We start from the raw sequence: 72,089 nt of genomic DNA, 5'->3' as shown, positions 1-72,089 counted from the left end.
TGTAAATCTATTCAAAGTTGTGTCTGATAAGCCCAAGTTCCCGATCCCTCCCACTCCCTCCCCCTCCCAGCAGGCAGCCACAAGTCTCTTCTCCAAGTCCATGATTTTCTTTTCTGAGGAGATGTTCATTTGTGCTGGATATTCGATTCCAGTTATAAGTGATATCATATGGTATTTGTCTTTGTCTTTCTGGCTCATTTCACTCAGTATGAGAGTCTCTAGTAACATCCAAGTTGCTGCAAATGGCATTGTGTTGTTCTTTTTTATGGCTGAGTAGTATTCCATTGTGTATATATACCACTTCTTCCGAATCCAATCCTCTGTCGATGGACATTTGGGTTGTTTCCATGTCCTGGCTATTGTGAAGAGTGCTGCAATGAACATGCGGGTGCACGTGTCTCTTTTAAGTCGAGTTTTGTCCGGATAGATGCCCAAGAGTGGGATTGCTGGGTCATATGGAAGTTCTATGGATAGATTTCTAAGGTATCTCCAAACTGTTCTCCATAGAGGCTGTACCAGTTTACATTCCCACCAACAGTGCAGGAGGGTTCCCTTTCCTCCACAGCCCCTCTAGCACTTGTTATTTGTGGACTTATGTATGATGGCCATTCTGACTGGTGTGAGGTGTTATCTCATGGTAGTTTTGATTTGCATTTCTCTTATAATCAGCGATGTTGAGCATTTTTTCATGTGTTTGTTGGCCATCTGTATATCTTCTTTGGAGACATGTCTATTCAGGTCTTTTGTCCATTTTTCCACTGATTGATTGGTTTTTTTGCTGTTGAGTTGTATAAGTTGCTTATATATTCTAGAGCTTAAGCCCTTGTCAGTTGCATCACTTGAAACTGTTTTCTCCCATTCCGTAGGTTGTCTTTTTGTTTTCTTTTGGGTTTCCTTTGCTGTGCAAAAGCTTTTCAGTTTGATGAGGTCCCATGGGTTTATTTTTGCTCTTATTTCTGTTGCTTTGTGAGACTCACCTGAGAAAATATTCATGAGGTTGATGTCAGAGAGTGCTTTGCCCATGTTTTCTTCTAGGAGTTTGATGGTGTCCTGTCGTATATTTAAGTCTTGCAGCCATTTTGAGTTTATTTTTGTGCATGGTGTGAGGGTGTGTTCTCGTTTCATTACTTTTCATGCAGCTGTCCAGGTTTCCCAGCAATGCTTGCTGAGCAGGCTTTCTTTTCCCCATTTTATGTTCTTGCCTCCTTTGTCAAAGATTAGTTGACCATAGGTGTCATGGTTTATTTTTGGGTTCTCTCTTCTGTTCCATTGGTCTGTCTGTCTGTTTTGATACCAGTACCACACTGTTTTGATGACTGTGGATTTGTAGTATTTCCGGAAGTCTGGGAGAGTTATGCCTCCAGCTTGGTGTTTGTTTCTCAGGATTGCTTTGGCAACTCTGGGTCTTTTGTGTTTCCATATAAATGTTTGGATTGTTTGTTCTAGTTCTGTGAAAAATGTCCTGGGTAATTTGATAGGGATTGCATTGAATCTGTAGATGGCTTTGGGTAGCATGGCCATTTTTACAATATTGATTTTTCCAATCCAGGAACATGTAATATCTTTCCATTTCTTTACATCTTCATTGATTTCTTTAATTTAAGTTTTATAGTTCTTGGCATACAAACCCTTTACCTTTTTGATCAGGTGTATTCCGAGGTATTTGATTTTGTGAGGTGCAATTTTAAAAGGTATCGTATTTTTGTATTCCTTTCCTAATATTTCATTGCTGGTATACAGAAATGCAACTGACTTCTGAATGTGAATCTTATATCCTGCCACTTTGCTGAATTTATTAATCAGTTCAAGGAGTTTTGGGGTTGAGTCCTTAGGGTTTTCTATGTATAGTATCATGTCGTCTGCATACAGTGACAGTTTGATCTCTTCTCTTCCTATATGGATGCCTTTGATTTCTTTTGTTTGTCTAATTGCTATGGCTAGGACTTCCAAAACTCTGTTGAAGAGCAGTGGTGAGAGTGGGCATCCCTGTCTTGTTCCAGATTTGAATGAGAAGGCTTTCAGTTTTTCCCCATTGAGGATTATATTTGCTGTGGGTTTATCATAAATGGCTTTGATTATGTTCAGGAATGTTCCCTCTATACCTACTTTGGCGAGGGTCTTGATCATGAATGGATGTTGGACTTTGTCAAATGCTTTTTCTGCATCTATTGAGATGATCGTGTGGTTCTGACTTTTCTTTTGGTAATGTGGTGTATGATGCTGATTGATTTGCATATGTTGGACCATCCTTGTGAACCTACGATGAACCCAACCTGGTCATGGTTTACGATTTTTTTGATATACTTATGGATTTGGTTGGCTAAGATTTTGTTGAGAATTTTTGCATCTATATTCATCAATGATATTGGGCGATAGTTTTCTTTTTTGGTGGCATCTCTGTCTGGTTTTGGAATGAGGGTGATGGTGGCATCATAGAATGTCTTTGGGAGTATTCCTTCTTCTTCAACCTTTTGAAAGAGTTTAAGGAGGATGGGCACCAGTTCCTCCTTATATGTTTGATAGAATTTGCCTGTGAAGGCATCTGGTTCTGGACTTTTATTTGTAGGGAGTGATTATGACCTCTTCAATTTCATTTCTAGTGATCGGTCTGTTCAGTTGGTGTGTTTCTTCTTGATTCAGTTTTGGCAGGCTGTCAGATTCTAGAAAATTGTCCATTTCTTCCAGATTGTCAAACTTGTTGCCGTATAGTTGTTCATAGTATTCTTGTATGGTTTTTGTATTTGTGCAGTATCCGTTGTGATTTCTCCTTTTTCATTTCTAATTTTGGTTATTTGGGTTCTTTCTCTCCTCTTTTTAGTGAGTCTGGCCAGGGGTTTGTCAATTTTGTTCACCTTTTCAAAGAACCAGCTCTTGGTTTCATTAATTTTCTCTGTTGTTTTTTGAGTCTATTATTGATTTCCTCTTTCACCTTTATAATTTCCTTCCTTCTGCTGACTTAAGTCTTTTTTGTTCTTCTCTTTCTAATTTGCTTATGTGGAGGGTTAAGTTGTCAATTTGGGATCTTTCTTCTTTTTTGAGAAAGGCCGGTGTCGCTATGAATTTCCCTCTGAGCACTGCTTTTGCAGCATCCCATAGATTTTGAGAGGTTGTGTCTTCATTATCATTTGTTTCAAGGTAGTTTTTAATTTCCTTCTTGATTTCCTCATTGACCCATTGGTTTTTTAGTATCATGTTGTTTAGTCTCCATGTAGTAGGTTTTTTCTCATTTCTTTTCCCATGGTTGGTTTCTAATTTCATGGTGTTGTGGTCAGAGAAGATACTTGAGATAATTTCTATGGTCCTAAATTTGTTGAGGTTAGTTTTGTATCCCAATATGTGGTCGATTCTTGAGAATGTTCCATGTGCACTTGAGAAGAATGTGTATTCTGATTTTTTTGGATGTAGTGTCCTGCAGATATCAATGAAGTCTAACATTTCTATTGTTTCCTTTAGGATCTCTGTTGCTTTATTGGTTTTCTGTCTAGAGGATCAGTCCATTGATGTGAGTGGGGTATTAAAGTCTCCTACTATGATTGTATTCTCATCAATATCTCCCTTTATGTCTGTTAATATTTGTTTTTTGTGTCTGGATGCTCCTGTATTTGGGGCATATATGTTGACAATAGTAACATCCTCTATTTGGATGGATCCCTTAATCATTAAGTAGTGTCCTTCTTTGTCTTTCTTTATGTCTTTTGTTTTAAAGTCTACTTTGTCTGATATGAGTGTTGCGACTCCTGCTTTTCTCTCATGTCTATTGGCATGAAATATTTTTCCCTACCCTTTCACTTTTGATCTATATGTGTCCTTTGTCCTAAGGTGAGTTTCTTGTAGGCAGCATATTGGCGGTTTTTGCCTTTTTATCCACTCAGCCACTCTGTGTCTTGTGATTGGGGCATTCAGTCCATTGACATTCATGGTGATAATTGATAGATGATTATTTATTGCCATTTTGAACCTCGTTGTCCAGTTGATTCTATGGTTCTCCATTCTTCCTTTCTTTTTTTTTTTGGTTGGATAGTCTCCTCTTATTATCTCCTTGAGTGTATTTTTTCTTCATTTTGTGCGAATGCAATGATTGGTTTTGGCTTGTGGAAGCCCTCTTTTTCAAGTATGCTAACCCCTTTCGATAATTGTGTGTTTTAGCCTGATGGTCCTATAAATTCAAACACTTCATTACTATATTAAAATTAAGAAAAGAAACATACAAACAACAAAAAAGGGTCTATTTATTTCCTAACATCCCTTGCCCACATTTTATGATTTTGATGACTCTTTTTTATTTTTTTCTCTTTTTTATTTTCTTTGAAGCATGTTCATGATTAAATCTGTATGCTGGCTTATTTGAGTGCCTGCTCTCTGATTGCGGTTTCCTCAGTCCTAGTTCTTCCTCCTCTTCTTTTTTTTTTTTTCTTTTTTCTTCCCTTTCCTTCCTTTCTTTTTAGTTTAGAGAAGCCCTTTCAATATTTCCTTTAACCTGGGTTTTGTGTTGCTGTATTCTTTTAGCTATTGTTTGTTGGAAAAAAAAATATTTCTCCTTCTATTTTAAATGATATTCTTGCTGGATAGAGTATTCTAGGTCGCATATTTTTTTTCTTTTAGCACTTTAAATATCTCTTGCCATTCCCTCCTGGCCTGTAGTGTCTCTGTAGAGAAATCAGCTGATAAGCTTATGGGGGTTCCCTTGTAGGGAACATTCTGCTTTTCTCTTGCTCCATTTCGGATCCTCTCTTTATCACTAACTTTTGCCATTTTTATGATAATGTGTCTTGGTGTGGGTCTATTTGGGTTCAGTTTGTTTGGGGCCCTCTGTGCTTCTTGTATCTTGATACCAGTATCCTTTAGATTTGGGAAGTTTCCAGTGATAATTTCTTCAAACATATTTTCCATTCCCTTATCTTTTTCTACTCCTTCTGGAATTCCTATTATTCGTAGATTGGCCCACTTTATATTATCCCATAGGCCTCTTATATTGCTTTCCAGTTTTTTGATTCGGTATTCTGTCTGCTGACCTGATTGGGAGATTTCCATTATTCTATCTTCCACATCACTAGTTCGTTCTTCTGCATTATGCATTCTGATTTTTACTGCCCTTAGTTCAGTTTGCATCTCTGCCAATGAATGTTCTAGTTTTTCTTGGCTCCTCCTTATATTTTCTAGTTCCTTTCTGAGGGTATCTGCATTACTGTTCATATCTTCTCTTAATTCCTTCAGTATTTTCACTATTTCTCTTTTGAACTCCTGGTCTGTCAGACTGCGGAGATCTGTTTCATTGTTGACTGTTTTAGGTGAGTTCTCCTGTTGGTTTGCCTGGGTGTTCTCCTGTTGGTTTCTCAGCTTCTTCATCTTGCTTGTTGTTTTCTTTCTCCTGAGGGAGTTGTACTCTCCATTATCGGGCAGTGTTTGCCTTGTCACTGCCATGGAATATTTCCTGAGGGCTGGTGTTGTTGGTCAATCTTTTTTGAGGCAGTGTGGCTTTTCTGGAGTGTTGGCAGGGCTATCAGCGTCTCTCTGAGGCAAAGGAGGACTTCCTGAGGGCAGACAGGACTGGGAGGTCCACACCACGATGGTAGCAGATTTCACTTGGTCATGCAGAGCTTGCTCTGGTGTTTTTAGGCTGTGGGGATCTTGTAGGGGGTTGGCAGTGCTGGGCAGCTGTTCTTCAGGAGTGCAGCGCCCCCTGGGGGCTGGAGCAGCTATCTGGGTCACTGAGAACCTAAGAGGCTCTTCCCTAGGGTAGCCCAACTCAGAAGACGGCTTGAGAATGTAGGTGGATCTTTTCACAGTCTGGTCAAGCTTGTTGCTGCTTTTCTGGGCTGCAGGGGCTCCTTCCGGGTGCTGGTGGTGCTGTGTTGCTATTCCACGGGAGATGTGCATGCCCTGAGGGCTTGGGTGGCTAACAGGGCTGCTGAAAACCAAAGAGGCTGTGCTTCCCAGGGCAGCCCAACTCAGAAATACAGTCTGAGATCTTTTCACAGCTCAGCCAGGCTTATTGCAGCTTTTCTGGGCTGCAGGGGGTCCTGCCTGGAGCTGGCAGTCCTATGCAGCTGATCCACTAGGGCACGGAACCCCCTGGGGGCTTGGGCCGGTAGCAGGGCCGTTGGAGACACAAGAGGCTCCTCCCCGGGGCAGCCGGACTCAGAAAAACCGTCGGAGAATTAGGCCGATCTATTCACAGCCTGGCTAGGTTTGTTCTAGCTTTTCTGGGCTGCCGGCCTTTTCTCTGGGGCTGGTGGTGTTTGGTGCTGCTCTGTGGAAGTGTAGCCCCTCCAAAGGGCAAGCAGGCCTGTGCAGGGACAGCTCCTGCGGTGGAAGGCTTCCAGCAATTATTGAGGCCAGCCCTCCTGGATGGCAGGCAGCCCCAGGTCCGGCGAGAGTGTAGAGGGTGGTGGGGGTGGGGAGAGGGGATGCACTGGGAAGCACAGCTTTCTGCTAGCTAGCGGGCCTGTAAGCTTGCTGTGGCGTGGGAAGTATTCTATGGGGACACACCCCTTCTTCTCTCCCCTCCCCAGCATGGGCACAGACCAGGCTCTTCTCCCAGGTTCCCTCTGATGTGGCTTTCCACTTCCCCGCCCCTAGAGTATTGTTCCCTTCCTCTGTGACAGCTTTGTTTTCTAGTCTCCCAGGCAGTCTCTGCCCTGTCAAACTTGACAGACCAGTTTCTAGACCTCCCACGCAGTCTCCGCTCTGCCCCGCCCCCCCAGCCTGTTCTGGGCGACTAACCTCTGGAGCCGAGGTCTTGGTGCCCAGCCCCCACCCAGACGTCTTAATTTTTGGTGACTTTGCCCGTAGTTCAGATGGTCTGTTCAGTTCTTGATCGGCTTTTCAGTACTCCAACTTACTGCTGCACTCTTCTCTGCATCTGGAGATTCCTCCGGTTCATTTGATCTTCTCCCCGAGTAGGTGCCTTTCCAGGGTGCGGGATCCCTTTCTCCTCCTCAGTTCCCTTTTGGGAGTGCCTGTCCCGCTCATATTTACCTTCTCGCACTCTCCTCTTTTCTCCCATTCTGCCCAGTAATGTCACGAACTTCTTGCCGTTATTGGAGTTTAGGTTCCTCTGCCAGTGATTGGTTGCTGTTCTGTACGAGTCATTTATTCTGTACATGTGCTTTTTTTGTTGTGTTTGTGGAAGAGGGTGAGCGTGTCCCCCTACTCTCTGCCATCTTTCCTCCATCTAGAAGCCCTTTTGAATGAGCTGTCAGCAAATTTTGTCTAATAGTGTTCTCTGTGAATGGATTTACTATACAAGATATGTATGGTCTGGAGTGATTGTTAACAATCTAGCTTACAAGCTTGCTTTTGTACATGGCAGGTGATATTGAGCTAACCTCAGAGTGCTGAGCATTTGCAAGGTTACCACTGCAGAAAGCATAGTAAAAAATGTTAGTTATCTTAAAAAAAAAAATAAACTAGGTATATGTTTCTAGACAAAGTTAAGCACCACTAGTTTTTTTGTTCTTTTAATTGGCGGAATACAGGATTATAGCAGGAAACTTGTAGTCTGTTATTTAAGACATGTCACAGCACTCAAAGCAAAAGAATGGCTTTGCCTAGGTAAGCTCTGTGTTTCCACTGTGAATAAGAGAGAGTATGAGAAAGGCACTCTTGAACTCAGGCAACACTTCCTCTGGAAGATGCTTTCCATCCAAAGCTCAAGTGGCTTTCTTAGGTTTGAATCCCTAGTGCAGGCATAGTCTTGCTGTCTGTTGTCCTCAATAACAATAACTAGCTGATATTGGGAATTGAGACCTCTTTCACTCTTATACAATGAACAGTTTCCAATAGTAACCCAGAAGCCATTTTGAGTGACCTCCCATAACAGTTTTTTTAACAGTGTTCTTCAGTGAAGGCGGTGCTCTCCCTGGTGTGTGACATCCAGAGTGATTGGTAACATCTACCAGGCATGCTCACTTTTGTACTTTGCATGTGATATACAGCTAAACTCAGAGTGCTGGGCATTTATAAGGTTAGCTTTGCAGAAATCACAGTGGAACATGGTAGTTTTTCAAAGTGGGAATGCATTTCTAACCAAGGCTAATTACCACTAGTCTTTGTGTTCATTCAGTGAATGGAATACATGTTTGAATTAAAAAGCATTTAGTCTGTTGTTTAAGATATTTGTCACAGAACTCTAGGCAGAGATAGTCTATTTAAGCAAAGCTCTGTGTTTGCCATATGAGGAATGTTGGCTAGTGAAGGCTAGCTTTCACATGGACTATCCCTCTGTAGAAGTAGCTTCTAACACAAGGCTCATGTGAGAAGGATTTATTTCTCAGATTTGGAATACTAGTGCTGCCATAGTCTTGCTTTCCTCTGTCCATAATACCTATACCTGAGATTTAGAACATAGACCTCTTTCACCCATATACAAAGGTTTTCCACTAATAACCAGAAGCCCTTTCAAGTGAGCTCCCAGCAGAGTTTTTCTAACAGTGTTCTTCTGTGGAGTTATTATATATGATGCATAATGTCTGGAGTGATTTGCATCTGGCAGACAAGCTTGCTTTTGTACATGGCATGTGATATTGAGCTAAACTCAGCGTGCTGACTGTTTGCAAGGTACCTTTGCAGAAAGCATAGTTAAATACATTAGTTCTCTTGGGAAAGTGGCCAACTGTTTTTTAGCCAGAGAAAATCACCACTATGCCTGGTGTTCTTTGAATGACTTACATAGAGGTTTTAATTAGGAAGCACATTGTCTGTTGTTTAAGACATGTCACAGTACTCAAAGCAGAGGAAGAGCCTAGCCTAAATAATCTCTGTGTTTCCACTATGAATAAAAGAGGATACAAGAAAGGCACTCTTGTGCCCAGACAATACTTCCTCTAGAAGGAGCTTTCCACCCAAGGCTCATATATGCATGATTTATTTCTCAGGTTTGAATCCTAGTTCTGCCATTAGACTTGCTTTCTGTTCTGCACAATATCTATACCTACATGAGATTTGGAAAGTTGGCTGCTTTACCTCATATACAAAGAAGACTTTCTAAGAACAACCAGAATCCTCACTCCATGTGACACTGTAGAAATTTTGTTCCGTAGCTAATAAGGAATGCATTCAAAGACACTGGGTGGGTCAAATATTTCATGTCAAAATTTCAAAAAATACATCAGGGAAATCCAAAGTTTTCCCACATTCAAGTTTGCCTCAGAGCTTGGATGTCTGAGATTGATGAGTCTCCCTGAATGCATGATTCTCCCAGTAAAAACAGCCACTAATAAATCATGAGGAAGATTATGGCCACTACCTTTTCCTTAACCTCTTTCTAAGATTTCTGTGAACAATGTTTTGGCTCTCTTCTAAAATTGATATCACCATTTTTATCAAACAGGCTTCTCCTTGCTTCACTCCATCCTTGGAGAAAGAAGTCTACCCTGTGTGTGACCCAATTCATGGTAGGAATCATGTACTCTAGGTGGATGCTCCTAGGGAATAACAGTGGCAATGAATTATATCCAAGTTCCATTGTCAGAGACACCTAAGCTCATTTGGCTGGAAAGAGGATTTTTGTGGATAACTAGGGCAAGGTCACATAGCTACTTTTTTCCAAAGGGAAGACATTCTTAGCCAGAAATGGGCCTTGGAAATACTGGTCTGGTTGGTCTCCATGTTATTGGATGCCTGGCTCCCTGAGTCAATTTTACTTGGGCTGACACAAGCCTCCATCTCACATGCTCCTCACGTGGCCTGTCTCAAGTAAATAACACCAGAAGGATCCTGAAAAGAAAGGATGACAATTTCCCTATGAAATTCTAAAATTTTCAGTTTCCATGGAGCCTCAGAAAAATGACTGCTCCAACTCTGGTATCCAATTCAGCCCAGGCCTGGCCCAGTGAAATAAAAACTAGGCAACTCAACCTTTAGATAGAGTAAGGAAATCACAGATAATTTTCTATAGGATGAAGCTTGCAGGTCAAGGCCTGTGCCAGGCCAAGTGTTACTTTGTTACAAAGCAAAGTGGTTTCTCAGCTACAAAGCTGCTTTCAGCTCCATGGGGGAAGGGATCCCCTATTCAGAAAGTCTGAGACTCTCTGTATTCACCTGTTCTCAAAATGCTCAATGTGTATTATTCCTCTCCAGTTGACAGTATCTAATTTTTATGGGATAAGAAATGAAAGAAGCCTGGATCACTACTCTCAGGAAAAGTTCTAGAGGTTCCCAATGGTCAAGTTAGGCTCCTCCCAAGCTCCAAAGTATCTTCCAAACCTGGTGCTCCAAGTCAGTGATAGAAGGGCCCACAGGCAGGACTACAGGTGAGAGTCTCTCTTTCAATGGAAGAGGAATGTTAATCCAATGTTTTATTAATTTCTCAGTCAGAAACAACAATATAAATATCAGAAAAGATCTCAACTTTCATGTAGACCTGGCAAAAAAACAGACACCTCTTTAGAAAGCTAAGACTTGGGCACCTTCAAAGATACCCTGAGAAATCCTGGTGTTTGGGGTCTCCCTCTCATTTTTTGCATGACATTCTGAGAAAAAAGCACTGAAATAAGTTATCACAGTTGTGAACTGGAAATTGGCACTTGCCATCACTTGCCAACTGCCTCTACATGGATTGAATCATGGGCCAGTGCTACTGCCGACCAACACCCCCTGAACAGAGTTGGGAGATAAGAAGTAAGGCACTATGTGCTGCTGGCAGAATAGGTCTTGAGATATTTAGATAATTTTAGGAGAAGATTTTATGAGCCCAATTCTTGCATCTCCTCATGTCTAAAAAGGCACTAAAATCCTTCACGCTGACTGACATCTGCTCCTCATGACTATCAGTAACGTTTCATGAGATCAGCAGAAAACTTCTGTAAAATTCATGGCTGATGGTCAGCCCTGAGAGTACTTAGGAAGAAAACAAAAAATACTTACTCTCCAGCAGCCATCAGTCTGCAACCACTCCTAATGTTGAGCCCTGAGGAAACTCAGGCTGTGAAAACACAGGATATTGGCCTAAGAGGGCTGAGAAACAAATCAAAGGAATGATTTCAATAAGCCCAGACCTCTGTAGCTTCCCATAAAAAGCACTAAATTCTTTAATTTGAGATGTATGGTTTTCTATCATTAGCAGTAATATTTTGTTCCTACTACCTGCCCTTTATTGCAAAACTCCTATATATCATAGCTCCCCCTCTTGCCTTCTCAGAGTGTTTTTTTCAGGGTTACTTTAGATGCTGCCTCCCAGGCTTAAGTTTTCATTTTTCCCCATATAAAACCTTTAGGTTGTACATTTTTTAAAAAATTGACAGTTTTGGAAACCACATAGGGAATCAAATCCTCAATCTTCTGAACTGAAGCCTGATAAGTTAAAGGTATTAAGAACTACTAATATGTTTGGTGCCACCCTGAGATGTTCGCTACAAGAAAACACCTTTTTGTTGAGCAAATTTGATAGAAAAAGTGATGGAAGTTTTGTGAAAAGTAGACCCCCTGAGAAAAGAGTTTTATGCATGGTCAGGACTGACCTAAGTTTAGAATAAATTTAATTGAGTAAATTAATTTTAAATGTAAGCTGGTGCAAAACTTGAATTTGACTTTTCTCTCTGTTAAGAGAACAAGGTTAGCTTGGAATTCTACTTTTGGTAACAGATTACATGAAGTTCTTTACGTTTAACTTATGTGTTTGTTTTTGTGATCTCTTGAAACTTTAATTAAGGTAAAAGTATCATTCACAGTGACCTACAGATAGACCTTTTCTATCTGACAAAATAAAAAAAAAAACAGATATTTTTGGTGAACTCACTATCAAATTCTAATTAAAGTTTTTTTTTTTTTTTTTTTTTACTTCAGTTAACTTTGAGATGCTTCAGAGGGCACCTGAGGCATCTCAGAGAAAAAAAAAAGTTAAATTAACAAGGATTATTTGTTATGTTATAATACATGGAGGAAATTATCAAATGAGTGATAAGCCTCCTTAGAATATACAGTATGATGTCACAACAGTAACCAAGTTTCTTTGTCAATTCTATTATAGTCAGATTGTAAATGTGCCTTAACTATGTTGTCATTATAGACAGTTAATGGCTTTATTGGCATCAGCCTTTGAAAAATACTTCCTCTTCAAGAAGATGTATATAAAGGACTTTTTGAAAAATACAAGTTTCTAACTTATAGACCATAATGTTGAACTGGGTAAGAAATTAAAGAATTCTAAAGGGAAATCTGATAGCTTCATAAATTCTTAACAAAAATGATTAGTTACATTGCACTGCGTGAACTGGTGAGTATGGTTATAATTTTATGGTTTCCATCTGAAATAGTACTGGCTTTTAAGCTGAGTTTTCCAGACAATTAAACTCTTCTCTTCAGGCTAATTATGATTTATAGCAATTTTGTAAATAATACATTTGTAAGTAGAATTGAAACATTTCTCTCTTCTCTCTACCTGATCCCTCCAGAGACTGGAAACTCTTAAGTTCCCAGCAGCTTCATCAAATAAATTAGGAAGGCCACCTCATTGGTAGACTATAGACATCTCAGGATATTTTGAGGACATTGAAAAAGGAGGAATTCACCGAAATCTGTATGGCAAAATTGCTGACAATCCCTTGCCATGACGTTCCCAGCTCTGAGATGCTTTTAAATCTCAGTCTGAGAATCCTTACAAAAGTTCTGGAAATTTTGTTTAGAAAAGCCTATGTCATCAATCTTAAAACATCAGGTCAAGTTCGTTGAGACCAGACTTAACTGGCAAATAAAGTAGTCTTAGTTTGTCTATATTTGATAAAAATAAGAGTAATTTTAGAGAGAAAGAGATGTTTCAATGGACACCTGTTACTCTGTGAATTTGATTCTGTTATTGAGGTTTGTATTAACTAAGACTTACTTCCTAGATAGTTCTTTGCTATTATGTTATATTGTTGCAAAGTTTAAGCTTCTAAACAGATATTCTAAACTTGTTCCTAAATTTTATCTAAGTCATTTATTTTTGGTTGAATATCAGATGCCTGAGTACCTGCAAACAGAGGATTACACATACTGGAAAGGACATAATTTAAAATATGATTTCCAAGTCAGATGTAAAGGTCCTTACCAGGTTCTCTTAACTAGCTCGTATGTAGCAAAATTAAAGGTAATTGACTCTTGGATTCATATTTCCCATTTAAAAAGGCCCCTGGTCTATAGAAAGGACTGCTGACCTCAAAATGATCTTAAAACAATGCTCATGTAGAGGAAAAACCACACCAGGATGAGAAAAAAGATGACATCAGAAGTAGACAGCTGGCCCAAGGTGCTGGATGTAACACATATGGTTATTATAATATTTTCTTGACTTCTTGAACTTTTGCACATGAATCAATTGTTTTTCCATCAGAAGCATGATCCTAAGCCAATTTTAGAAACCAATCCAATTGTTGGGTTTGTGGCCAATTACCTGTGTCTAGTACTTCTGGGTACCTTGGTGGAGTTCTCTTCTCCAAGGCTCTGATTGGATAGTCCTTATAAAATTTATTTTATTATTAGGTGGAATTTTCTTACCTGGCCAATAATACCTGCTCTGACCCTAACCATAACTGGAAATTTTCTTTTAGGATCACTCAAACTCAGCCAGAACAATGAGCTAAGTCTCAATCAAAACTGTAACTCCTGTTTATTAGAAGGAAAACTCCCACAATTGTGGGATGTATTTATATGGTTAGCACCAGGCTATGGCCATTTAGATTTAAAGGCTCCTCAATGTTCATTCAACAGATTTTAAATGATAGTAACCAGACTATTAGCCTACTGAATTCTGAGATCTCTGTTCTGCTTTAAGTGACCCAGTCCCTAGTCTTGATAACATCTTTAAGAACTGGTTTGGTGTAAGAAGCTCCTGGCTTAACTATTTACCATAACTCTGTTAATGTTATTAACCATATCATTTATCATTTTGTCTGTTACGAGCTTATGACAACAATATTATTGTTTCTTGTATTACCAAATGTGTAACTGAGCCTCCACCAAAAATAATGATGACTAGGAGACTTGAAGAGGTTGGCCAAATACATAGTTCTTTACCAGATCAATGACTAGTTGCACTAGTAACTCTATATATGGGAATATGTAATAAGAGGGAATGTTTCCCTGGACCATAACAGACTAGTAAGCCAGTTGGTCAAGAGACTTTTACCTACTGTTAAGGTCTAGTCCAGTGATAGCACATTGAGTAGCCTACCAATGAAATCTTCACTAGACCAGGGAATGAACATTCTTGGCAACATGGAATAAAATGCCTCCTGAAACTATGGTTGAATTTATGACCTTAGGGAAGCACTGTGAACTGGAAATTGCCACTTGCCATCACTTGCCATATGCTTCTACATGGATTGACTCATGAGCCACTGCAGCTGCTCACCTGCCACACCCCCTGAGTGGAGTTCACAGTGGAGGTCAGAAGTGAGGCACTGTGTGCTCTGGGAAAACTTGCAGAACATATCTTCAGATAAGTAGATATTTTTGGGGAGAAGTTTTTATGAGCCCAATTCTTGCATCTCCTCATATCTAAAAAAAACACTAAAATCCTTCATGGTGATGTCTGCTCCTCGTGAGTAGTAGTAACCTTTGGGAGACCAGCAGCAAACTTTTGTAAAATGTGTGCATGGCTGCATGCACCTCACTCTTCACCTTTATCACATATACACTGATGATAATATCCCCTCCTGTCTCTTTGGAGAGGTCTTTCAGAGCTATCTGAAATACCACCGCCCAGGCTATTTAAAAAATAAAAACAAAGAATGTCACAGTCATCAGCGAGCACAGTCACCTCCAAGGGTGAGCCCATGAGGCCAGAGGAAACTCAGGCTGTGAAAACACAGGATACTGGCCTCAGATAACTGAAGCGCCTATCAAAAAAAATGATTTCAGTGAGCCCAGACCTTTGCATCTTCATATAGAAAAGTGCTAAATTCCTTAAGATATCTGATTTTCTTAGCAGTAATCTTTGTTCCTATTACCTGCCCTTTGTTGCAAAAACTCCAATATATCCTAACTCTCCCCTTGCTGCCCTATAGCAGTTTTCTCAGGGTTACTTGAGATGCTGCCTCCAGGGCTTAAGTCCTCATTTTGCCCCAAATAAAACCTAACTCTCAACTTTTAGGTCGTGTTTTTTTTTTTTTTTTTTTTTTGAAGTCAACAACCAGCATCTCTTTTAGGAAGTTGGAGGGAAAGGGCTCTTCACCTAGGAGCACCTCCTGTCAGGCAGAGGAGTACAGGGACTGCATTCCCCTCCTTCCCACCAATGCCCCCTCCTCCTGCAGGTCAGTTTCTGACCCCAATGCATCCTCACAGGAAACAAACTCACTCTGTGGGTCCCAAGCTGCTTTTGCCACACAATTCCAATAGGGGGTTTGCTTGGATCATTTACGTATCTTGCACACATTAAAAAACCACACATTAGGTGTTGATGGGAGGTGCTACTTGCCTGAAGCCCAGTCCACCATGGCTCCCCACTCACAAAATCTGCCCGTTGCCCTGAGGGCTTTTTCCAGACATGGTCTCTCCTTTCACATCTTCCCCTCAAAGTGCCAAAGGAGAGGAGCACTGGACAGTGGTTTCTAATCTTCTGAGGATGGTGGGGCTCCCTCTGTGGTGGACAGCACCGCTGAGGGTGCCCAGCATGTCCCGCCTGTGCTAACAGCGATGGTGGCAGAGCTCAGAGCTTGCTAGAGTTTGACTCTTGGGCCATGATGCCTGAGCAGAGCCTCAGGGCACAGGATCAAGCCAGCCTGGCCGCTGGCCTTCTGGGCTCCACTCCTCACTGGGATTAGTCTCTCCCAAGAACAGGTGCACCTTGCCTCCCGGCCTCATGGAGCAGCCAGAGTAGATGCCAAGGAATGCGGCCCTGCAGACCAGGCCTACCCACCTGTGGCAGAATGCGGCTCTCAGTCGCCTGGTATTTCGTGGACTGCGGGCTAGGCCCCTGAAGGTGGCACATGGCCCAGTGGCTGAGCTGGCGGGTGCCCCAGGGAGTGGGCCAGCTGCCCTGAGAATGCTAGAAAGGCTGTAACTGCTAGCAGGCAGCGGGCAGTAGCAGTAGCAGCAGACGCACAGGAGGTTGCTTGGCCGGGGGCAGAAACACCCTGCTGCTCCAAGACCGGCAGCGTCCTGGGCACCCTAGCCCCTCTTCCAAGCGCCTCCTCACAGTTGCCTCTCCACTGCTCCTCTCTTCCCTGCCCGCCACCCGCCTCTGGGGGAAGGGGTGCGGGGGCAGGGAACAGATTTGTAAGTGGTCGCTGAGCCAGCTACCTGAGCCTGCCACCACTGCTGCAGGCCGGTGGGGGCTACCGAGCTATGTGATCGCCGAGTTGGTGGGCTCTGGGAGATGGGTCATGACGCCTTCTTCCTCCCCAGTCCAAGCTCCTTCCACAAGGCCATGGAGACCACCACCACGACCTTTCCACTGTCTCCTGCTACCCCCTCCTCTGGTGGTGCCGCCTCTTCCGGAATGCCCAATTGGAGTAGCCCACATGTGACCACCTTCACTCAGGTCCCCACTGGCTTCCCCTGCCCATCTGGGCCAGCTCATGCTCCACCACCGCATAGAACACTGCTCCCCCACCTCACCCCAAGGGTCTTGTCCACAACAGCAGGACTTCCAGGCTCCAGACTCCTAGTGCCAGGAACCCCCAGTACCCAGACCATGCCCACCTGGCCCACTACAGCAAACACTACCTCCTCCTACCTTCAGGATTCTATGCCTTCCGGGACCTGACTCCCTTTCAGGATCCTGCCTCTTCCTCCTCCTCTATCACCACCACTGCAAACTAGCACCAGCCCCAAATTTCATAAGTAAACACTGTGTTTGAACTCTGATTTACTACTGAGTTTCCTTTCTGCACTCGTGCTGTCTTTTTCCTATGCCCCCTGTCTCCTATCATTCTTCACCCCCCCCATCCCATTCCAGGTTTGGCACATATAGTGAGAGAAAAACAACTGGCCAAAAGGGAGGAAAAAAGGTGCTGGCCTGGCCTTTTCCCTTGTGTAGGGGAGAGATGATGTGAAGCAGAGGGAGATTGTCAGTCAAGCTCAATAGGACCTACTTCACTGGGTCCCAAATGAGAACTAACTCCCCTCAAGGGGTTAAAGCCAGTGGAATCCCTCCTTACTGGAGACCCGTTGATGAGCTCTGGGATCTGGTCCCTGTTGAAAGCTGGGGAGGGAGGTCCATCCCAAGCAACTGAGCAAATCTTCCTATATTAAGCCTTGAAGGGAAGTTGTGTCCATGTAGGGATGGGCTGCAGGGGGTGGTGGGGGTGGTAATGATTTGCTGGAGATGTTGGTACGGTGAAGCCATAGACACTTCCAACAGGCCTGACCTGGATAGGGACCAGGAAGGGTTAATTAGAAGCCATTGGGGGAGGCAGGAAAAGGAAGCAATCTGTGGCTAAGGGCTAAACTGCTCACCCCCTTCCCTGCCCTTGGTCATTCCAAGATGTGAAAATGGATTCTGTGGCCACCTAGAGTGAGTAAAGGAGAGGAAATTATGAAGGGAGTAGTACAGAGCTGTTGCCTCAAGGGTCTTGACTGAGGAGGTGTTTTCTCAGCCTTGCCAAATATATGTTTTGTCCATTTCCCAAAGGTAGGATGTGAACCTTGTCTCCCCTCCTTAGATGCCTGAGAAATTTAGGCAAAGTAGGACAGAGTCCTCTGCCCTGGAGGCTGAGAAAATCAAACTCATTTGAAGCAGGTCACTTTTTGAATGTAGCTCCTTCAAACTTGGCTCTGTTGCTGCCAGTACTGGGCCTTTTCCCCAAGCATTAGGGCTTTCTATCTATCTAGGAGGCATATATTTTCTATGTATCTTAATAAATGTTTTAGATGACTAATTTATCTCCCACAACCCCACCTTATTCTTATTCTAAGGAAATCTTAGGAAGCTACTTAGTCTGACTATTGATCAGGATCCAAGAATAGTTTGTGCAACCTGTGAAAGATATTAAGGACAAACCCCCAGTCTGCCAGTTCAATTTCTGTGTAAGGTTCTTCTCCAACAACTGCCCAGCTATATCTTCTTTATATTGTATTTCTGTTATGAGCCCTAACATCTAGAGGGGAAGGAAGAGTGTTCATCATTAACTCTTGAGTAGGAATGCCAAGCTTTCAGTCATCTGGGAATTTTTTACTTCCCTGACGTGTGATCTTATGGGGAGGGGGGTTATTTAATCCTAGAAACTATTTTTTTTTGATTCATTGTCTTTGTGGGTAAGGTGCAAAGAGAGACATTCCTTATGCGTATGATCTGCCTTGGGAAAAAATAGGCTAAAAAATAAATTGGGAGAACAGGAGAAGAGGGGGAGGAAGGACACAGACCAGAATGACAGAGAAACCAGTAACTTGCTGCTTCTCTCTCCTGTGGTTGAAACAAACATTTTTGAGAACATGCTTTCTCTGGAGGTGTAGAGAGGTTTCTCTCAACAAATCAAGCTGCTTGAGTTCTCTGGAGGGATAAAGGATGGGCAAGTGTGTGTGTAAACATTTTCAGTGGATTAAAAATATATGCAACTTTCCTGAAGATTCCAGATTTTTGATATTTCTTTTGATACAGTTGAATGAATAATGGAGTATAGATGTACTTCTCAGCCTTGTGGGGATGGAAATGGGGGCTTGTACATGGGATATTTCATGTTCTTTCACACTCAATTTCATACTTTCTAATTCAGAGGTCTTTATTTTTTTTTACTACTCAAATAAATATATCACATCTGTAGTTGTATAATGATCATAACAATCTGATTTCACAGGATTTCCATCCCACAGCCCAAGCACATCCCCCCACCCCCAAAACTGTCTCCTCCAGAGACCATAAGATTTTCAATGTCTGTGAGTCAGCATCTTTTCTGCAAAGAAATTCAGTCTGTCCTTTTTTCAGATTCTACATGGCAGTGAAAGCATTTGATGTTGGTGTCTCATTGTAGGGCTGACTTCACTTAGCATGATAATTTCTAGGTCCATCCATGTTGCTAAAAATGCCAGTATTTCACTCCTTTTAATGGCTGAGTCATATTCCATTGTGTATATGTACCACATCTTCTGGATCCACTCCTCTGTTGATGGACATTTACGTTGTTTCCATGTCTTGGCTATTGCAAAGAGTGCTGCAATGAAAATCAGAGTACATGTGTCTTTGCGAGTCGTGGTTTTGTCTGGATAGATGCCCAGGAGTGGGATTGCTGGATCAAATGGTAGTTCTATGTTTAGTTTTCTGAGGAATCTCCATACTGTTTCCCACAGTGGTTGTACCAATTTCCAATACCACCAACAGTGTGATAGGGTTCCTTTTTTATCCACCCCCTCTCCAGCACTTATTGTTTGTAGACTTTTGGATGATGGCCATTCTGGCTGGTGTAAGGTGCTACCTCAGAGTGGTTTTGATTTGCATGTCTCTAATAATGAGAGATGTTGAACATCTTTTCATGTGTTTTTTGGCCATCTGTATGTCTTCTTTGGAGAAGTGCCTGTTTAGATCTTCTGCCCATTTTTGGATGGGGTTGTTTGTTTTTTTTGGTATGGAGCTGCAAAAGGTGTTTATAAATTTTGGAGATTAATCCCTTGTCAGTCGATTCACTTGCAAAGATATTCTCCCATTCTGTGGGTTGTCTTTTTGTGTTGTTTAGGGTTTCCATTGCTGTGCAGAAACTTTTAAGTTTGATTAGATCCCATTTGTTTATTTTTGTTTTCATTGTGAATACTCTAAGAGGTGGATCTGAGAAAATGTTGCTGTGGTTTATGTCAGAGAATGTTTGGCCTATGTTTTCCTCTAAGAGTTTTATAATGTCTGGTCTTATACATAGGTCTTTAATCCATTTGGAGTTTATTTTTGTGTATGGTGTTAGGGAGTGTTCTAATCACATTCTTTGACATGTGGCTGTCCAGTTTTCCCAGCACCAGTTACTGAACAAGCTGTCCTTTCTCCGTTGCATATTCTCACCTCCTTTGTCATAGATGGGTTGGCTGTAGGTGTGTGGGTTGATTTCTGTGCCTTCCATCCTGTTCCAGTGATCTATATGTCTGTCTTTGTGCCAGTACCATATGGTTTTGATGACTGTTGCTTTGTGGTATAGTCTGAAGTCCGGGAGCCTGATTCCTCCAGCTCCATTTTTCTTTTTCAGGATGTCTTTGGCTATTCTGGGTCTTTTGTGCTTCCAAACAAACGTTAAAATATTTTGTTCGAGTTCTGTGAAAAATGTCCTTCATCATTTGATAGGGGTTGCATTGAATCTGTAGATTGACTTAGGCAGTGTAGTAATTTTGACAATATTGACTCTTCCAGTCCACGAGCATGGTATGTCTTTCCATCTATTTGTGTCCTCTTTGATTTCTTTCGTCAGTGTCTTATAGTTTTCAGAGTATAGGTCTTTTGACTCTTCAGGTAGGTTTACTCCTAGGTATTTGATTCTTTTGGATGCGATGGTAAAAGGGATTGCTTCCCTAATTTCTCCTTCTGCTCTTTCATTGTTAGTGTATAGAAATGCCATCAATGTCTGTGTATTAATTTTGTATCCTGCGACTGTGCCAAATTCATGGATGAGCTCTAACATTTTTTTCTGGTAGAGTCCTTAGGATTGTCTAGGTATAGTATCATGTCATCTGCAAATAGGGATAGCTTTACTTCTTCCTTTCCAATTGGGATTCCTTTTATTTCTTTTACTTCTCTGATTGCCGTGGCTAGGACTTCCCGAAACTATGTTGAAGCGTAGTGGCGAGAGCAGACACCCTTATCTTGTTCCTGATCTCAGAAGAAATTCTTTCAGCTTTTCACCATTGAGAATGATGTTTGCTGTGAGTTTATCACATATGGCCTTTATGATGTTGAGGTAGGTTCCCTCTGTCCCCACTTTATGAAGGTTTTTGATCAGAAATGGGTGTTGGATTTTGTCAAAGGCTTTTTCTACATCTATTGAGAGGATCATATGGTTTTTATTCTTCAGTTTGTTAATGTGGTGTATCACACTGATGGATTTGCAGATATTGAAGAACCTTGCATCCCTGGGATAAATCCCACTTGATCATGCTGTACAATCCTTTTAATGTATTGTTGGATGCGGTTTGCTAGTATTTTGTTGAGGATTTTTGCATCGATGTTCATCAGTGACATTGGCCTGTAGTTTTCTTTTTTGCCAGTATCTTTGTCTGGTTTTGGTACCAGGGTGATGGTGGCCTAATAGAATGAGTTTGGGAGTATCCCTTCCTCTGCAAGTTTTTGAAATAGTTTCAGAAGGAGAGGTGTTAGCTCTTCTCTAAATGTTTGATAGAATTTGCCTGTGAAGCCATCTGGTCCTGGAGTTTTGTTTGTTGGAAGTTTTTTAACCACACTTTCAATTTCAGTTCTTGTGATCGGTCCATTCATCTTTTCTATATCATCTTGGTTTAGGCCTGAAAGATTGTACTTTTCTAATAATTTGTCCATTTCTTCTAGGTTTTCTATTTTATTGGTGTGTAGTTTCATATAGTAGTCTCTTATATTCCTTTGTATTGCTGTGATGTCCGTTGTTACTTCTCTTTTTTCATTTCTAATTTTATTGATTTGAATCCTCTCTCTTTCTTTATTGAGAAGTCTGGCTAAGGGGTTATCCATTTTGTTGATCTTTTCAGAGAACCAGTTTTTCATTTCATTGATCTTTTCTATGGTTTTCTTTGTTTCTATTTCATTGATTTCTGCTCTGATCTTTATGATTTCTTTCCTTTTACTAACTTTAGGTCGTCTGTTCTCTCTTGAGCTGTTTTAGATATAAAGTTAGCTTGTTTATTTGAGCTTTTTCTTGTTTCCTGAGGTGGGCTTGTATTGCTATAAACTTTCCTCTTAGAATGGCTTTTGCTGCATCCCATAGGTCTTATGTTTGTTGTCATTTGCTTCTAGGTATTTTTAATTTCCTCTTTGATTTCTTCAGTGATCCACTGGTTGTTTAGTAGCATGTTGTTTAGTCTGCACATGTTTTTGTTTTTTGCAGATTTTTTTCTTGTTGATTTCCAGTCATATAGCCTTGTTGGAAAAGATGCTTGATATGATTTCAATTTTCTTAAAGTTACTGAGGTTGGATTTGGAGCCGAGTATGTGATCAATCATAGATAATGTTCAATATGCATTTGATAAGAATGTGTATTCTGTTGCTTTTGGATGGAGTGTCCTAAAAATATCCATTAAGTCTATCTGGTCTAGTGATTGATTCAGGGCCTGTGTTTCCTTATTGATTTTCTGTCTGGATGATGTGTGCATCGCTGTCGCTTGGGTGTTCAAGTCCCCCACTATGATTGTGTTATTGTTGATTTGTCCTTTTAAGGTTGTTAGCAGTTCCCTTATATTTTGTGGTGAGTCTATGTTGGGTGTGTATATGTTTAAAATTGTTATATTTTTAAATACTTGCTGTGCATAAAGTATTCATTCTCTGCCTTAAAGATAGCCACCAAATATAATATTTTGTTCAGTGGTTTGCTCAAAAGTTTTCAGAACAGGAAGTAGTTATGTATTCTTATAGCAGGCCATGTGGTCAATCAGAAGAGCAAGAAATAAAGTGTGTGGTTTTCTTTTATTGTACATGTGTTTTTTTCAACTCTGTTTACTTTGGCAAAAAATAAAATTTCTTAAATATAATTATCCTATGAGGAGTTTATTATTAAAAATAAATAAAATTGTTATATCTTCTTCTTGGATTGATCCTTTCATCATTATGTAATGACCTTCTTTGTCCCTTAAAATTTTCTTCATTTTAACATCTATTTTTTTCTGATATGAGTATTGCTACTCCAGCTTTCTTTTGATCCCCGTTTGCAGGAAATATTTTATTACATCCTCTCACTTTCAATTTGTATGTTTCCCTAGAACTGAAGTGGGTCTCTTGAAGACAGCATATATTTGAGTCTTGTTTTTGTATCCATTCTTCCAGCCTGAGTCTTTTGGTTGGGGAGTTTAGTCCATTAAGATTTAAGATAATTATTGATATGTATGTTCTTATTGCCATTTTATTAATTGCTTTGGATTTGTTTTTGTTGCTCTTTTTTTCTTCCCTTCTTCTCTTGTGTTCTCCTCTTCGGGTTTGATGACTATCTTTAGTGTAATATTTGAGTTGATTTTTCTTTGTTTATCGAGTGTATGTTTTTGGTTTGCAGTTATTCTGAAGCTTTGATATAAGAGTCTATATGTATATGAGATAGTTTTAAGTTGTCGTTCTCTTAATTCCAAGTTCATCTCCAGTGTCCTGCATTTGTACCCACCTCTTCTCATGATTTCTGATTTTGGTGGTCTAATTGTGCATGGATGCTTTTGTATCTTTACTGTATATATACCTTTACTGGTGAGCCTTGTCATTTGTGGTATTTTCATTTCCCTTGCTATCTTTTCTTTTCTGCCTAGAGAGGTTCCTTTAGTATTTGTTGTAAGGCTGCTTTAGTGTTGCTGAATTCTCTCACCTTTTGCTTATCTGTGAAGGTTTTGATTTCTCCTTCAAATCTGAATGAGAGCCTTGCTGGGTAGAGTAATCTTGGTTGGAGGTTTTTTCCTTTCACCACGTTAAGTATATCATGCCACTCCCTTCTGGTCTGCAGAGTTTCAGCTGACAAATCTGCTGATAACCTTATGGGGGTTCCCTTGTATGTTATTTGTTTCTTTTCCCTAGCTGCTTTCAAGGTTCTCTCTTTGTCTTTAATTTTGGTCAGTTTGATTAATATGTGTTTTGGTGTATTCCTCCTTGGGTTTATTTTATATGGTGCTCATTGTGCTTCCTGGATTTGAGTGAGTGGTTCCTTTCCCATGTTAGGGGAGTTTTTGGCTATTATCTCTTGGAATATTTTTTCTGTCCCCTTCTCTCTCTCTCCTCCTTCTGGTGCCCATATAATACAGATGTTGGTGTGTTTAATGTTGTCCCAGAGTTCTCTGAGACTCTCTTCATTTGTTTGCAATCTTTTTTCTCTTTTCTGTTCTGCATCTGAAATTTCCACTAATCTTTCCTCCACCTCACTTATTCGTTCTTCTGCCTCCTGTATTCTGCTGTTAGCTGCTTCTAGTGATTTTTCTATTTCAATTATTGTATTTTGCATCTCTTCCTGTTTAAGTTTTATATCTTGTATCTCTCTGGTCACTGTTTCCTCTCAGTTATCCATCTTTGCCTCCAGTTTTTTCCCAATGTCTTGCTTCATCTTCAGTGAAAACAGTCTAAAGTCTTTTTCCTGGAGGCTGAGAATCTCCTCATCACTTAGCTGACTTTCTGGGGTTTTCCCTTTCTCCCTCCTCTGAGTTATAGTCCTCTGTCTTTTCATTTTTATAGGTTTTTAGTGTGGTGACCTTTTACAGGAAATAGAGTTGTAGCCTCTCTTCCTTCTGGTGTCTGCCCCCCTTGTGGCTGAAGTTGGTATTGGGGCTTGCTGTAGACTTCCTGATGGGAGGGGCTGATGCCTGCCCACTGGTAGGTGGAGCTGATTCTAATCCCTCTGGTGGGTGGGGCTTTGTCTCTGGGTGGGATTAGAGGCAGTTGTGTGCCTGAGGGGTCTTTAGGTAGCCTGTTTCCTGATGGGAGGGGCTGTGATCCCACCTGGATTGTTGTTTGCCCTGGGTCTTCTCAGGGCTGACTGATGGGAGGGGACAGATTTTCCCAAAATGGCACCCTCCAGGGAAAGGCACCCTCCTGAATATTCCCAAGAGGTTTGCTTTCAATGTCCTTCCCTCACAACAAGCCACATTCACCCCTGTTTTCCCAGGATGTCCTCCAAGAACCTCAGTCAGGCTTGACCCAGATTCCTATGGAGACCTCACTCTGCCCTGGGACCCAGTGCAAGTGAAAGTCCTTGTGTGCCTTTTAAGAATAGGGTCCCCATTTCCCCCAGTCCTGTGGAATTCCTACACACAAGCCCCACTGGCCTTCAGTGCCAGATTCTCCAGGGGCTCTTTCTCCCCTTACATGTGGGTTTGATGTGGGGCTCAGAACTCTCACTCCTGTAGGTGAGTCTCTGTGAATCAGTTAATTTTCAGTCTGTGGAGCTTCCCACCCAGGAGATATGGGGTTGTTTATATGATGAAATTGCCCCTCCTACCTCTTGATGTGGCCTCCTCTTTTTCTTCTGGCGTATGGTATCTTTTTTAAGATTTCTGGTCCCTTTGGGTGAAGATTGCTCAGTCTTTAGTTGTGAATTTTGTTGTAATTAGGAGAGAAGTTGAACTCTAGTCCTTCTCTTCCACCATCTTAATCCCCTTTCCAGAGGTCTTTAAAGAAAAGTCCAAGGTAATTATTTCAACCTCTCCATGATCCCTTTCTACATTCTATAGAAGGGAATGGCAGCCTATGGAATAAGTAATGATTGTTGACAGGTCTTTCAGCCCCAAGGAAAAGGGGGAGAAATCTGTAAGTGGTGACAGTGTTCACTTAGACCTATAAGCGGTATTTGTTTTAGGTGTATCTGAGGTTCAGCTCTTACTTGTTTTTATACCTTCACCAAGTAGCTGTATTAAGGGATAAAATGCAAGTATGCAAATCCCACAGAAACTAACCTGGTTTGCTTATATAAACAAGGGTAATTTTAATGAAAGGAAGATTATGTTGTTTAAATAGGTAAGTAATTCACCTATTTAAATAGGTAGATAATTTAAAGAAAAAAATAGTTTAATACATACACACACACACACACACACACACTCATATATATATATATATATATATATATATATATATATATATATATTGGTCTTAGATTGAAGATTAACAAAAAGAAGTAAGGATTTTATCTTTATTTTCAGGATCATCTGAGATTGCTGATTAGCAAAAACAAGTAAAGACTTTATTTGAGGAATCATCAGGGAAGTAAATCAGCCTGAATACCTTGCATTTATATTTTTCACTTGTTTGGATTATGTCACCAAAATTCCCAGGGGAGAAAATCACCTTTTTTTCTAGTTCCTACCTTTAGATTTCAGTATATATATATACACATATATTGCTTTTTAAGGCCGCACTCTAGCATATACAAATTCCCGAGCTAGGAGTCCAATCAGAGCTACAGCTGCCAGCCGATGCCACAGCCACATCTATGCATGATCTGAGCCTTGTCTGCAACCTACACCACCTCAAATGGCAACTCCAGACCCTTAACCCACTGAGTGAGGACAGGGATCGAACACATATCCTCATGGATCCTAGTTAGGTTCATTAACCACTGAGACATGAAGGGAACTCCTTATCATTTCTGAACGGTGTTGATTGTGTTGCAGCACCTGAGGACAGCTAAGAATGACATTTTGGAGACTAACCCACAAATTCTTTAATTGCCAGGATCTTTGCTTTTGAAATGAGCACAAGGCTATAACATGAATGTCTTTGTGTCCATCTTAGGTCAATCAGAACGATCCTGTCTGTGGAGGCAATACAGCTCCTTGGATTGGAAGAGGCTGGCTCATTCCTAGAAGCTGGATCACTCCTGGATCACCTGTCAATGGAAAATAGTATTTTTGCAAGTAAAAGCTATATTTGCTATGGGAAGTCCCAGTTGAGGAGAACATTTCTAATTTTCTGTAGTATCAAAGATAAGAAATATTGAAGTTGAAAGCAGAGGGAGGAGAAGAAAGGCTTGGAAGTTGATACTTCTCATCCTCTAACCTAAATAACATGATCCAGACCAGAGCTTTCTTGTGTCACTTGTATCCCATGGGTTTCGAGTTATTTGCCGAGGACTTGCCTTTCCTTCAGATACTTTCTATATAATATCTTGAAAATACTGCCTTTAAGATATTATTTCACCAAAAAAATCTTTAAGGCATTTGCAAAGTGTAGGTTTAGTTTACAAATTTTTCAGTCCAAAGGGAATTTTATTACCATCAGTATAGGAACTGATTTTGACCAGTGTATAAATATCCCTTGAATTTGAATTGTATTTTCAGACTACATGTGTATATGTAGAATGATGTCAGTGCAAATGTGGATTGTTGTTTTATTCAGCAGAAAGCTGAATTTAACAGGTAGATGACCAGAGTCTTTGGCTAAATTCAAATACTAAAGACAAAACCTACTTTTATTGTGTTATTATTTGGGTAATATTTGGAAAGTATAGAGCTAATTAGAGTGAGTAAAATCACAAAACTTGAATAGTGTATTTAGTAAAGAAAGAAATGTAAAGTGTGTTATTGATGTTTAAACATGGTATAATGATCATTTTATGATATCCGAATCTATTTAAATAAAACTTTACCCAGTCAAACCATAATTTTGAAGAGAGCCATTGATAACATTGACAATTTTCCTATATATTCTTTTAAAACATCTTTAGACTTTCAGTAAGAGTACTCTGAGTTGGTTTATAAGCAGCCTCAGGTATAATTTATTTAAACAAAATACTCTTATGTTCTCTTTTATCAACATGAATTGAGGCCTTCAAAAGGTTTCCAGCATAGGGGAGAGGTGGATCAAGATGGTGGAGGAGTAAGACATCACTCTCACCTTCTCTCACAAACACATAAAAAAAAACCACATCTACATGTAAAAGACTCTCATGGAACATTTAATGAATGCTGTCAGAGAACTTAAACCTCCAAAAAGGCCAAGAAACCCTTGCCATCACTGTGTAGAACAAAAGAAAATGAGAGAGAAAGAAGCAATCAGGACAGGACTAGCATTCTTGAGAGGGAGCTGTGATGGAGGAAAGGAACCCACACCCTGAGAAGCCACATAACCAATCAGGAGATCAGCCAAGAAGGAGGGACCTCAAAGTTGCCAAGGAAAGCAGATGGAATGAGGACAAAGTAGAGTGAGAGCCGCACAGATCATCTGCACCAGAGGCCCAGACTCCACAGACTGAGATGCTTGGGCAGGGACTGGGCCCTGAGACAGGCTCTGGAGGTCAGACCTTGGAGAGGACTGGGGTTGACTGTGTGGGGACAGCCTGAGGAGCTAAGGAGCAATGTGCCACAGGCAAAAGATCAGTGTGCTACTATGGGCTGGGGAGTGGAATGCCACAGCAGAGGGAACCCTGTAGAAGGCCTGGGCCCACAGGAGAAGCAAGGTGCCATTGTTGGGGAGGACAAGAGGAGGAAGGATGGAAGGCCATAGGAATCTCCCTGTGCATTCATGCTCAGGCTTTCATGGTGGGGCACCTCTGGCAGAGGCTATGGGAGGTGAGAAGCCACTTCCTCAGGCTATGGAAGACTGGGAAATTCTTGTGCAGTATATGGGTGACCTGGAACCTCTTCTGTGGGCTTAGGGCAGTGTGGGGCTAAGTATGGTCTGGTGCCTCTTGTGTGATCTACAGGTGTGATCTATAGGCAGTAGGGCGGTTATCTTGGAGGCCAGAGGGAGGCATGTCCTGCCACCAATTGGGGCCTGTGAGTGGGCTCCACCTATGGATCCAGTCACCTCAGGGTTTAGCAAAATAAGTAAATAAATAAAAGAGGGCACTGCAACCAAGCACCACACATTGTTGCTCTCACCCTCCTGAGAACACATCCACCTGCAGCTTCCACTGCCAAATGCTCTGAGGAGTACCCAGATGCTTGATCACTGTCCTCTTGCAGGACCCTATAACTAGGAGAAGCTGGTTCCAGCACCTCCTGTGCTGGCTAAACAGGAGAGAGTGCTTCTTGCATGCTGCAGGTTGTGGGGGCAAACTATTGCAGTTATCTCTGACTCCAGAGGTGGGTGTGGCCTGCTACCAATAGGGTTCCATGAACAGGCACTGATTGTGGCTCCAATAACCTCAGAGGAGAGCACTGTAATCAAACATACCTGTTGTGGCTCTCACTCCCTTGTTAATTCACACACCCTGCTGCTGCCACTGCTAAATGCTCTGGGCACCTTTTCAATCTGCCCAGGCTCATTACCAGTTCCCAGGGCCCTGCAACTAGAAGTAGCCTGTGCCACCTTCCAGAAGGTCCTTGCTGCTGTTAAGAGCCCAGCAACCAGGCACTAACTACTAGCCCTACCCATTGCCTCCTCCCTGGAAACACAACACACTCAGCACTCTGGGGATAACAGACTGCACACACTGAAGAAAGAGACAGAAAATATTCAAACTCCCACACCAAAAATAAATAGTAACCACCCACAAGATACAAAAAGTGGCACTTTTGCATAGAAGTAGCCCTCTAAGACTATAGTTTGGCTTCCCTAAACTCACAGAAAAAGAAAAACATAAGCAAGATGAAGAAGCTCAGGAACCATTATCAGTTAAAAGAACAGAAATCACATGAAGCAGCAAACAATGAAACAGACTTCTGCATTCTGACAGACACTGAGTTTGAAAGGGAGGTAATGAAAATCCTGAGGAAAATAAGGCTGAATATCAAGGAATTAAGAGCAGATATGAATAGTAATGTAGATTCCCTTAGAAAGGAACTAGAAAATATAAGGTGGAACATAGAAAAATTATAAAATTAATTTGCAGAGATGCAAAGAGCACTAAAGGCAATAAAGAACAGAATGAATAATGCAGACAAACAAATTAGAGACTTGGAGGATAGAATAATGGAAATCACCCAATCAGGACAGCAGACAGAAAACCAAATGAAAAAATATGAAAGAAATATAAGAGTTCTATGAGATAATATAAAACAGGACAGACTATGCATAATAGGAATTCCATTAGGAGAAGAAAAAGAAAAGGGGATTTAAAATATATTTGAAGAAATTATGTCTGAAAGCTTTCCAAATATAAAGGAAACTGATATCAATATACAGGAAGCAGAGAGGGCCCCAAACAAGTTGGACCAAAATAGGACCCACCAAGACATATTGTAATAAAAATGGTGAAAGTTAAATATAAGGGCAGGATTCTAGATGCAGCAAGAGAAAAACAAAGTGTCAATTATAAGGGAACCTCCATAAAGCTATCAGATGATTTCTCTACAGAAGCACTACAGGCCAGAAGAGAGCAGCAAGATATATTTAAAGTGCTAAAAGAAAAAAATTGCAACCTAGAATACTCTATCCAGCAAGAATGTCATTGAAAATAGAAGGGGAAACAAATAATTTCTCCAACGAACAAAAGCTAAAAGAGTATAGTAATACTAAACCCATTCTAATAAAAACACTGAAAGGGCTTTTCTAAAAAAATTTAAAAAAGGAGTAAGGAGAAATAGGATGGAGGAAACCACAATTGGAAAGAAATCACTTAAATAAGCCAGCATACAGACATAAACATGAAGATGTTATAAACAAAAAGACTTCAAATCATAGAATGTGGAGAAAGAAAGTAAGAAAATATAGATTCTTTTTAAAATTATTTTTAAATTTAAAATATTATTCTCAAGGATTGACCACATATTGGGGCACAAAGCTAACCTCAACAAATTTAAGAGTATAGAAATTATTTCAATTCCTTTTTCTGACCACAATGTCATGAAACTAGAAATAAACCTCAGGGAAAGAAATGAAAAAAAAAAAAAAAACTATGTGGAGACTAAAAAACATGCTACTAAAAAAACCAATGGGTCAATGAGGCAATCAAGTAGGAAATTAAAATATACCTCGAGACAAATGATAATGAAGACACAACCACTCAAAATCTATGGGATGCTGCAAAAGAAGTGCTCAGAGGGAAAAGCAGGCCTTTCTCGTAAAAGAAGAAAAATCTCAAATCAACAACTTAACCCACACCTAAATTTATTAGAAAAAGAACAAACAGAACCTAAAGTCAGCAGGAGGGAGGAAATCATAAACATCAGAGAGAAAATCAATAAAATAGAAATTCAAAAAAACAATAGATCAAAAACAAACAAACAAACAATTCAATCAATCCAAGAGCTGGTTCATTGAAAAGCTAAAGAAAATTGACAAGCCTATGGCCAGACTCGTCAAGAGGGAGAGAGAAAAAACCCAAATAAACAAAATCAGAAATGAAAAAGGAGAAATCACAATGTGTACTACAGAAACACAAAAAACTGTGAGAGAATACAATGATAAAATTGTATACTAACAAATTTGACCACCTAGAAGAAATATACAATTTTCTACAGACTTACAGCCTGTCAAAACTGAATCAAGAAGAAATAGATCAAGTGAAGAGACCAATCAGTAGAAATGAAATGGATTATGTCATAAAAACACTCCCTACAAAAAAAAGTCCAGGACCAGATGGATTCACAGGTGAATTCTACCAAACATATAAAGAGGATCTTGTGCCCATCCTGCTTAAATTTTTTCAAAAGGTTCAAGAAGTAGGAACACTCCCAAAGATATCCTATGATGCCACCATCACCCTAATACCAAAACCAAAAACACCACCAAAAAAGAAAACTATAGGCCAATATATTTCACCAGTATAAATGCAAAAATTCTCAAAAAATATTATCCAACCAAATCCAACAACATATTAAAAAAATATCATACACGATGACCCCAGTTTCACAGGGATGATTCATCATATGCAAATCAATCGATGTCTTACAACATATTAGCAAAAGAAAATTCAAAAAACCATATAATCATCTCACTATATGCAGAAAAAGTATTTGACAAAGTCCAACATCCATTCATGATATAAATCTCTTACCAAAGTGGGTATAGAGTACTCATTCAACATAATAAAAGCCATTTACAACAAACCCACAGCAAATATAATAATCCATAGAGAAAAGTTAAAAGCCTTCCCACTAAAATCTGGAACCAGACCAGGATGCCCACTCTATCCATTGTTATTCAACTTAGTATTGGAAGTCTTAGCCACAGCAATAAGACAAAGAAAATAAATAAAAGGCATCTGAATAGGAAGAGAAGAGGTAAAACAGTCACTGTATGCAGATGACATATGATATATAGAACGACTATATCAAAGGACTCAACCCAAAAACTACTTGAACTGATCAACAAACTCAGCAAAGTAGCAGGATATAAGATGAACATTCAGAAGTCAGTTGCATTTTGTACACCAACAATGAAATATTAGAAAAAAAGACTAGGAAAATACAATACCTTTTAAAATTGCCCCCCAAAAGCAAATACCTGGAAATACACCTGAAGAAAGAGGTAAAAGACTTATATGTTTAGAGCTATACAGTCTTAATTGAGAAAAGTAAGGAAAATGCAATGAAATGGAAAGATATTCCATGCTCCTAGGTTGGAAAAATCAATATTGTAAAAATGGCCATGCTATCCAAAGCAATCTACAGATTCAATGCAATCCCTATCAAATTACCCATGACATTTTTCACAGAACTAGAACAAACAATCCAAACATTTATATGGAACAACAAAAGACCCAGAATTGCCAAAACAATTCTGAGGAACAAAAATCAAACAGGAGGCATAACCCTCCCAGACTTCAGGCAATATTACAAAGCCACAGTCATCAAAACAGGGTGGTACTGGTATCAAAACAGAGATATAAGACCAATGGAACAGAATAGAGGACCCAGAAGTAAACCTAGACACCTATGGTCAATTAATCTTTGTCAAAGGAGGCAAGAGCATAAAATGGGAAAACAACAGTCATTTCAGCAAGTATTGCTGGGAAACCTGGACAGCTGCATGCAAAGCAATGAAACTAGGACACACCCTCACACCATGCACAAAAATAAACTCCAAATGGCTGAAAGACTTAAATATATGACAAGACACCATCAAACTCCTGGAAGAGAACATAGGCAAAACATTCTCTGACATTAACCTTATGAATATTTTCTCAGGTCAGTCTCCCAAAGCAATAGAAATAAGAGCAAAAATAAACCCATGGGACCTCATCAAACTGAAACGCTTTTGCACAGCAAAGGAAACCAAAATGAAAACAAAAAGACAACTTACAGAATGGGAGAAAATAGTTTCAGATGATGCAATGGACAAGGGCTTAATCTCTAGAATATATAAACAACTTATACAACCCAACAGTAAAAAAGCCAACAACCAAATGGAAAAATGGGCAAAAGACCTGAATAGACATTTCTCCAAAGAAGATATACAGATGGCCAACAAACACATGAAAAAATGCTCAACATCGCTGATTATAAGAGAAATGCAAATCAAAACTCCCATGAGATACCACCTCACACCAGTCAGAATGGCCATCATAAGAAGTCCACAAACAACAAATGCTGGAGGGGATGTTGAGAAAAGCAAACCTCCTGTACTGTTGGTGGGAATGTAAATTGGTACAAACACTATGGAAAACATTATGAAGTTACCTCAGAAAACTATAAATAGAACTACCAAATGACCCAGCAATCCCACTCTTGGGCATATATCTGGACAAAACTTTCCTTAAAAAAACATGCACCCTGATGTTCATTGCAGCAATACTTCACAATAGCCAAGATATGGATACAACCCAAATGTCCATTGAAAGATGAATGGATTAAGAAGAAGTGGTATATATATATACGTATATATATGTATATATGTATATATATACGTATATATATATGTATATATATATATGTAATAGAATACTACTCAGCCATAGAAAAGAACAAAATAATGCTTTTTGTGGCAATGTGTATGGAACTAGTCACTCTCATACTAAGTGAGGTGAGTCAGAAAGAGAAAGACAAATACCATATGGTATCTCATATCTGGAATCTAATATATGGCACAAAGGAACCTTTCCACAGAAAAGAAAATCATGGACTTGGGGAATAGATTTATGGTTAGCAAGGTGGAGGGGGAACTTGGTGTTAATAGATGCAGACTATTGCATTTGGAATGGATTACCCATGAGATCCTGCTGTGTAGCACTGGGAACTATGTTGGGTCACTTATGATGGAGCATGATAATGTGACAAAAAAGAATGTATACTTGCATGTGTAACTGGGTCACCACACTGTACAGTATAAAATTGACAGAGCACTGTAAATGAGATATAATGGAATAAAATAAAAATCATTATTAAATAAATTAATTAATTAAAAAAAGATCTTGCCAAAGGCCTTCACTCACTGCTGTCTCTCTTGAGATCAAAGGCAGTGTTAGAAAATTCTTTGACTACACCTATGGAATCCAGTTCACCCTATGCAGGTATCAAGAATGAATGACATTGTGAAAGAATTTTCATTCTGTAGCTAGTCAAAAATTCATGCAAAGACACTGGGTGTATCAAATCCTTTTGCAAAATATGTACTTAAAACATGTACTTTCAGAAAGTGCATACTTCAGTACAGGGAAACCAAAGTATTCAACAATCAAGTTTTCCTCAGAACCTTGCTGTCTGAGGTCTGCTAGTCTCTGAAAGCCTGAGTCCCAAAGTAGAAATAGCCACTGAAAAAACCCAAGTCCCAACATTTTGTCAGCAACCTTTTTCTTAACCGCTATGATGTCTGTGGAGAAGATTTTTCCTCTCCCCAGAAATTGATCATATTATTTTTTGGAAACAGGCTTTTCCTTCACTTATTCCAGCACTGTAGAAGGAAGCATATGACCCTTGTGTTACCCAAGTCAGGACAGGAGTCATGCATATTAAGTGTACCTTCCTTTCCCTGTGGAAGAATATTCGCAGTGGACTATCTCCCAGTTCCTTGGTAAGAGATACCTAAGTCAATTTTGGCTAGCAAAGGTCTTCTGTGGAGAACTTTGGAAAGGTCACATCACTACATTTTTCCAATGGGAGGCCATTCTCAGTCACAAACGGGCCTTGGAAACACTGGTATGGTTGGTCTCCTTGTCAATGCAGGTCTGGCTCCCTTAGTCAAATCTTAATTGGCCTGACACAAACCTGTGCCTCTCACGAGCCTCGAGCAGCCTGTCTCAAGTAATTAAAGCCATAAATGTGGCATCCAGACTTTCCCTTGACCCTGAAAAGAAGACAATGTTGTCCCTGTGGCCACTTTAGAATTTTCACATATTTCATGGAGCCTCAGGAAAATGACTGCTCCAAATCTTGTTTCCAATTCAACCAGTCCTGACCAAATGGGTAAAATAAACCTTTTATTCACTGAAAATAAAAGACTAGGCAACACAATTCTTATACAGAGTGAGAAAATAACAGATAATTTATTACAGGGTGAAGCCTGCGTGTCAGTCACAGTTCCAAGCAAAGAGTTACTCGGTTGCAAAGTAAAGCATTTACTCAGTGGCAAAGCTTCCTTCACTTCCTGGGGGTGGAGGCCTCCAATTCAGAATATCAGGACTCTCTGGATCCAAACTCTGCCCCAAAAAAGCCTAGTACCTATTATTCTTCTCCAGTTATGGTATATGCATTCTATTTGACAAGTGTTGAAAGAAGCCTGGATCACTACCATCAGGCGAAGACCTAGAGTTTAATTTGGTCAAGACAGGCTCTTCCCAGAGTCCAGGGAGTCTCCCAAACATTGTGTCAGGTCAGGCAGAGTGCTAGGCACTCTTTTTGCCAAGTGAAGCTTTTCCTCAGTGCCAAATCTGCCTTCAGTTTCCCTGGGGTTTGGGACCTCCAGTTCAGAATATCCAGGACTCTCTGGATCTAACTTGTGCAAAAAAAGCCCAGTGCTTATTATTCCTGTCCAGTTGGTGATGTCTAATTCTCTATGAGACAAGTGCTGAAAGAAGCCTGTATGACTACCCTCAGGAAGATGTCTAGAGTTTCCTTTGGTTCAAGTCAGCCTCTTCCCGTGGGTCAGAAAATCTTCCCAATCTGGTTCTACAAGTTATTCTCCCAATAGAAGCCCCCAAGGGCAGGGCTCAGGTGATCAGTTTTTCTTTCATTGGTAGAAGGGTGTTCATCCATTGTTTTCCAAGTTCCTCAGTAATAAATAACTGTGTAAATATATGAGAAGATCTTGATTTTTATATAGAACTTGGAAAAGACAAAAACTTGCTTCCAAAAAGGCTAATTCTGGAACACATTCATATATACCCTTATATATGTTTGGGGGCTCCTTGTCATTTTATGCAAGATATTCTGAGCAAAAACACTACAATGAGGAGTCAAAGAGCATACAGCTTCTCTGGGGTAGCTCATCCCAATCTCTCTACATGTAATGGTGACCAAAGCCTTTACCAGGAAATGGAATGTGACTGGTTGTCTTCCCATGTCCCAAATGAAAGTCTTCAGCAGTGTCAAGGGTGTCTTTGAAAATCCATTGTCTACATCACTGAATCCAGTTCAACCCCATAGATGCCTTAAGGTTGAATAACATTGCGGAAAAAAATTATTTCTATAGCTGGTCAGGAATGTATGCAAAGTATGCAAAGACACGGGGAAAGTCCGGGAAAGCTGGAAAGCTATATGTAAAAGAATGAAAGTAGAACACTGTCTGACACCTTATAAAACAACTGGGTAGGTTAAATCATTTTATTTTTTCCACCAACCTTGCCTCTTTATTGGTTTTATTTTTTTAATTTTTATTATAGTTTGTTTACAATATACTGCCAATTTCTGCTATACAGCAAAGTGACCCATATATACATATATATAGGCATTTACTTTGTTTCCATGTCTTGGCGATTGTGAATAATGCTTCAATGAACATACAGATGCATGTATCTTTTTCAAGGAAAGTTTTGTTCAGATATATGCCCAGGAGTGATATTTCTGGAGCATATGGTAGTTCTATATTTAGTTCTCTGAGGTATCTCCATACAGTTTTCCATTGTGGTTGTACCAATTTACATTCTCCCCAACAGTGAAGGAGGGTACCCATTTCTCCACCTTCTCTCCAGCCTTTATTGTTTGTTGACTTGTTAATGATGGCCACTCTAACCGGTGTGAGGTGGTACTTCATTCCAATTTTTATTTGCATTTCTCTAATAATTAGTGATGTTGAACATTTTTTCCTGTGCCTGCTGGCCAATTGTGTCTTCTTTGGAAGATATATTTAGGCCTTCTGCCCACTTTTTGTTTTTTTTTTTAATTGTTGTTTAGTGGTATATTTTGTTGAATAGTTTCTATATTTTGGAGATTAAACCTTTTTTTGGCCAGGTCATTTGCATAAAGTTCCTCCCATTTTGTGGGTTGTCTTTTTGTTTCTTTAATGGTTTCCTTTGCTGTCCAGAAACTTTTGAGTTTAATTAGGTCCCATTGATTTCTTCGTGTCTCTGTTGTCTATTCTAGGAGGTGAATCAAGCAAGATGTTGTTGTAATTTATGTCAAAGAGCATTCTGCCTAAGTTTTCCCCCCATAGCATTAAGGTATCCAGCCTTATATTTAGGTCTTTAATCCATATTGAGTTTATTTTTTTACATGGTGTTAGAAAGTGTTCTACTTTAATCCTTTTACATGTAGCTTTCCAGTTTTCCCAACACCATTTATGAAGAGAACATCTTTCTTCCACTGTATGTTCTTTCCTCCTTTGTCATAAATTAGTTGACCATAGGTGAGTTTATTTCCGGGCTTTCTATCCTGTTCCATTGATCTATATTTCTGTTTTTGTGCCAGTACCATATTGTTTTGATGACTGTAGATTTGTAGTAGAATCTGAAGTCAGGGAGCCCAATTCCTCCAGTTCTGTTTATTCTTTTCAATGTTGCTTTGGCTATTCAGGGTCTTTTGCATTTTCATAAAAAATTTAAAATATTTTGTTCTAGTTCTGTAAATAATGTTATTGGTAATTTGATAGGTATTATATCAAAACTATAAATTGCCTTAGGTAATATAGTCATTTTGGCAAGACAAGATCATAGTATATTTTTCCACCTATTTCTGTCTTATTTGATTTAATTCATCAGCATCTCAAAGATTTCAGAGTATAGGTCTTTTGTGTCTTTAGGTATGTTTATTTTTTAATGCAATAGAAAATGGTACAGTTACCCTAATTTCTCTTTTCAAACTTTAATTCTTAGTATATAGAAATGCAATTGATTTCTGTGCATTAATTTTGTATACTGTGATTTTACCAAATACACTGATGGGTCTAATAGTTTTCTGGTGCTGTCTTTAGGATTTTCTAAGTATAGTATAATGTCACCTTCAAACACTGATAGTTTCACTTCTTCTTATTCAATTTGTATTTCTTTTATTTCTTTTTTTCTCTGATTTCCATGGACAAAACTATGCTGACAAAGAGTGGTGAAAGTGGATATCCTTGTTCCTGATATTAACATAAATGTTTTCAATCTTTCACCACTGATAATGAGGTTAGCTGTGGGGTTTTCATTATGTTGAGGTAGGTTCCCTCTATCCCCACTCCCCATAGTTTTTATCAGAATCTGGTGTTGAATTTTGTCAAAAGCTTTTTCTGCCTCTATTAAGAAGATCATATGGTTTTTATTTTTCAGTTCGTTGATGTGGTTTGTCACACTGGTAGATTTGTGGATATTGAAGAATCCTTGCATCCTTCAGATAAATCCCACTTGATCATGGTGTATGATCCTTTTAATATATATTTGGACTTGGTTTACTAGTATGCTGTTGAGGACATTTGCATCTATGTTCATCAGTGATATTGGCATGTAATTTTCTTTTTTTGTAGGTATGGTTTTGGTATCAGGGTGATGGTGGCATCATAGAATGAGCTTGGGAGTGTTTCTTCCTCCACTATTTTTTAAAGATTTTCAAAAGAATAGGTTTTAGCTCTTATCTGAATCTTTGAAAGAATTTACCTGTGTAGCCATCAGGTCCTGGCATTTTGTTTTTTGGAAGGTTTTAAATTCCATTTTCAATTTCTGTATTTGTGATTGGTCAGTTCATATTTTCAATTTCTTCCTGGTTCAGTCTTGGTAGATTTTAGCTTTGTAAGAATCCATACATTTCTTCTAGGTTGTCCATTTTATTGGCATATCATTGCTTATAGTAGTCCCTTATGGTCCCTTGTATTTCTGTGGAGTCAGTTGTAATTTCTCCCTTTTCATTTCAAATTTTATTGATTTTAGCCCTCTCCCTTTATTTTCTGGTCATCAAGAAAATGGCCAATATTCTTGATGGCAATATGGCTAATTGTTTATCTTTTTTTTATCTTTTCAAAGAACCTCCTTTTAGTTTCTTTGATAGTCTCTATTGTTTTCTTTGTCTCTATTTCATTTATTTCTGCTCTGATTTTTATGTTTTTTCCCTTCTAATTTGGGGCTTTGGCTATTATTACTTCTGTAGTTGTTTCAGGTATAATATTATGTTATATATTTGAACTTTCCTTTCTTCCTGACATAAGACTTTATTGTTATAAACTCCTCCTCAGTGGTGTTTTGCTGTGTCCCATAGGTTGTGGGTTATTGTATCTTCATTATAATTTGTCTCTAAGAATCTATTCATTTCTACTTTGATTTCTTCAATAATCCATTTGTTGTTCAGTAGCATATTTTTAGCTTCCTGGAGTTTGTGTCTTATGGTTTTTGTTTTTTGATTTTTTTTTCTTGCAATTGATTTCTATTCTCAGAGCATTATGGTCAGAGAAAGTGCATAGGATAATTTCAAATTTTTAAAGTTTACCAAGGCTTGACCTGTGCCCAAGATGTGATCTATTCAGGAGAATGTTCCATGTGCACTTGAGAAGAATGTATAATCTGCTGCTTTGGGATGGAATGTTCCACAAATATCAGTTAAAACTATTTGGGCTAGGGTGTCATTTAAGGCCTGAGTTTCCTTGTTGGTTAACTGTCTGGATGGTCTGTTCCTTGATATACATGGGGTATTAAAATCCCCCACTATTAATGTGTTGCTGTTGATTTCTCCTTTCATGGCTGTCAGAAGTTGCCTTGTATATCAAGTGCTTCTATGTTAGGTTCATATATATTTACAATTGTTATATCTTCTTGGATTGATCCTTTGATCATTGTGTAGTGTCCTTCTTTGTCTCTTGTGATTTTATTTTAAAATGTATTTTGTCTGATAACAATATTGCTACTCCTGTTTTCCTTCGATTTACATTAGCACATAATATCTTCTTCCATCCCCTCACTTTCAGTCTGTAGGTGTCCTTGGGTCTGAAGTGTGTCTCATAAGGAATATATATGTGTGTGTGTATATATGTGTGTGTATATATATATATATATATATATCTTGTTTTTGTAGTCACTTAGCCAGTCTGTGTCTTTTGGTTGGAGCACTTAGTCCATTTACATTCAATGTAATAATGGATAAGTATGTATTTCTTGTCATTTTGTTAATTGCTTTGAATTGTTATTTTAGGTCTTTTGTTTTTCTTCCCTTCTTTTGTTGCCTTCTCTTGATTTACTATCTTTAGTGTTGTGTTAGGATTTTATTTTTCTTTTTTATGCATGTCTCTATTATAGGTTTTGTTGTGTTGTTGCCATTAGATTTGGATATGACCATATATCCATGTACAGAATTGTTTTATGTTCTGGTTCTCTCATCTTTGAAAGCTTCTTTTTTGTATTTTCTAGGGCCACTTCCTTGGCATATGGAGGTTCTCAGGCTAGGGATCTAATTGGAGCTGTAGCCACTGGTCTACACCACAGCCACAGCAACGTGGGATCTGAGCCACATCTGCTACCTACACCACAGCTCATGGCAACTCTGGATCCTTAACCCACTGAGCAAGGCCAGAGTCTGAACCTGCAAACTCATGGTTCCTAGTCAGATTTATTAACCACCACACCACAATGGGAACTCCTGAAAGCATTTTCAATGTTCTGGATTTGGCTTCTTCTCTTCTCATGCCTGTATATTTGTCAATTGGTGATTTTCTATCTTTATATTATTTTGTCTTTACCAATGAGTTTTCTCTTTTGAAATTTTATTACTAATTTTGGCTTTTTCTTCTCTACTCAGAAAAGTTCCTTTAGTAGTTGTAGAGCTAGTTTGGAGGTGCTGAATTATTTTAGCTTTTTCCTTTCTTTTTCAGCTTTGGATATCTCCATTGAATCTGAATGAGGGCTTTTCTGGGTATAGTATTCTTGTTTCTAGATTCCTCCCCTTCATCACCTTAAATATATATTTCAATTCCCTTGTAGCTTTCAGAGTCTCTGCTAAAAGATCAGGTGTCATCCTTATGGGCATTCTTTTGTATGTTATTTGTTGCTTTTCCCTTTTGGCTTTTAATATTTTTTCTTTGTATTTAATTTTTGTTAGTTTGATTAGTATGTGTCTCACTCTATTTCTCTTTGGGTTTAACCTGTGTAGGATACCGTGTTCTACCTCGACTTGGGTAAGTGCTTCTTTTCCCATATTGGGGAAGTGTTCATCTATAATATCTTCAATTATTTTCTCTAGCCCTTTCTCTCTTCTTCTGGAACCCCTATTATGCCCTGTTTCTGAAATAGCTTTACCTGTTCAATGGGCTTTTCACAGATCTCCACCCACCCAGAAGGCCCCTTGCAAATTTCCAGGATACTTTGCACTGCTTTCAGGATATCTTTTTCTGCCCCCAAGGCAAACCATGGCTCTGTGCCCACAGTAGCATTCTAGCAGAATCCTGGACAGTCTGTGCTGTTTCCCAAATCCCCGTCTGTCCCCTAGGCAAATTTTGGCTCTATACCAACCCAGAAGGCACCTTTCAGACTCCATGTTTCTGAGGTAATTTTATCCACCTCCTAGGGAGATTGATGCTCTGTGCCCACCCAGGAGGCCCATTGCAGAATCCTGCCCCTCCACACTGCTTCAGAGATAACTTTGTCCACCCCCTAGGTAAATTTAAGATCTGGGCCCACACAGAGACCCTTTGTGGACTCCCAGGAGCCAGGATCTTCTATGCTGTTTCTGAAACAGCTTTCTCTACCCACTATGCAATTAGTGGCTCAGCATTTGCTTCCAGGGTTCCCTTGCAGAATCCTGCCAGTCTATGCTGTTTCCAAATCACCTTCTGTCCCCTAGGGAACCTGGGGCTCTCTACCCACACACTGGGCCATCCATAATCCCCTGAACCTTCTGCACTGTTACAGAAGTTGCTTCAGTGTTACCCTTCCCGCAACTGGCTGGGGTCACATGGTCCGGAATTCCCTCTTTCTGCTCCAAGATATCCCTATTCTTGCTCCATTTTCTCTGAAGCTGTAAGGTCAATGGTCTGATCCCCAACTGTTGATAAGCAGATCATAGAGCTGAAGCAGTTGTGGTTTTGCAATCTGATAGCATTCATGGGGGTGGGCAGGATTTATTTCTCAGGTTTGGAGTCCCAGTACTGCCACAGTCTTGCTTGCTTTCTGCTCTTCACAATACCTATATTTAACTGAGATTCAGAACATTCCAAGAGTAACCACAAGACTTTTTTTTTTGGTTTAGGGTGGCACCCACAGCATATGGAGGTTCCCAGGCCAGCGGTGCAATCAGAGTTATAGCCATCAGCATGCACCACAGCCACAGCAACATCAGATCGAAGCTGTATCTGCATCCCACACCACAGCCCATGGCAATGCCAGATCCTTAACCCACTGAGTGAGCACAGGGATCAAACCTGCAACCTCATGGTCTGTAGTCAGATTCATTTCTGCCACACCATGATGGGAACTCCAACCACAAAACCTTTTTCTTCTGTGAATAGAGCTAATGTAAAAGGGTGTGATGTCCTGAGTAATTGGCACCATCTTGCAGACAAGCTTTCTTTTGTGCATGGCTGGTGATATTGAGCTAAGCTCAGAGTGCTGAGTATTTGCAAGTTTATCTTTGCAGAGAGCATATTAAAATATATTAGTTCTCTTAGGGAAGTGGGCAACCTTTTCTAGCCAGAGTAAAACATCAGTAGTCCTAGTGTTCCTTCAGTGAGTAGAAAAGATGTTTGAATTAGGAAGCATGTAGTCCAAACTTTAAGACATCTGTCACAGTTCTCCAGGCAGAAGAACATCCTAGATACACAAAGCTCTATGTTTGCTATATGAGTAAGTAAGGCTATGTGAAGGCCCAATTTCATCCAGACTATCCCTCTGTGCAAGATACTTCTAATTCAATGCTCACGTGGACAGGATTTATTTCTCAGATTTAAAATCCTAGTTCTCCAAGTCCATGATTTTCTTTTCTGTGGAAAGGTTCATCTGTGTCATATATTGCCTTTGGAATGGATTACCAATGAGATCCTGCTGTGTAGCACTGGGAACTATGTCTGGTCACTTATGATAGAGAATGATAATGTGACAAAAAAGAATGTATACATGTATGTATGACTGGGTCACCATGCTGTACAGTGGGAAATTAACAGAACACTGTAAACCAGTTATAATGGAAAAAATTTATATATACAGAAAAAAATTTAAGGAAATATTTAAAAATTTAAAATCCTAGTGCTACCATTGTCTCATGTTCTGCTCTGCATAGTACCTATGTCAAAGTTAAAGATTTCAGATATGTGACATCATATGGTATGGAATCTAATATATGGCACAAAGGAAACTTTCCACAGAAAAGAAAATCAAGGACTTGGAGAATAGGCTTGTGTTTGCCAAGGGGGAAGGGGAGAGAGTGGGAGGGACTGGAAGCTTGGGGTAAATAGATGCAGAATATTGCCTTCAGGATGGATTAATAATGGGATCCTGCTGTGTAGCACTGGGAACTCTTTCTAGTCACTTATTACGGAACACATAATGTGAGAAAAAAATGTATGCATGTATGTGTTACCGGGTCACCATGCTGTACAGTAGAAATATTATATATATATATATATATATATATATATATATAATTTAAAAAAGTGAGAAGGAACCTAGAATTTTTCCACCCATAATCCAGGAATAATTTCCAAGGGAAACCACAGGCAATTTCGAAGGATCCCACAGAAGTTTTTCTAAAAGTGTTCCTCTGATAATGGAGTTACTATACATGTATCATAATATCTGAACTATTGGTAACATCTAGCAGAAAAGCATACTTTTGTACATGGCAGGTAATACTGATCTAAGTTCAGTTTACTGGGTCTTAGAACGTTGAACATTACAAAAAACATAATCAAACATGATAGTTCTCTGAGAAGAAGGAGAAAAGGGTTTTAGTCAGAAGAAAACACCTCTACTCCTTGTGTTCAATGAGTGAGTGGAATACAGGTTTGAATTAGGAAGTACAAATTTTGTTGCTTAAGCCATTTCACAGTACTCAAAATGATAAATGACCTAACCTAGTTAAGAACTGTTCTTCCAATGTGAATTACAAAAGAGAAATGTACTCTTTAAACCAGACAATATGTCCTCTAGAGGTGTTTCCACCGGAGACTCAAGTGGGCAAAACTTCTTTCTCAGGTTTAGAATCATGGTACAGACATAGTCTTGCTGGATGGTGTCCTCAATACCAATTCCTAACTGAGATTGGGAGCCAAGTTGTCTCTTATCTGTATACATGGAAGACACATTTCACCCACATACATATAAGAAATCAAGAGTAACAAGAAACACAGTTGAGTTTCTTCTATCACAGTTTTGCTAAAAGTCTTCTTCCATGAAATGACATGCTATACCTGGTGTGTGATGTCTGGAGTGATTAGATACACTGGGGAATCATGTTCTCTTTTGTCTATGGCATGTGATATTGAGCTAAACTAAGAGTGCTGGTCATATGAAGGATCTGTTTAGAGAATGCATAATCAAATATGTTCATTCCCTTAGGAATGTGGCAAATGTTTTCAGGCAGATCAAAGCACCCTTAGGCCTCGTGTTCTTTGAGTGTGTGAAATAGACGATTGAATTAGGAAGCAAGAGTTTGTTGTATAAGACATTTCAGAGTACTTCCAGGAGAATTATGGCCTTTTTAAGACTTGTGTTTTTTCACTGTGAATAAGACAGGGTAATAGAAAGACAATCTTGTACCCAGACAGTATGTCTTCAAGAATGATCTGCCTATGCAAGGCTCAAGTAGTCTGAACTTTCCAATGTTTGAAACACTAGTGATGGCACAGGTTGTTGGCTTCTGTTCACACACCAAAACCTCAATCAGATGGGATCCAAGACCTCTTTCACCCATATACATAGAAGATATTCCAAGAGTATTCAGATGCATATCCAAGTGAGTCACCAGCACTCTTTTAACTAAAAGTGTTCTTCTGTGAAGGGAGTTGATATACCTTGTATGTGATGTCTGCCATCTTGGAGTCATGCTCACATTTGCACATAGCATGTGATATTGAGGTAAACTAAGTGTTCTGGGCATTTGAAAGGGGAGAATTACAGAAAGCATAATCAAATATGTTACATATCTTAGGAATGGGGCAACAATTTATAGCTGGACCTAAGAAGAATTATGTCTTATGTTCTTTGAGTGGAATAAGGCTTAGAATTAGGAAGCACAAAGTTTGTTGCTTAATCCACATCACAGTACTCAAACAACCTAACCATGATTATAACTGTTTCTCTATTGTGAATTCAAAAGGGGATGAGAAAGTTGTTCCTGTGCCCAGACACTATAGCTTCTAGAGGAGCTTCCAACCAAAGGCTCAAGTGGCCAGAACTTCTTTCTCAGGTTTGGAAACCTGGTATAGACAGAGTCTTGCTGACTGCTGTCCTCAATACCAATATCTAACTGAGATTTGAATCCAAGACCCCTTCTAACTGTATAAAATGAAGACTTTCTATGAATAACCAGAGGCAGATTTTTTTCTTTGCCTTTTTGCCATTTCTTGTGCTGTTTCCATGGCATATGGAGGTTCCCAGGTCCAGTTGAAGCTGTTGCTTCCAGCCTACACCACAGCCACAGCAACACAGCATCCAAGCCATGTCTGCAACCTACACCACCACTCACAGCACTGCTGGATCCTTAAGCCACTGAGCAAGGCCAAGGACTGAACCCGAAACCTAATTGTTCCGAGTCAGATTCATTAACCACTGAGCCACTACAGGAACTCCCCAGAGGCACTTTTGAGGCAGTTACCACAACAGTATTACTAAAAGTGTTCTTCGGTGAAATTAGGTGCTTATACCTGCTGCGTGATGTCTGCAGTAATTGGTAACATATAACAGACATGCTTACTTTTTTTCTTTTTTTTTTCTTATTTATTTTTTCCCCACGGTACAGCAAGGGGATCAAGTTATCCTTACATGTATACATTTTTCCCCCACCCTTTGTTCTGTTGCAATATGAGTATCTAGACATAGTTCTCAATGCTACTCAGCAGAATCTCCTTGTAAATCCATTCTAAGTTGTATCCAATAACCCCAAGCTCCTGACCCCTCCGACTTCCTCCCTCTCCCCGTGGGCAGCCACAAGTCTATTCTCCAAGTCCTTGATTGTCTTTTCTGTGGAGATGTTCATTTGTGCTAGATATTAGGTTTCAGTTATAAATGATATCATATGGTATTTGTCTTTGTCTTTCTGGCTCATTTCACTCAGGAGGAGAGTCTCTAGTTCCATCCATGTTGCTGCAAATGGCACTATGTCGTTCTTTTTTATGGCTGAGTAGTATTCCACTTCTCCCTAATCCAATCATCCGTTGATGGACATTTGGGTTATTTCCATCTCCTGGCTATTGTGAATAGTGCTGCAATGAACATGCGGGTGCATGTGTCTCTTTTAAGTCGAGTTTTGTCCGGATAGATGCCCAAGAGTGGGATTGCGGGGTCATACGGAAGTTCAATGTTTAGATTTCTAGGGTATCGCCAAACTGTTCTCCATAGTGGCTGTACCAGTTTACATTTCCACCAGCAGTGCAGGAGGTTTCCCTTTTCTCCTCAACCCCTCCAGCACTTGTTATTTGTGGGCTTATTCATGATGGCCATTCTGACTGGTGTGAGGTGTTATCTCATGGTAGTTTTGATTTGCATTTCTCTTATAATCAGCGATGTTGAGCATTTTTTTTCCTGTGTTTGTTGGCCATCTGTATATCTTCTTTGGAGAAATGTCTATTCAGGTCTTTTGCCCACATGTCCATTGGTTGAGTGGCTTTTTTGCTGTTGAAATGTATACATTGCTAATATATTCTACACATTAAGCCCTTGTCGGTTGCATCACTTGAAAGTATTTTCTCCCATTCTGTAAGTTGTCTTTTTGTTTTCATTTTGGTTTCCTTTGCTGTGCAAAAGCGTTTCAGTTTGATGAGGTCCCATGGGTTTATTTTTGCCCTTATTTCTGTTGCTTTGGGAGACTGACCTGAGAAAATATTCATGAGGTTGATGTCAGAGAGTGTTTGGCCTATGTTTCCTTCCAGGAGTTTGATGGTGTCTTGTCGTATATTTAAGTCTTTCAGCCATTTGGAGTTTATTTTTGTGCATGGTGTGAGGGTGTGTTCTCGTTTCATTGCTTTGCAGGCAGCCGTCCAGGTTTCCCAGCAGTGCATGCTGAATAGACTTTCTTCTTCCCATTTTATGTTCTTGCCTCCCTTGTCAAAGATTATTTGACCATAGGTGTCAGGGTTTATTTCTGGGTTCTCTCTTCTGTTCCATTGGTCTGTCTGTCTGTTTTGATACCAGTACCACACTGTTTTGATGACTGTGGCTTTGCAATATTGCTTCAAGTCTGACAGAGTTATGCCCCCTGCTTGGTTTTTGTTTCTCAGGATTGCTTTGGCAACTCTGGGTCTTTTGTGGTTCCATATAAATGTTTGGATTGTTTGTTCTAGTTCTGTGAAAAATGTCCTGGGTAATTGGATAGGGATTGCATTGAATCTGTAGATTGCTTTGGGTAGCATGGCCATTTTTACAATATTGATTTTCCCAATCCAGGAACATGGAATATCTTTCCATTTTTTATGTCTTCTTTGATTTCTTTGATTAAAGTTTTCCACTTCTCAGCATACAAATCCTTTACCTCCGTGGTCAGGTGTATTCTGAGGTATTTGATTTAGTGAGGTGCAATTTTCAAAGGTATCATATTTTGGTATTCCTTTTCTAATATTTCATTGCTGGTATACAGAAATGCAACTGACTTCTGAATGTTAATCTTATATCCTGCTACCTTGCTGAACGTATTAATCAGTTCAAGTAGTTTTGGAGTTGAGTCCTTAGGGATTTCTATGTATAGTATCATGTCATCTGCGTACAGTGACAGTTTTACCTCTTCTCTTCCTATTTGGACGCGTTTTATTTCTTTTGTTTGTCCAATTGCTGTGGCTAGGACTTCCAAAACTATGTTGAAGAGCAGTGGTGAGAGTGGGCATCCCTGTCTTGTTCCAGATTTGAGAGAGAAGGATTTCAGTTTTTCCCCATTGAGTATGATATTTGCTGTGGGTTGGTCATAAATGGCTTTGATTATGTTCAGGACTGTTCCCTGTATACCCACTTTGGCGAGGGTCTTGATCATGAATGGATGTTGGACTTTGTCAAATGCTTTTTCTGCGTCTATTTAGATGATCATATGAATTTTGACTTTTCTTTTGTTAATGTGGTGTATGTTGCTGATTGATTTGCATATGTTGAACCATCCTTGTGAACCTGGGATGAACCCTACCTGGACATGGTGTATGATTTTTTTGATATGTTGTTGGATTCGGTTGGCTAAGATTTTGTTGAGAATTTTTGCATCTATATTCATCAATGATATTGGGCAATAGTTTTCTTTTTTGGTGGTATCTCTGTCTGGTTTTGGAATGAGGGTGATGGTGGCCTCATAGAATGTCTTTGGGAGTATTCCTTCTACTTCCACCTTTTGAAAGAGTTTAAGGAGGATGGGAACCAGTTCCTCCTTATATGTTTGATAGAATTTGCCTGTGAAGGCATCTGGTTCTGAACTTTTATCTGTAGGGAGTGATTCTATGACTTCTTCAATTTCATTTCTAGTGATGGGTCTGTTCAGTTGGTGTGTTTCTTCTTGATTCAGTTTTGGCAGGCTGTAAGATTCTAGAAAATTGTCCATTTCTTCCAGATTGTCAAACTTGGTGCCGTATAGTTGTTCATAGTATTCTCTTATGGTTTTTTGTATTTCTGCAGTATCCGTTGTGATTTCATCTTTTGCACTTATAATTTTGGTTATTTGGGTTCTTTCCCTCCTCTTTTTAGTGAGTCTGGCCAGGGGTTTGTCAATTTTGTTGACCTCTTCAAAGAACCAGCTCTTAGTTTTATTAGTTTTCTCTACTGTTTTTTGAATCTCTATTTTATTGATTTCTTCTTTGATCTTTATAATTTCCTTCCTTCTGCTGACTTTAGGCCTTTTTTGTTCTTCTTTTTCTAATTCGCTTAGGTAGAGGGTTGGGAAATTTCTTCTTTTTTGAGCAAGGCCTGTTTCGCTATGAATTTTCCTCTGAGCACTGCTTTCACAGCATCCCATAGATTTTGAGAGGTTGTGTCTTCCTTATCATTTGTTTCAAGGTAGTATTTAATTTCCTTCTTGATTTCCTCGATGACCCATTGGTTTTTTAGTAGCATGTTGTTTAGTCTCCATGTAGTAGGTTTTTTCTCATTTCTTTTCCCATGGTTGATTTCTAATTTCATGGCATTGTGGTCAGAGACGATACTTGAGATCATTTCTATGGTCCTAAATTTGTTGAGGTTAGCTTTGTGTTCCAATATGTGGTTGATTCTTGAGCATGTTCCATGAGCATTTGAGAAGAATGTGTATGCTGATTTTTTTTGGATGTAGTGTCCTGCAGATATCAATGAAGTCTAACTTTTCTATTGTTTCCTTTAGGATCTCCGTTGCTTTATTGGTTTCCTGTCTAGAGGATATGTCCATTGATGTGAGGGGGGTATTTAGGTCTCCTACTATGATTGTATTCCCATCAATTTCTCCCTTTATGTCTGTTAATATTTGTTGTATGAATCTGGGTGCTCCTGTATTTGGGGCATATATGTTGACGATAGTAACATCCTCTCCTTGGATGGATCCCTTAATCATGAAATAGTGTCCTTCTTTGTCTTTCTTTATGTCTTTTGTTTTAAAGTCTATTTTGTTGGATATGAGTGTTGCGACTCCTGCTTTTCTCTCATGTCTATTGGTGTGAAATATTTTTTCCCACCCCTTCGCTTTCAATCTATATGTGTCCTTTGTCCTAAGGTGAGTTTCTCGTAGGCAGCATATTGAAGGTTTTTGCCTTTTTATCCACTCAGCCACTCTGTATCTTTTGATTGGAGTATTCAGTCCATTGACATTTAAAGTGATAATTGATAGATGATTATTTGTTGCCATTTTGAACCTCGTGTTCCAGTTGATTCTATGGTTCTCCATTCTTCCTTTCTTTTTTTTTTTTTTTTTTTTTTTTGCTTGGACGATCTCCTTTTATTATCTGCTTGAGTGTATTTTTTTTCATTTTTTGCGAATGCAATGTTTGGTTTTGGCTTGTTGTTGCCCTGTTTTTTAAGTATGCTAACCCCTTCCCATAATTGTGTGTTTTAGCCTGATGGTCCTGTAGGTTCAAACACTTCATTACTCTATTAAAATTTAGAAGAGAAATAAACAAACAACAAAAAAGGGTCTATTTATTTCCTAACATCCCTTGCCCACATTTTATGATTTTGATGACTCTTTTTTTTTTCTTTTTAATTTTATTTTGTTTGAAGCATGTTCATGATTAAATCTGCATGCTGGCTTATTTGAGTGACTGCTCTCTGATTGTGGTTTCCTCAATCCTAGTTCTTCTTTTTTTTTTCTTTTCTTTTTCCTCCCTTTCTTTCCTTCGTTTCTTTTTGGTTTAAAGAAGCCCTTTCAGTATTTCTTTTAGCCTGGGTTTTGTATTGCTGTATTCTTTTAGCTTTTGTTTGGTGGAAAAAAAATTATTTCTCCTTCTATTTTAAATGATATTCTTGCTGGATAGCGTATTCTAGGTCGCATATTTTTTTCCTTTTAGCACCTTAAATATCTCTTGCCATTCCCTCCTGGCCTGTAGTGTTTCTGTAGAGAAATCAGCTGATAAGCTTATGGGGGTTCCCTGTAGGGAACATTCTGCTTTTCTCTTGCTCCATTTCGGATCCTCTCTTTATCACCAACTTTTGCCATTTTTATGATAATGTGTCTTGGTGTGGGTCTATTTGGATTCAGTTTGCTTGGGGCCCTCTGTGCTTCCTGTATCTTGATACCAGTATCCTTTAGATTTGGGAAGTTTCCAGTGATAATTTCTTCAAATATATTTTCCATTCCCTTATCTTTTTCTACTCCTTCTGGAATTCCTATTATGCATAGATTGGCCCACTTTATATTATCCCAAATGTCCCTTATATTACTTTCATGTTTCTTCATTTGGTTTTCTGTCTGCTGACCTGATTGGGTGATTTCCATTATTCTATCATCCATTTCACTGATTTGTTCTGCTGCATTATTCCTTCTGGTTTTTACTGTATCTCTGCCAATGAATGTTCTAGTTTTTCTCGGCTCCTCCTTATATTTTCTAGGTCCTTTCTGAGGGTGTCTTAATTACTGTCCATATCTTCTCTTAATTCCTTCAGTATTTTCTCACTATTTCTCTTTTGAGCTCCTGGTCTGTCAGACTGCAGAGATCTGTTTCATTGTTGACTGCTTTAGGTGAGTTCTCCTGTTGGTTTAACTGGGGGTGGTTTCTCAGCTTCTTCATCTTGCTGTTGGTTTCTTTTTCCTGGGGGAGTTGTACTCTCTGTGGCCGGGCAGTGTTTGCCTTGGCACTGCCGTGGAATGTTTCCTGAGGGCTGGCATTGTTGGTCAGTCTTCCTAAGGCAGTGTGGCTTTGCTGGGGTTTTGGTGGGGCTAACAGGGACTGTCTGAAGCAAAGGAGGACTTCATGAGGGCAGGCAGGACTGGGGGAGCCACACCATGATGGGAGCCGACCTCACTTGGTCAGGCAGAGCGTGCTGTGGTGTTTTTGCACTGTGGGGCTCTTGCAGGGGTCTGGTGGTGTTGGGCAGCTGTTCCATGGGACTGCAGCACCCCCGTATGGCTGGAGCAGATAGCTGGGCCACTGTGAACCCACGAGGCTCTTCCCAAGGGCAGCCCAACTCAGAAGGACTGTCCGGGAATTAGGCAGATCTTTTCATGACCCGGCCATGTTTGTTCTAGCTTTTTCTGGGCTGAAGGGGCTCCTGCAGAGGGCTGGAAGTGCTGGGCAGCTGTTCTGAGGGAGTGCAGCACCACCCAAGGGATGGAGCAGCTAGTTGGCCCACTGCAAACCCAAGAGACTCCTCCCCAGGGCAGCCTGACTCAGAAGGACTTTCTAAGAATTAGGCAGATCTTTTCATGGTCTGGACAAGCTTGTTGTAGCTTTTCTGGGGTGCAGAGACTTCTGCAGGGAGCTGATTGTCCTGTGCAGCTGTTCTGCAGGATTGCAGCACCCCTTGAAGGCTGGAGCAGCTATCTGGGCCACTGCAAATCCAAGAGGCTCTTCCCTATATCAACCCAACTTGGAAGTACTCTCCAAGATTTACACAGATCTTTTCATGGCCCAGCCCAGCTTGTTCCAGCTTTTTCTGTGCAGCCACAGGTCCAGCATGTGTGTAAGGGGTGGCGGGGTGTGATGCACTGGGAAGCATAGCTTTCTAATAGCTAGTGGGCCTGTAGCCTTGTTGTGGCTTGGAGAGTATTCTATGGAGACCCTCCCCTTCTTTTCTCCCATCCCCAACACTGGCACAGACCAGGCTCTTCTCCAGGTTCCCTCTGATGTGGTTTTCCATTTCCCTGCCCTTAGCATAATGCTCCCTCCCATTCTGACACTCTGCTTTCTAGTCTCCCAGGCATTCTCTTGCCCATAAAACTTGACAGACTGGTTTCCTAACCTCCCAAGCTGTCTCCGCTCCACCCCACCCCCCCAACCCTTTCCTGGGGACTAACCTCTGGATCACAGGTCTCAGTGCCCAGCCCCCACCCAGGCATCTCAATTTTTGGTGACTGTGCTCATAGTTCAGATGATCTTCTTGGTTCTTGCTCTGCTTTTCAGAACTCCAACTTACTGCTACACTCTTCTCTGCATCTGGAGATTCCTCCAGTTTGGTTGATTTTTCTGTTGAGTAGGTGCCTTTCCAGGGTGCTGGATTCCTTTCTCCTCTACAGTTCCCTTTCAGGAGCGTTCCTCCAGCTTGGATTCCCCTTCTCTCACCCTCCTCTTTCTCTTGTTTTAACTAGTAATGTCACAAAATTCTTGCCATTATTGGAGTTTAGGTTCTTCTGCCAGCGATTGGTGCTGTTCTGTGTGAGTCGATAATCCAGTGGATGTGTTTCTTGTTGTTGTTGTGTTTGTGGAAGGGGGCGAGCGTGTCTCTATACTCTTCCACCATCTTGCCTCCTCTGGCATGATTATTTCTTTTTTATATTTTCCCACTGTACAGCAAGGGGGTCAGCTTATCCTTACATGTATACATTGCAATTACAGTTATTCCCCACCCTTTCTTCTGTTCCAACATGAGTATCTAGACATAGTTCTTAATGCTATTCAGCAGGATCTCCTTGTAAATCTATTCTAAGTTGTGTCTGATAAGCCCAAGCTCCCGATCCCTCCCACTCCCTCCCCCTCCCATCAGGCAACCATAAGTCTCTTCTCCAAGTCCATGCTTTTCTTTTCTGAGGAGATGTTCAATTGTGCTGGATATTCGATTCCAGTTATAAGTGATCTCATATGGTATTTGTCTTTGTCTTTCTGGCTCATTTCACTCAGGAGGAGAGTCTCTAGTTCCATCCATGTTGCTGCAAATGGCACTATGTCATTCCTTTTTTATGGCTGAGTAGTATTCCATTGTGTATATATATATATATATATATATACCACTTCTTCTGAATCCAATCCTCTGTCAATGGACATTTGGGTTGTTTCCATGTCCTGGCTATTGTGAATAGTGCTGCAATGAACATGCGGGTGCACGTGTCTCTTTTAAGTAGAGTTTTGTCAGGATAGATGTCCAAGAGTAAGATTGCAGGGTCATATGGAAGTTCTATGTATAGATTTCTAGGGTATCTCCTAACTGTTATCCATAGTGGCTGTACCAGTTTACATTCCCACCAGCAGTGCAGGAGGGTTCCCTTTTCTCCACAGCCCCTCCAGCACTTGTTATTTGTGGGCTTATTCATGATGGCCATTCTGACTGGTGTGAGGTGGTATCTCATGGGAGTTTTGATTTGCATTTCTCTTATAATCAGCGATGTTGAGCATTTTTTCATGTGTTTGTTGGCCATCTGTATATCTTCTTTGGAGAAATGTCTATTCAGGTCTTTTGCCCATTTCTCCATTGATTGATTGGCTGTTGAATTGTATAAGTTGCTTATATATTCTAGAGATTAATCCCTTGTCACTTGCATCATTTGAAACTATTTTCTCCCATTCTGTCAGTTGTCTTTTAGTTTTCTTTTGGGTTTCCTTTGCTGTGCAAAAGCGTTTCAGTTTGATGAGGTCCCATGGGTTTATTTTTGCCCTTATTTCTGTTGCTTTGGGAGACTGACATGAGAAAGTATTCATGACGTTGATGTCAGAGAGTGTTTTGCCTATGTTTTCTTCTGGGAGTTTGATGGTGTCCTGTCGTATATTTAAGTCTTGCAGCCATTTGGAGTTTATTTTCATGCATGGTGTGAGGGTGTGTTCTCGTTTCATTGCTTTGCAGGCAGCTGTCCAGGTTTCCCAGCAATGCTTGCTGAATAGGCTTTCTTTTTCCCATTTTATGTTCTTGCCTCCCTTGTCAAAAATTAATTGACCATGGGTGTCAGGGTTTATTTCCGGGTTCTCTCTTCTGTTCCATTGGTCTGTCTGTCTGTTTTGATACCAGTACCACACTGTTTTGATGACTGTGGCTTTGTAGTATTTCTTGAAGTCTGCGAGAGTTATGCCTCCTGCTTGGTTTTTGTTTCTCAGGATTGCTTTGGCAATTCTGGGTCTTTTGTGGTTCCATATAAATGTTTGGATTGTTTGTTCTAGTTCTGTGAAAAATGTCCTGGGTAATTTGATAGGGATTGCATTGAATCTGTAGATTGCTTTGGGTAATATGTCCATTTTTACAATATTGATTTTCCCAATCCAGGAACATGGAATATCTTTCCATTTCTTTACCTCTTCTTTAATTTCTTTGATTAAAGGTTTATAGTTCTCGGCATAGAGATCCTTTACCTCTTTGGTCAGGTGCATTCCGAGGTATTTGATTTTGTGAGGTGCAATTTTCAAAGGTATCGTATTTTTGTATTCCTTTTCTAATGTTTCATTGCTGGTATACAGAAATGCAACTGACTTCTGAATATTAATCTTACATCCTGCCACTTTGCTGAATTTATTAATCAGTTCAAGGAGTTTTGGGGTTGAGTCCTTAGGGTTTTCTATGTATAGTATCATGTCATCTGCATACAGTGACAGTTTGATCTCTTCTCTTCCTATATGGATGCCTTTGATTTCTTTTGTTTGTCTAATTGCTATGGCTAGGACTTCCAAAACTCTGTTGAAGAGCAGTGGTGAGAGTGGGCATCCCTGTCTTGTTCCATATTTGAGTGAGAAGGCTTTCAGTTTTTCCGCATTGAGTATGATATTTGCTGTGGGTTTATCATAAATGGCTTTGATTATATTCAGGAATGTTCCTTCTATACCCACTTTGGCGAGGGTCTTGATCATGAATGGATGTTGGACTTTGTCAAATGCTTTTTCTGCGTCTATTGAGATGATCATATGATTTTTGGCTTTTTTTTTGTTAATGTGGTGTATGATGCTGATTGATTTGCATATGTTGGACCAACCTTGTGAACCTGGGATGAACCCAACCTGGTCATGGTGTATGATTTTTTTGATATGTTGTTGGATTCGGTTGGCTAAGATTTTGTTGAGAATTTTTGCATCTATGTTCATCAATGATATTGGGCGATAGTTTTCTTTTTTGGTGGTATCTCTGTCTGGTTTTGGAATGAAGGTGATGGTGGCCTCATAGAATGTCTTTGGAAGTATTCCTTCTTCTTCAACCTTTTGAAAGAGGTTAATGAGGATGGGCACCAATTCCTCTTTATATGTTTGATAAAATTCACCTGTGAAGCCATCTGGTCCTGGACTCTTATTTGTAGGGATTGATTTTATGACTTCCTCAATTTCATTTCTAGTGATCGGTCTGTTCAGTTGATCTGTTTCTGCTTGATTCAGTTTTGGGACGCTGTAAGATTCTAGAAAATTGTCCATTTCTTCCAGATTGTGAAATTTGTTGGCATATAGTTGTTCATAGTATTCTCTTATGGTTTTTTGTATTTCTGCAGTATCCGTTGTGATTTCACCTTTTGCACTTATAATTTTGGTTATGTGGGTTCTTTCTCTTCTCTTTTTAGTTAGTCTGGCCAGGGGTTTGTCAATTTTGTTGACCTTTTCAAAGAACCAGCTCTTGGTTTTATTAATTTTCTGTATTGTTTTGTGAGTCTCTATTTTATTGATTTCTTCTGTGATCTTTATGATTTCCTTCCTTCTGCTGACTTTAGGCCTTTTTTGTTCTTCTTTTCCTAATTCGTTTAGGTGGAGGGTTAAGTTGTCAATTTGGGATCTTTCTTCTTTTTTGAGAAAGGCCTGTATTGCTATACATTTCCCTCTGAGCACTGCTTTCGCAGCATCCCATAGATTTTGAGAGGTTGTGTCTTCATTATCATCTGTTTCAAGGTAGTTTTTAATTTCCTTCTTGATTTCCTCATTGACCCATTGGTTTTTTAGTATCATGTTGTTTAGTCTCCATGTAGTAGGTTTTTTCTCTTTGCTTTTCCCATGGTTGATTTCTAATTTCATGGCATTGTGGTCAGAGACGATACTTGAGATCATTTCTATGGTCCTAAATTTGTTGAGGTTAGCTTTGTGTCCCAATATGTGGTCGATTTTTGAGAATGTTCCATGAGCATTTGAGAAGAATGTGTATTCTGCTTTTTTTGGATGTAGTGTCCTGCAGATATCAATGAAGTCTAACTTTTCTATTGTTTCCTTTAGGATCTCCGTTGCTTTATTGGTTTTCTGTCTAGAGGATCTGTCCATTGCTGTGAGGGGGGTATTTATGTCTCCTACTATGATTGTATTCTCATTACTTTCTCCCTTTATGTCTGTTAATATTTGTTGTATGTATCTGGGTGCTCCTATATTTGGGGCATATATGTTGACGATAGTAACATCCTCTCCTTGGATGGATCCCTTAATCATGAAATAGTGTCCTTCTTTGTCTTTCTTTATGTCTTTTGTTTTAAAGTCTATTTTGTCTGATATGAGTGTTGTGACTCCTGCTTTTCTGTCATGTCTATTGGCGTGAAATATTTTTCCCTACCCTTTCACTTTTGATCTATATGTGTCCTTTGTTCTAAGGTGAGTTTCTCGTAGGCAGCATATTGGCGGTTCTTGCCTTTTTATCCACTCAGCCACTCTGTGTCTTGTGATTGGGGCATTCAGTCCATTGACATTTAAGGTGATAATTGATAGATGATTATTTATTGTCATTTGAACCTCGTGTTCCAGTTGATTCTATGATTCTCCATTCTTACTTTCTTTTTTTTTTTTTTTTTTTTGCTTGTATTTTCTCCTTTTATTATCTGCTTTAGTGTATTTTTTTTCATTTTTTGCGAATGCAATGTTTGGTTTTGGCTTGTGGTTGCCCTGTTTTTTAAGTATGCTAACCCCTTCCCATAATTGTGTGTTTTAGCCTGATGGTCCTGTAGGTTCAAACACTTCATTATTCTATTAAAATTAAGAAGAGAGACATACATACAAACAAAAAGGGTTATTTACCTCCTAACATCCCTTGCCCACATTTTATGGTTTTGATGACTCTTTTTTATTTTCTTCTTTTTAATTTTATGTTGTTTGCATCATATTCATAATTAAATCTGTATGCTGGCTTATTTGAGTGACTGCTCTCTGATTGCGGTTTCCTCAGTCCTAGTTCTTCCTCTTCTTCTTCTTCTTTTTTTTTCCTTTTTTTTTTCTTACCTTTCCTTCCTTTCTTTTTGGTTTAGAGAAGCCCTTTCAATATTTCCTTTAACCTGGGTTTTGTGTTGCTCTATTCTTTAAGTTTTTGTTTGTTGGAAAAAATTTTTATTTCCCCTTCTATTTTAAATGATATTCTTGATGGATAGAGTATTCTAGGTTGCATATTTTTTTCCTTTTAGCACTTTAAATATCTCTTGCCACTCCCTCCTGGCCTGTAGTGTTTCTGTAGAGAAATCAGCTGATAAGCTTATGGGGGTTCCCTTGTAGGGAACATTCTGCTTTTCTCTTGCTCCATTTCGGATCCTCTCTTTATCACCAACTTTTGCCATTTTTATTATGATGTGTCTTGTTTGTGGGTCTATTTGGGTTCAGTTTGTTTGGGGCCCTCTGTGCTTCCTGTATCTTGATACCAGTATCCTTTAGATTTGGGAAGTTTCCAGTGATAATTTCTTCAAATATATTTTCCATTCCCTTATCTTTTTCTACTCCTTCTGGAATCCCTATTATGCGTAGATTGGCCTGCTTTATATTATCCCATAGGTCTCTTATATTGCTTTCCAATTTTTTGATTCGGTTTTCTGTCTGTTGACCGGATTGAGTGATTTCCATTATTCTATCGTCCATATCACAGATTCGTTCTTCTGCATTATGCATTCTGGTTTTTACTGCCCCTAGTTCAGTTTGCATCTCTGCCAATGAATGTTCTAGTTTTTCTTGGCTCCTCCTTATATTTTCTAGGTCCTTTCTGAGGGTGTTTTAATTACTGTCCATATCTTCTCTTAATTCCTTCAGTATTGTCACTATTTCTCTTTTGAACTCCAGGTCGGTCTGACTGCAGAGATCTGTTACATTGTTGACTGTTTTAGGTGAGTTCTCCTGTTGGTTTGAGTGGGGGTGGTTTCTCAGCTTCTTCATCTTGCTTATTGCTTTCTTTCTCCTGAGGGAGTTGTACTCTCCGTTATAGGGCAGTGTTTGAGTTGTCACTGCCATGGAATATTCCCTGAGGGCTGGCGATATTGGTCAATCTTTTTTGAGTCAGTGTGGCTTTTCTGGAGTGTTGGCAGGGCTATCAGGGTCTCTCTGAGGCAAAGGGGGACTTCCTGAGGGCAGACAGGACTGGGAGGTCCACACCACGATGGTAGCAGATTTCACTTGGTCATGCAGATCTTGCTCTGGTGTTTTTAGGCTGTGGGGATCTTGTAGGGGGTTGGCAGTGTTGGGCAGCTGCTTCTCAGGGGTGCATCACCCCCTGGGGGCTGGAGCAGCTATCTGGGTCACTGAGAACCAAAGAGGCTCTTCCCTAGGGCAGCCCAACTCAGAAGGACGGCCTGCGAATGTAGGTGGATTTTTTCACAGTGTGGCCGAGCTTGTTGCAGCTTTTCTGGGCTGCAGGGGCTCCTTCCGGGGGCTGGTGGTGCTGAGCTGCTATTCCACGTGAGTGGGGCACCCCCTGGGGGCTTGGGCGGGTAGCAGGGCCGTTGGAGACCCAAAAGGCTCCTCCCCGGGGCAACCCGACTCAGAAAAACCGTACGAGAATTTGGCCGATCTATTCACAGCCTGGCTAGGTTTGTTCTAGCTTTTCTGGGCTTCTGGCCTTTTCTCTGGGCCTGGTGGTGTTTGGTGCTGCTCTGTGGAAGTGTAGCCCCTCCAAAGGGCAAGCAGGCCTGTGCAGGGACAGCCCCTGCGGTGGTAGGCTTCAGGCAATTGTTGAGGCCAGCCCTCCTGGATGGCAGGCAGCCCCAGGTCCGGTGAGAGCATAGGGCATGGTGGGGGTGGGGAGAGGGGATGCACTGGGAAGCACAGCTTTCAGCTAACTAGCGGGCTTGTAAGCTTGCTGTGGTGTGGGGGGTATTCTATGGGGACCCACCCCTTCTTCTCTCCCCTCTGCAGCAGGGGCGCAGACCAGGCTCTTCTTCCAGGTTCCCTCTGATGTGGCTTTCCACTTCCCCGCCCCTAGAGTATTGCTCCCTTCCTCTCGGACAGCCTTGTTTTCTGGTCTCCCAGGCAGTCTCTGCCCCGTCAAATGGTTTCTAGACCTCCCACGCAGTTTCCGCTCTGCCCCTCTCCCCTAGCCTGGGGACTAATCTCTGGAGCCGAGGTCTCGGTGCCCAGCCCCCACCCAGTCGGCGCCCCCCTGGCCCTTTCTCGGGGACTAACCTTCGGGGGCGAGGTCTCAGTGCCCAGCCTCCCACCAGGCGTCCCCCGGCTCCCTCTCGGGGACTAACCGTCAGAGGCGAGGCCTCAGTGCCCAGCCCCCACCCAGGCATCTCAAATTTTGGTGACTGTTCCCGTAGTTCAGATGGTCCGTTGGGTTCTTAATCGGCTTTTCCGTACTCCAACTTACTGCTACACTCTTCTCTGCATCTGGAGATTCCTCCGGTTCGTTTGATCTTTCCCCCAGTAGGTGACTTTCCAGGGTGCGGGATCCCTTTCTCTTCCGCAGTTCCCTTTCAGGAGCGCCCATCCCGCTCGGATTCACCTTCTCTCACTCTCCTCTTTTCTCCCATTCTGCCCAATAATGTCACGAATTTCTTGCCGTTATTGGAGTTTAGGTTCCTCTGCCAGCGATTGGTTGCTGTTCTGTGCGAGTCATTTATTCTGTAGATGTGCTTTTTTTTGTTGTGTTTGTGGGAGAGGGCGAGCATTTCCCCCTTCTCCTCTGCCATCTTGTCCTCCACATGCTTACTTTTTATGTGGCCTGGGATATTGGGCTAAATGTAGATTGCTGGTCTTTTGAAAGGTTAGATTTATAGAACTCTTAATAAAAAATGTGAATTTTCTTAGGAATATGGCAAAGATTTTTAGCTAGAAAAACACACCTCTAAGCCTTGTATTCTTTGTGCAAGTGTACTAGAGATTTAAATTAGGAAGAACCAAGATTACTATTTAAGAGCTGTCCAGGTATTCAAACAGAAGAACACCCAGAGCTAGTTAAGAACTCTTTTTCCATCATAAATTGAAAGAGTATGAGAAAGGCACTCAGGCACCCAGATCATACATCTGTAGAAGGTGCTTAATACTCCAGGCTCAAGCCAGCAGAATTTCTTTCTCACATTTGCAGTCTCAGTGTAGGCATACTCTTGCTGTCTGATAATGTCAATACCAATACCTAAGTGAAATTGGCATCCAAGTTATCTTTCACCCACATATAGGGAAGATATCTTTCTCCCTTTACATAGAAGACGCCAAGAGTAACAAGAAACACATTTGAGTGAGTTCCAAGCACAAATTTCCTAAAAGCCTTCTGTGGGGTGGTGCGCTATTCCTTCTGCGTGAAGTCTGGAGTAATTGGTAACATCAGGGAGGCATGCTCTCTTTTGTACATGGAAGGTGATATTGAGCTAAAGTAAGAAGGCTGGGCATTTGAAGGATCCCTTTAGATAATGCACAGTCAAACATGTTTGATCTCTTAGGACAGTGGCAACCATTTTCAGCCAGATAATAGCACCCTTTGGCCTTGTGTTCTTTGAGTGTGTAGAAAGAAGATTGAATCAGGAAGCACAAAGTCTGTTGTATAAGATATGTCAGAGTACTCCAAGCAGAAGTATGGCATATCCTTCTTAAGATCTGTGTTTCACTATGAATAAGAAAGGGTGATATAAAGACGTTTTTGTGCCCTGACAGTATGCTTTTAAGAAGGATTTTCCAATAGAAAACTCAAGTCATCTGAACTTCTTTATCATGTTTGAAACCCAAGTGATGGAATAGATTTCTCACTGTTGTCCTCAATACTAAAAGCTAACTGGGATCTCTGGCCAAGACCTCACCCAACCACATACTGAGAAGAAATTCCAAAGTAAACCAGGACATTCAAGTGAGTTCCAAGCACACATTTAACTCAAAAATTCTTCTGTGAATGGAGGTGCTATACCTTGTGTGTGTATGCCAGTCACTGAAGAACACCAGGCCCAATAGTGGTTTTAGCATTAAATCATCCTTGCCTTTTTCCATCTATGTATCTCACATATAATTGAGCTTATTTAAAGGCACATATGCCAAAAGATCTGTGTGTGCTGTATTCTTTCAATGAGATCAACTGGCTTGAATCACACTCAAAGCAGGTTCTCCACAATGGAAAATGATGATTTGGTATGAAAGGCACTTTCTTCTCTATAAAGAAAATACAGGGTATTGGTAGCTAGGCTGTGGCATGCATGACAGCATTGTTACAGACGTCACAAACAAGCGGCTTTTGTGTCCTACTTGCAAAGTCTATGCCAGTCACTGAAAGCACACCAAGCAAGATGGTTGTTTCCTCTGGGAAGCAACTCTTAACTCTTTTCCACCTATGATTCTCATGTATAAATAGGATTAGTGACAAGCTCAACTGCCAAATGTTCTATATGTGCCAGGTTCTTTCAGTAGACTCAGCTGGCTTGCAACAAACCCAAAGTGTGTTCTCTGTTCTGGAAAATTCTGATTTCATATGAAAAGGTGTTCTCTTCATTACAGTGGAAATGTAGGGCCTATATACCTAGGCAGATAACCTCATGTCAGTAGTCTTACAAATATCACAAAAAAGATGCTTCTAGATTCCTACTTGCAAAGTGTATACCAGTCAGTGAAAGCATATAAGGAGAAATAGAGATTACTGCCAGAAAGCAACCATTGCCTTTTTTAAACCAAGGCCTCTCACTTATAATTACGGATAGTGACCCATTCAGCTGTGAAAAGTTTTTTTGTTCTACATTCTTTCAGTGGGCTCAACTAGCTTGCAAAGGACCAAAACTTGTTCTCCATGTTGGAAAAGGCTGATTTCATATGAGAAGGCCCTGTTTTACTACAGTGGAAATTCAGGGCAAAGCTAGCTAGTCAGCGGTCTTAAAAATGTCACAAACATCAAGCTTCTAGCTTCCTATTTGCAAAGTATATGCCAGTCACTGAAAGTGTGCCAGGCCCAATGGTGGATTCTGCCAGGAATCAACAACTGCTCTTTTTTCCACCCAGGCCCCTCCCATATAAATAAGGTTAATGACAATATCAGCAGCTAAAAGTTCTGTGTGCTCTCAGTTCTTTCATGGGGATCAACTAACTTGCACCAGAGACAAAATGTGTTGGAAAAAGCTTATTTACTAGGAAAAGGGGATCTCTTCATTACAGCAGAAATTCAGGGCATAACTACATAGGCTGCTAACCTAGTGTTAGAAGTTTTACAAATGTCACAGACATGATGCTTTATCTTCCTACTTAAAAAGTGTGTGCCAGTCACTTAATGCACAAGCAGGCAAAATTGTGGTTTCCACAAAAAGGAACCCTTACATTTTTACACCTATGCTTTTCACTTATTACTAGGTATACTAACCAGCTTATCTGCCAAATGCTCTGTGTGCACTAGATTATTTCGGTGACCTCAACTAGCTTACAACATATGCAAAAACACTTCTCCATGCTGGAAAATGTTGATTTGGTATGAAAAGACAATTTCTACTAAAGTGGAAATGCATGTCATAGCTACCTAGGCTGCTACCCACATGTCAGCAAATTTACAAATGTCACACACATACAAAAAGAGGCTTCTAGCTCCCTACTTGAGAGGTGTATCCCAGTCACAGAAAGAACACCAAGGCAAAAGGTGGATTCCGCCAGAACACAACTCTTGCCATTTTTCCACATAGGCCTCTAGGTATAACTAGTGTTATTGACTAGTTAAGCTGCCAAATATTCTGTGTGAACTAATTATTCAATGGCTCAGATAGCTTTCAACACACTCAAAACATGTTCTCCATGCTGGAAAATGCTGATCTGGTATGCAAGGTGTCTTTCTTCATTACAGTGGAAATGCAGATCATAGATACCTAGGCTGCTACACTCAAATCAGCAATCTTACAAATGTCACAAATGAGAAACTTCAATATATCAAATTGCCAAGTATACGCCAGTCACTGAAAGCACACTAGGCCAAATCGTGGTTTCCAAAGGAAAGAAACCCTTGCCAATTTACTTCTAGGCCTCTCACATAAAATTGTGGTTACTCACTGGTTCATCTGCCAAATCTTCTGTGTGCACTAGGTTCTTTCACTGGGCTCAACTAGCTAGCAACACACTCAAATCATGTTCTCCATGCTGGAAAAGCCCAATTTGGAATGAAAAGTGTTTCTCCTCACTACAGTGGAAATGCAGGCCATATAGCTACATAGGCTGATTCCCTCATATTAGCAATGTAACAAATTCCACAAACAAGAGGCTTTTACCTTCCTACTTGCAAAGTGTATGTCAGTTAATAAAAGCACAGCAGTGCCAGAAGAAGTTTGTATCAGGAAAACAACCATTGCCTTTTTTCCACCAAGGCCTCTCACGTATAAAAAGGGTTACTGACTGGCTCAGATGCCAAAAACTCCTTTTGTGCTAGGTTCTTTCGGTGGACTCAGCTACATTGCAATACACTCAAAGGGAATTCTCTATGATGGAAAAATTTTATTTGATATGAAAATACTCTCTCTTCATTATAGTGGATATGCAGAGTGTATTTAGCAAAGTTGCAATCCGCATGTCAGAAATCTTTCAAAAACAAGAGGCTTCTAGGTTCCTACTTGTAAAGTGTATGCTAGTCACTAAAAGACACCAGCACCAATGGTAGGTTCCACAGGAAAGCAACCCTTTCCTTTTTTCCACCTAGGCCTTTCAGGTATAAATATTTTTACAGATGAGCACAGCTGCCAAATGTTATGAGTATGATAGATTCTTGAAGGGGGATAAGTGTGACAAACTCAAAATGTGTTTGCCATGGTTAAAAAGTCTTATTTAGTATGAAAAGGAGCACTCTTAACTATAGTGGAAATGCAGGGTATGGCTGGCTAGGCCGCTACCTGTAAGTGAGAAATCATACAAATGTCACAAAAAAAGAGGCTTCTAGCTTCCTACTTGCAAAGTTAATTCCAGGCACTAAAAGAAGACCAGTTTCAATGGTGGTTTCCACGAGAAAGCAAAACTTGCCTTTTTTCCACCTAGGCCACTCACATATAACTAAAGTTATATTATGGCTCTGTAGACAAATATCTTGTATGCACTACATTCATACAGGGGGCTCAACTAACATGCAACATACTTAAAACATGTTTTACATGCTTGAAATGGCTGATTTGGTATGAAAAAGCACTCTCTTCACTACAGAGGAAATCCAGGGCATAGTTAACTAGGCTGTAACCTGTATGTCAGCGATCTTACAAAATATCACAAAGAAGAGTTTTTTAGGTTCCTACTTGCAAGTTGTATGCCAGTCACTAAAAGGACACCAAGCCCAATGGTGGTTTCCACAGAAAAGCAACCTTTCTCTTTTTTCCACATAGGCATATCATGTATAATAAACATTACCCCCCAGATCAATTTCCAAATGCTCTGTGTGCACTAAATAATTTCAGTGGGCTCAACTAGTTTGCAACATTATCAAAACATGTTCTCCATGATGGAAAATCTGATTTTGTATGAAAAGAGGCTCTCTTCACTACAGTGGAATTACAGAGAATGGCTAACCATGCTGCTACCAGCCTATCATCAATCAGACAATTATCAACCAACAATAGGCTTCTAGGTTCCTACTTGCAAAGTGTATGCCAATTATTAAAGAACACCAAATCCAATGGTGGTTTGCTCTTGAAAGCAGCCCTTGCATTTTTTTCTACCTTGTCCTCTCATGTATAATTAGGGTTACAGACCATCTTATAAATTCTCTGTGTGAGCTAGATACTTGAAGGTAGCTAGCTTACAAAACACTCAAAAGGTGTTCTCTATGATGGAAAAGTCTGATCTTGTATGAAAAGATGCTATGTTCACTACAGTGGAAATACAGTAGCTATGCTGCTACCAAAAGGTCAGCAATCTTACAAATCTCACAAACAAGAAACTTCTAGCTTCCTACTTGCAAAGTGTATACCATTCACTGAGAGAACACCAGGTCCAAATGTGGTTTCCTCCAGAAATCAACTCTTGCGTTTTTTCTACCTAGGCCACTCATTTATGACTGGGTGACTTACCAGCTCAGCAGCCAAATGCTCTGTGTGCTCTAGATTCTTACAGTGGGATCAATTAGCTTTCAACAGACTCAAAACATGTACAACATGCTGGAAAAAGCTGATTTGGTATGAAAGGCACTCTTTCACTGCAGTGAAAATCCATGCCATAGCTAGCTAGGGATCTATCCCACATGTCAGCAAACTTACAAATATCTCAAACAAGAGGGTTATGACTTCTGCTTGCAAAGTGTATGCCAGTCACATAAAAAACACCAGGCCCAAAGGAAGTTTCCTCCAGAAAGAAACCCTTGAATGTTTTCCACCTAGGCCTCCCACATATAACTATGGTTAGAGAGTTGCTCATGTGCCAAATGCTATGTTTGCAGTAGATTCTTGCAGTAAGATCAACTAGTTTGCAACAGACTCAAAACATGTTCTCCATGCTGGAAAAAGCTGATTTTGTATGAAAGCTGCTCTTGTCACTACAGTTAAAAACCATGGTTTAGCTAGCTCAGCTGCTACTGAGATGTAATCAATCTTACAAATGTCACAAACAAGATGGTTCTTAGTAATTTTAAAGTGTATGCCACTCACTAAAAGAACACCAGGCCAAATAGTGCTTTCTAGCAGAAAGCATCCTTTGAATTATTTTCACTTGGGCCTCTCACACATATTTCGGTTTACAGACAGGTTTTGCTGCCAAATACTGAGTTTGTGCTAGATTCTTGCAGTGGGCTAGCTTGAACCACACTCAAAACTTGTTTTAAAGGCTTGAAAATGATGATTTTGTATGGAAAGTGCTCTCTTCACTACAGAGAAAATCAGGGGCTAGGTAAGTAGCCTCCTAACTGCATGTCACACATATTACAAATGTCACACAAAAAAAGAGGCTTTTAATTCCTATTTGCAAAGTGTATGCCAGTCACCAAAGGAATACCAGGCCCAATGCTGTTTCCCACAGTAAAGCCAGCTTTGACTTTTTAAAATCCAGGCCTCTCACTTATAACTAGGGTTATTAACCAGATCAACTGCCCGATATTCTCTGTGTACCAGATTATTTCCATTGTTTCAACATATTAAAAATGTTTTCTCCACGCTGCAAAAGACTGATTTGTATGTAAAGACTCTATCTTCACTTCAATGAAAATACAGAGCATGGCTAGCTATGCTGCTACTACATGAGTACAATCTTAAAATTCCACAAACAAGAGGCTTCTAGCTTCCTAGTTGTAAATTTTATGTCAGTCACTAAAAGAATATCAGGCCCTATGGCAGATTCTTCCTGGAACAAACCCCTGCTTTTTTTTCACCTAGACCTCTCACATATAATTAGCCTTACTGATTGGCTCAGCTTCCAGATGCTCTATAGGTGCTAGAATCATACAGTGGGGTCACCTAGTAAGGAACACTTTCAAAATATCTTCTCCATGCTGGAAAATCTTGTTTTGGTATGAAATGATCTCTCTTCAATAGTGGACATATAAGGCTAATCTATCAAGGCTGATATTCTCAGGTCAGAAATCTTATAATTGTCACCAATAAGAGGTTTCTGGTTTCCTACTTGCAAAGTGTAGGCTACTCACTAAAAGTACACCAGCCCCAATGGTGGTTTCCACAGGAAAGTAGCCCTTGCCTTTTTTATCCCTAGACCTCTCATGTATAAATATGTTTACTGACTGGCTCAGCTGCTAAAATTTCTGTTTACAATAGATTTTTTCAGGGTTCAAGCTTGCAACACACTCAAAACCTGTTCCCATGGTTGAAAATGGTGACTTACTATGAAAAGGCACTCTCTTCACTACAGTGGATATAAAGAACATGGTTATGCTGCTACCAGAAAGTCAACAATCTTAATATTATCACAAACAAGAGGATTCTGGCTCTCTACTTGCAAAGTTTATGCCAGTCACTGAATGTATTCTAGATCCAAAGGTGCTTTCCTCTGGAAAGTAACACTTGCATTTTTTTTGACATAGGACTCTCCCATACAAAAAGGTTACTGACTGGCTCATCTGCCAAAGGCTCTGTATGGCTAGATACTTGCAGTGTGGTCAACTACCTTACAACATACTCAAATCATGTTCTCCATGCTGTAAATTCTTGATTGGTTATGAAAAAGTGCTCTCTTCCCTATAGCAGTTATGCAGGACCTGTCCAGCAAGGCTGCTACCCACGTGTCAGCAATCTAACAAATGTCACAAAGAAGGGCCCTCTAGGTACCTACTTGCTAAGTGTAGATGAGCCCCTAAAATAACACCAGCCCCAAATGTGGCTTCCACAGGAAAGCAACCCATGCTTTTTTTTCCCATCTAATCCTCCCACGTATAAATAGGGTTACTGACTGTCTTAGCTGGCAAATGCTCTGTGTTAGCTAGAATGGTTCAGTGGGCTCAACTAGCATACAAAACACTCTAAACATGTTTTTCATGGTTTAAAATGCCAATTTTGTATGAAAAGATGCTTTCTTCAGTACAGTTGAAATCCAGGACATAGATCACTAGGCTGCTACCTGCATATCAGCAACCTTACAAATGTCACAAACAAGAGGCTTCTAGCTTCCTACTTGAAAAGTGTATGCACAGTCATTGATAGCACAGCAGGCCCATAGGTGGTTTCCATGAGAAAGAGACACTGCTTCTTTCTATATAGTCTTCCCACATATAACTAGAGTTACAGACTGGCTCAGCTGCCAAGTGCTCTGTGTGTGCTAGATTATTGCAGTGTGCTAACCTAGCATGAAATACACTCAAAATGTGTTTTCCATGCTAGAAAATCTTGATTCAGTAAGATAAGGTACTTTCTTTACTAGAGTGGATATGCAGGTATACCTAGCAAGGATCCTAGCCACATGTCAGCAATCTTAAAAATATCACCAACAAGTGGCTTTTAAGTTCCTACTTGCTATAGGCATGCCAGTCACTAAAGGAATATCAGGCCCAATGATGGTTTCCACAAGAAAGCAACCCTTGCCTTTTTTCAACATAGGCCTGTCACATATACATAGGGATATTGACCTGATAAACCACCAAATGCTCTGTGTGTGCTAGATTCCTTCAGTGGCCTCAGTTAGCATGCAACACACTCACAACATTTTTCCATGGTGGAAAAGACTGAATTGGTATGAAAATTCACTCTCTTCAATACAACCCCACTCTTAGGCATATATCCAGACAATACTTTCCTTAAAAAGACCCATGCACCCACATGTTCATTGCAGCACTATTCACATTAGCCAGGACATGGAAACAACCCAAATGTCTGCTGGTGGATGATTTGATTTGGAGGATGTGGTATATATACACAATGGAAAACTACTCAGCCATAAAAAACAATACCATTTGCAGCAACATGGATGAAACTAGAGACTCTCATCCTGAGTGAAGTGAGTCAGAAAGAGAAAGACAAATACCATATGATATCACTTATATCTGGAATCTAACATATGGCACAAAGGAATCTTTTCACAGAAAAGACAATCAAGGACTTGGAGAATAGACTTGTGGTTGCCAAGGGGGAAGGGGAAGGAGTGGGAGGGGCTGGAAGCTTGGGGTAAATAGATGTAGAATGTTGCCTTCATGATGGATTAGCAATGGGATCCTGCTGTGTAGCACTGGGAACTCTTTCTAGTCACTTATTATGGAACATGTAATGTGAGAAAAAAAGAATGTATACATGATGTGTAACTGGGTCGCCAATGCTGTACAGTAGAAAAATATATACATATATATAAATAAATGATTAAAAATGTGTTCTCCATGGATGCAAAGGCTGATTTATTATGAAAAGGTTCTCTCTTCACTACAGTGGAAATGCAGGGCATGGCTTGTTAGGTGGTTCCACACATGTCATAATCTTAAAAATGTCAAAAAAAGAAGGCTTCTTGCTTCCTACTTGCAATGTTCATGTCTGTCACTGGGAGAATAACAGGATCAAAGTTGATTTCATCCCAAAAACAACCCTAGCCTTTTTTCAACATAGGCCCCTTATCTATAATTAGCCTTACTGACCTCTCAACTGCCAAATCTTCTCTGGGCACTAGTTTCTTACAGTGGCTTCAATTAGCATGGAACACAGTCAGTCTTCTCCATGCTGGAAAATCTTGACTTGGTATTAAAAGGCACAGTATTCACTATAGCAGATACAGAGATTGCAAGGCAGCAATCTTACAAATGTCACAAACAAGAGGATTCTAGGTTCCTACTTGCAAAGTGTAGGCTAGTCTGTCAAAGAACACCAGGCCCAATGGTAGTTTCCACAAGAAAGCAACCCTTACCTTTTTTCCACCTACATCTCTAATATATAAGGAGGGATAATTACTGGCTCAGCTACCAAAGAGTGTCTTTGCACTAGATTCTTGCAGTGGGCTCAACTAGCTTGCAACACACTCAAAACATGTTCTCCACTCTGGAAAATGCTGGTTTGATATGAAAAGGCACTATCTTCACTACAGAGGGTACACTGTTACCTTCATGTCAACAATCTTACAGATGTTATAAATAAGAAACTCTGGGGAGGACAAGATGGTGGAGGAGTAGGGAGACACGCTCGCCCTCTCCCACAAACACAACAAAAAAAGCACATCTACAGAATAAATGACTCGTACAGAACAGCAACCAATCACTGGCAGAGGAACCTAAACTCCAATAATGGCAAGAAGTTCGTGACATTACTGGGCAGAACGGGAGAAAAGAGGAGAGTGCGAGAAGGTGAATATGAGCGGGACAGGCACTCCCAAAAGGGAACTGAGGAGGAGAAAGGGATCCCGCACCCTGGAAAGGCACCTACTCGGGGAGAAGATCAAATGAACCGGAGGAATCTCCAGATGCAGAGAAGAGTGTAGCAGTAAGTTGGAGTACTGAAAAGCCGATCAAGAACTGAACAGACCATCTGAACTATGGGCACAGTCACCAAAAATTGAGACGTCTGGGTGGGGCTGGGCACCAAGTCCTTGGCTCCAGAGGTTAGTCGCCGAGAACAGGCTGGGAGGGCGGGGCAGAGTGGAGACTGCATGGGCGGTCTAGAAACTGGTCTGTCAAGTTTGACAGGGCAGAGACTGCCTGGGAGACTAGAAAACAAAGCTGTCACAGAGGAAGGGAACAATACTCTAGGGGTGGGGAAGTGGAAAGCCACATCAGAGGGAACCTGGGAGAAGAGCCTGGTCTGCGCCTGTGCTGGGGAGGGGAGAGAAGGGGTGGGTCCCTGTAGAATACCCCCCACACCACAGCAAGCTTACAAGCCCGCTAGCTAGCAGAAAGCTGTGATTCCCAGTGCATCCCCTCCCCCCACCCCCGCCACCCCCTATGCTCTCGCCGGACCTGGGGCTGCCTGCCATCCAGGAGGGCTGGCCTCAATAATTGCCTGAAGCCTTCCACCACAGGGGCTGTCCCTGCACAGGCCTGCTTGCCCTTTGGAGGGGCTACACTTCCACAGAGCAGCACCAAACACCACCAGGCCCAGAGAAAAGGCTGGAAGTCCAGAAAAGCTAGAACAAGCCTAGCCGGGCCGTAAATAGATTGGTCTAATTCTCGGATGGTTTCTCTGAGTCCAGCTGCCCTGGGGAGGAGCCTCTTGGGTTTTCAGTGGCTCTGCTACCCGCCCAAGCACTCAGGGGGTTCTGTGCCCTAGTGGATCAGCTGCATAGGACTGCCAGCTCCAGGCAGGACCCCTTGCAGCCCAGAAAAGCTGCAACAAGCCTGGCCAAGTCGGGAAAAGATCTCAGACATTCTTTCTGAGTTGGGCTGCCCTGGGGAGGAGCCTCTTGGGTCTCCAACGGCCCTGCTAGCCACCCAAGCCATCAAGGCGTGCCCCACTCCCACATAATAGCTGCTCAGAAACACCAGCCCTCTGGAGGAGACCTTTAAGCCAACAAAAGCAGCAACAAGCTTGACCAGACTGTGAAAAGATCCGCCAACATTCTCAGGCCGTCCTTCTCAGGTGGGCTACCCTTGGGAAGAGCCTTTTGGGTTCTCAGTGACCCAGAGAGCAGCTATAGCCCCCAGGGGGTGCTGCACTCCTGAGGAGCAGCTGCCCAACACCGCCAACCCCCTGCAAGAACCCCACAGCCTAAAAACACCAGAGCAAGCTCTGAATGACCAAGTGAAATCTGCTACCATCGTGGTGTGAATCTCTCAGTCCTGTCTGCCCTCAGGAAGTCCTCCTTTGCTTCAAAGAAACACTGCTAGCCCCATAGATACTCCAGAAAAGCCACACTGCCTCAAAAAAGATTGACCAAAAACGCCAACACTCAGGAAATATTCCATGGCAGTGACAAGGCAAACACTGCCCGGCCACAGAGAGTACAACTCCCTCAGGAAAATGAAAACAACAAGCAAGATGAAGAAGCTGAGAAATCACCCCCAGTTAAACCAACAGGAGAACTCACCTAAAACAGTCAACAATGAAACAGATCTCTGCAGTCTGACAGACCAGGAGTTCAAAAGAGAAATAGTGAAAATACTGAGGGAATTAAGAGAAGATATGGACAGTAATTAAAACACCCTCAGAAAGGACCTAGAAAATATAAGGAGGAGCCAAGCAAAACTAGAACATTCATTGGCAGAGATGCAAACTGAACTAGGGGCAGTAAAAACCAGAATGAATAATGCAGAACAACGAATCAGTGATATGTACGATAGAATAATGGAAATCACCCAATCAGGTCAGCAGACAGAAAACCAAATGAAGAAACATGAAAGCAACATAAGAGACCTATGGGATAATATAAAGTGGGCCAATCTACGCATAATAGGAATTCCAGAAGGAGTAGAAA

This window comes from Sus scrofa, chromosome X (assembly GCF_054392235.1).
Source record: "Sus scrofa isolate SSC_HxYL_T2T_F1_AM1 chromosome X, Sscrofa_HxYL_maternal_Yorkshire_Landrace_v2.0, whole genome shotgun sequence".
Lineage (NCBI taxonomy): Eukaryota > Metazoa > Chordata > Mammalia > Artiodactyla > Suidae > Sus > Sus scrofa.
Note: the sequence above shows the minus strand (reverse complement) of the source record.